The 52,993-nt window shown below is 37.7% G+C and overlaps 3 protein-coding genes across 3 annotated transcripts in view; 1 reads left to right on the top strand and 2 right to left on the bottom strand.

Annotated features, from left to right (window-relative positions):
- cnpy1 (canopy FGF signaling regulator 1) overlaps positions 1-9,033 on the bottom strand; it is a 13,320-nt gene extending 4,287 nt beyond the window's left edge. Inside the window, exons 1-3 of the mRNA XM_057335189.1 lie at positions 8,788-9,033; positions 7,262-7,370; positions 1,888-2,003 (exon numbers count right to left, since the gene is read on the bottom strand). Coding sequence (XP_057191172.1) covers positions 1,888-2,003; positions 7,262-7,361 — 216 coding nt within the window. The 5' untranslated portion in view covers positions 7,362-7,370; positions 8,788-9,033. The remainder of the gene's footprint in view (positions 1-1,887; positions 2,004-7,261; positions 7,371-8,787) is intronic.
- A 2,805-nt stretch (positions 9,034-11,838) lies between these two features.
- rbm33b (RNA binding motif protein 33b) lies at positions 11,839-37,386 on the top strand. Its single transcript, XM_057335188.1, has 11 exons — positions 11,839-12,273; positions 12,591-12,639; positions 13,885-13,958; positions 14,659-14,845; positions 24,930-25,035; positions 26,117-26,385; positions 27,720-27,968; positions 28,602-29,135; positions 31,190-31,372; positions 36,956-36,990; positions 37,131-37,386. The coding sequence occupies exons 3-11, from the start codon at positions 13,954-13,956 to the stop codon at positions 37,207-37,209; spliced, it is 1,647 nt and encodes a 548-aa protein (XP_057191171.1). The 5' UTR covers positions 11,839-12,273; positions 12,591-12,639; positions 13,885-13,953; the 3' UTR covers positions 37,210-37,386.
- Positions 37,387-40,689: 3,303 nt separating this feature from the next.
- shhb (sonic hedgehog signaling molecule b) lies at positions 40,690-44,375 on the bottom strand. The gene is made up of 3 exons (XM_057334425.1): positions 43,956-44,375; positions 42,632-42,893; positions 40,690-42,067 (listed from the first exon to the last, which is right to left on the bottom strand). Exons 1-3 carry the CDS (start codon positions 44,262-44,264, stop codon positions 41,388-41,390), a joined length of 1,251 nt encoding a protein of 416 aa, XP_057190408.1. The 5' UTR covers positions 44,265-44,375; the 3' UTR covers positions 40,690-41,387.
- Between the last annotated feature and the right edge of the window lie 8,618 nt (positions 44,376-52,993).

Raw genomic sequence — 52,993 nt, 5'->3', positions numbered from 1 at the left:
AAAATTGTGCCTTCATTAACTCACCCTCGAGTTGTTCCAAATCTGTATAGACGGCTTCATCTTAGCAACATAAACAAACGTTACTGCGCGTGCGCACTTTTGTGACCCCAACTGAACTTCCGGAACACATTCACAAACAATAGTGTGCCTGTAGATGATTTCTGATAACAATCAAAAGAAACCGAGAAGAACTGTTACTTGGATAAACTTGTCTCTCCATTATTTTGCATTTAGACTGCGATACCAAGCTCAACCGCTAGATGTCAATGTACCATACGGTTTGTTTAAATGGGACGAAACTGCATGACACCTTCAACAAATTGTTAACTTAATAAAATAAACATACAACAAAATTAAATAAATTGCATATTCAATACAATTATTATACAATAAAATACTAATTAATATTAACATATATTAAATAAAATATTAATAGTTATATTATTACAGCCAAACACAAACCGGAAGTTACCTGGGGGTCAGGCGGGAGCATCCGATGAAATAATTAATAATTTCTTTGTTCTAATGAACACAGAAAAAGATATTTTGAAGAATGCTTGTAACCAAACAGTTCGTAGTAGGAAATTTATAAAGCAATTTTTCCTACTATAGACTGTTTGGTTACAAGCATTCTTCCAAATATCTTTCTCGGTGTTCGTCAGAACAAAGACGTTTAAACCGATTTGGAACAATTTGAGGGTGAGTAAATGATGACAGAATTTTTGGAATTTTCATAGATACAATAGACTTCGTATAACCAACATATTGCAAACCCACACACAAGGGCTCTGCTTGTGTCGTCGTTTCTCCACTCTTTGTATTTATAACTTACTGCGGCATCTATAGTGTCAGCTGTCACTCTCTCTGAACTTGGTTACATGGTTCTACACTGTTCTAATTAAATACAGGCTATCTCATGCTTATCATTACACTCGGTCAAACTGTACTTGATTCAATATTGGTCAAAAGCATGATTTGTTATGGCTTCCTGGGGCGTCTTTAAAAACATAATATGTCATTAAAAAATACATCTCTGACTTCACCTCAATGAGCTGGTAAATGACAAAAAACAGATGTACTGTGTGCATCAAACAAACATTAAGTAGTTCATTAATCAACTGTTTCAACTGCAGTGATGCAAGACATAGCAGATTTTTACAGGTATTGTTAGGAATGAAAAGCAATCTGTTTTCTAACAGTTAATATTCAGGCTTCAGACAACAGTATTCAGAGTATTACTGACAGTATATTTCTCATCAAAAAGGTTGACAAACATATTTTACCCACAGTTAAAACAGCCTGAGAGAGGAGGGGAAAAGTCAGACCTGAACAAACACTTGTTATTAGGCAACAGTTACAATCAAAAGGGGATTAACTCCAAATCAATAGTGGAGTCCGGCACCTAATGACAGTCCCAGGATACCAGGGGTCAGGGCTTTGAGTTCATTTGGTCTGACCTTTACACATTGACACCGCTGCTGAAAAGGAAACTGTGAAAATGGCTCCCTTTACCCAAGCAAACAGTACAAGCTTGAAATCACCAGGAAATATTAAAGTGCTAAATAGGGTTCACAAGTACCAAAACAAACAAACAGTACACACAACAAAAAATCTAAGCAAACTGTTATGCATCATAACACATTTAGAGTAGAAGAACTCATCAAGAGTTAGTAACATCTTTCAACAGTTAACTACAAAATAGACAAAAGCTGAATATTTCTTTTTTTAAAATAAAATAAAATATGATGTTGGTAACATGTTAACGTCACAAATCTTAAGTAGCTAATATTCACGCACATTACAATATAGCATGATTAAGTTCATTTATTATAAAACCACAGGTAAAGATACAGATTGTTTATGCACCTGTAACTGAACTATACATACCTTTTTATCAGTAAGACTTCCATCGGGTTTGAGTCTGAATCCACCAACATGAATCATCTTTTTTGGATCAGTTTGACTTATTGAATAGTTCAATTCATCTGCGATTGCTAAGCAGGCTAGAAATTAAAAAAAAAAAAAAGTTTAAAAAATTAAATTGCGAACCCTCCGTGACTAAAAATACAATAAAAATACAAAACAACTGTAGGTTTAAAAATGGCTTGACACTACAGGACAGAAGTGTCAAGGTCTGGTCGCTAATATCAATGTTGATCATGTGTACTGCAGTCTGTTATCACGAGCTACAATCTTTAGAACAAAAATAAGCAGTAAATGAACCTCAAATAAATGATCAAGATTGTACTTTTTGCTGCATGCAGATGAAAAAAAAGTGAACATTTTAACAGGCTTTTTCTAAAATATACAAAAGTGCTAGCAATGCTTCTGGTAACATCTTTAGTTTTCTGGTGCTTAGTCATGCTTGCTATATTTCCATGGCAACTGCCAAGCCTGGGCGGAGCTAAAAGAAGGTTTTATCTGAGCCAAGCTTTTCACCCCGTGAATTTTCAAAAAGGCTTGGTGTCAGCATTAGTTTCACAAGTTTCAAATTTTATTTTGCATTTTTATGCAAGTATTGTCATTTCATATCAGAAAGCAACTTAATTGTCATTTCAAAAGGCTTTTTGACAGAAAACTTATCTTAGTGCTGCAGTATGACCAGAAAGGAGTACACTTCTAAATTTTACATTTACCATACAAATTAACCTCGGAAGCTTCTGAAAGAAGTAAGAAATGAAATCTATTCACATACATGACAGTAGAAATAGTTCATTTAAGTTTTAGTGTGAGATTGGCCTTTCAAAGGTTTTCTAAACATTAACTGATGATCTGTGTAAAAATTGTTATCTGTCTTAGTTTGGATATTAAAAGCTTACCTTTAACTTTATCGGAACTCAACACATTCATTATTTAAGTCAATAAATGAAACTAAAATAAGTGACATTTTCATGTATTTCAGTTTAAGACTCCAAATTGTTTTTTTTACACTGGGAAGATAGTTACCTAAATTTATAAACTCCTTCAAACAAAATAGCACCGTGAGGTGTGTTGCAGACATGGACTCTATAACATTTCTTATTAGTTTTATGGATTTCATTGTTTTTATTTTTAACATCAGCTAGTCAAACATGGATTTTTGCTATTAGACTGCATCTTGTTTATAATGATAAACTTTAATCAAAGTTTTCCAACTCTTCGACTGCTTCGATAAACTTTGTTAATAAAAAAGTATGGAATACTATGGAACAGACCTGTGCATGAACTTTTTGATATTAAAAACAACATTTAGTTTTTCAAATAATAGAAAAACAACTTTGCCTACTATGATGAAACTAAGGCTATAAATCTAAAAGAATATAAACATTCAAAAAAATCACCATTTAGATTAATAATAAAACATGCAAGACTGCTAATCACCAATTTCTAATGTTAAAATAAATCTATTTAACCCTCGTAGATTATTTTGGGAAAAAAAATCTTTGAGACTGCTATAGACAAATTTAACAAATGTTAAACTGAACTGGCAGCTGAGATACTCAACATATGGATAGGTCGAGTTCAATGTTGCATACGCACAATTTTCAAAGATAACAACAAAAAAACTGTACATTTCAAAGTAGAGGGCACTTTTTGGTAACGGTCTATTAAAAACTAAGAACAGAATCAATCAGCACTAATAATGGCTTCGTTGCTGTTGTCTTTTTAAATGTCAAGCAGTAGTCCACAGGGCGATATCAATGTTTAAACTGTTAAAATTATTCAGCGTATGCATTCGAGTGTGAACAAAAAAAACTATAGGTAAGAATTATATAAGAAAAAAATAAGAATTATTAGCCATATAGATGCTTGGCTTGCTCTTTGTAGATTATGAATCTGAACAATTCAGCATTTACTGTGCATGCTTCCCTTTTCAAAAAAATGGTGGTGGAAGCAATTAGAATCATGACATGTTAACAGGTAAAATATTTGGGTTGGAAAATTCTGATCAGAATACATATTTAAATCCAATATTGTGCATGCAAATAAATAAATGAATTAAAATCACAGCCCCTTCATTTTTAACACCAACCAGCTACTAGCAATTCCAGGCTACGGTTTGCACAAGCAAATACTTGGTTTTGGCAAAATGAGAAAATGGCAATGCTGTTTACTCTATAAGATTGATTGTGAAAACAGCCTATTAAACTACTACTAAACTTAGAAGGCAACAGCAATATAATGCCAATATAATTACCACTTCCTCAGTCATGCTGTACAATACATGTTTCTTTTTGAAAATGCATGTAAATAAATGTAATATGCATCTGACATGGGATATCTAAAACAAAGATATGGGCCTGAGAGACCCATAAATTAGAATGAGTGATACTCATACGAAGCACCGTAAAAGTCAATACTGCTCATCTTGATACCGATACTGATACCTCTAATGAAAAAATGGGTTATTAATTTAAAAACCCATTAAAACAACAACAACAACAATCATCATGTCACTGTCTTTGACTGATATTTCGTGAAGTGAAATATTAAAATGTAATAAAATACTAATAGTGTTTGAATAAGTGCTGTCTGACTTGTTATTCTCTGCATTTCTGCTTGTGTATATACATAAGAGGCAAAGAAATAGTTCCTATTCTAAACAACCACGTCATGACAACAATTTTTATTTTGACCATTTCAAAGCATGATGCAAATAAATTTTTATGATAATACATACCTACTAGTAATTAGTTGAGGCTAATCAGTCTTATATTTTACATTCAAATTCAAAGTAACTCAAAAAAGTTATAAAGAAAAAAAAGATTACTTGTAAGACTATAGTTCAAGAAGTTTATGCAAGCGGCCCATGACCTTTTGTTATACTAAACTGGTATTGGAAGCACCAATATCTCAATATAGCCCCACCCATCCCAATTTAACTTGTCAGTTGAGCTGCTGATATAAGACATGTGATTACATGTCAAAAGCTGTACTCGGGTTGCCTTTTCGACAGGCAAGCATGCAATGTTTTGCCTCTATTAACGCTGGACTGTTCATAAGCACAGTATGTTTTTTTCTTTATCCATATTATCCATATTTAAAAAGCGTACAAGCTAAAAAAAAAGAAGAATTTTAACTATCACACTAAATATTTCAGTTTGGATGCTACATAATTTTAATATCAGATCACACAAAGACAATAAAATATTTAGACATATAATATTATCAATACACAACCTCTCATTTTTATTTTAAAGCGGAGGTAACATGCTATTTCATGCATTCTGACTTCTTTACATGGTTAAACGTACTGGTTTCTCAAGCTTAACATGGTCAACTTGTCAAAAAAACGAGTTGAACGTATGCATTTCTGTGCTCGATTCACTCTGCCCCAGGGTTCGTACAGGTTTCGGAAAGTTTTTTTTGAACACGGATTCCTGTTTCGTAACAAGGGTTCTTAGTCCCTCACTGGACAATTCTCCCGGAAAAGCACGCCCACGCGTCACCCAGCGAGCGAAAGAGCACACCCAGCCCACGCGTCAACCAGCCAGAGAAGGAGAATGCCCATCAATGCCGCTTCACTCGGCTGTAGACTTCTGCCCGATTAACCGAAAATATATATCACGTGATTTATGCACAACTTGTGAGTGAAGTACGGTAAAATGCTGCTGCATCCAAAAGCCAGAGGGCGCGCTCGTGCAGAAACTCCAAATACGCACTGCAGAAGAAGACCATAACACGCGTAGTTCTAGGAAATGCCTAAAGACATGTTTTTATCACTGTTCCTCAAGCCTCATCAGGTATTTTCATGATAATAAAGTATATTTATAATGATCATGTTTGACGGGTGTTGCTTTTTTAAATGCACGTTATAAGCGACTCAAACTCGCACTGCTTTTAGATCGAGCAGCATTTCCTACTGATCCCAGAGCCGTGCTTCACGGACAAGCGACGCATCAATAAAATAATCGATACCTTGCATTATCGCAGCCAGCTCGGTTTCAGCAGGATTTAGTGGTAACCGCGATTAACCGTGCACATGTTTACTCGGCTGACAGAAGTTTAGTTTACACATTTGCTCACTGCATTTCGGTGATGAATGTTATATAAACGGTGGATATAACGCTGGATTTGGAGATTGTTTGAAACTGATAGATGCCACGGTCCCAGCGCTAAAAGATGGCGGACATGAACCGCACACAGCAAGTCAAACTAAGTCATATGTCTGTGTTTTGTTGGCAATCGGTGCGTACGAGGTACACCACATGAACTTATAGACAATCAACAGTTATGCAAGGATAATGCAATGATGTATTGTGTGCTCATGCTGTAGTTCCAACCCCCCTGCATGCCTCCAGGAGGATACAGTTGTACGATTATTTCCGGACAAAGACGAGCTGCTGGAGACGGGCAGGGGGGATGGAACTACAGCACGAGAACACAATACATCATCGCATTATCCCTTCGTGTTGTTTACATTATGCACGTACGCGCCGATTGCCAACAAAACACAGACATATGACTTAGTTTGACTTACCGTGTCCGGTTCATGTCCGGCGTCTTTTAGCACTGGGACCGTGCCAGCTATCCGTTTCAAACAATCTCCAAATCCAGCGTTATATCCACCGTTTATATAACATTCATAACCGAAATGCAGTGACTAAACAAACACAGCTAAACTTCCATCAGCCAAGAAAAGTGCCATTGATGAACGTGCTGCTCTTTCTCACGCTGGCTGATTGACACGTGGACATGGTCTTTCTGTCATGTTAGCACGTGGGCATGGTCTTTCGCTCAGTGGATGACGCGTGGACCTGCTTTTCCGGGAGAATAGCCAATAACAGGAATAGGATCCCTGTTACAAAACAGGGATCCAGACTAATTAAAAACTTTCCGAAGCAAGTTGGAGTGCTGGGGGAGTGTATTGAGCACAGAAATACTAAGTCATACGTCCAACTCGTTTTTTAACAAGTTGACCATGTTAAGCATGAGAAGCCAGTACGTTTAACAGTGTAAAGATGTCAGGATGCATCAAATAGCATGTTACCCCATCTTTAACATATGAAGAACCATATAAAAACAGCTCCTAAACAATAGCCACATTTGTAATGTCCTCTTGTAGAATACACATTGTGAAACGCGCCATGCAAATCATTTCCAAAATAAATATGCATTTAGACTCAAGTTAGAAAAAAGGTGGTGTAGCCAAGCAGGAGAGATTTTCAATTAGTCACTCAAAACAAACAGAGCAGTTTTAACTTTTCAGGAGATGCATGCTAAGCACATTGTGAAATGTCAGCATTTTTTCTCTGCATAGGCTGCAAACACTTTCATTCACCTGAACAGTAGAGCACTTCATCTTTCTTTGACTCGGTTGTTTTGGGCAAAATAAACAGTCCCACAAGAAAAAGGCAGGCTTGTTTTATCCATGGTGACATAGTGGTCTCCTGTATATATAAAGCATATAAGAGTGAAAAAAATCATACTGTAATATTTGTTATTCCAGTTGATAAGACACTCTCAGAGATACTACAAGTAACCAACAGTCCATTATGGTGGCCATATCTTTACACAAAGTGAATAACGGTTATATCTTTTAAATAAACATTCAACTAATATATACTGTATATATAAACAAATATATTCAAATTAGCACACGCAAAATTTGCAATGTCTAACTACTTTGCATGTTCAAAACCACGAAAAACTTGGCTTTGGATAGAAATATGACATTTATAGTAAATAAATATTATAGGGAATATTAAAAATCAATTCCTAAAAATGAAAATTCTGTCATCATTTAGTCACCCTCAGGATGTTCCAAAACTGTATTTTTTGTTCTGTTGACCACAATACAAGATATTTTAAAGAATGTGGGAAACCAAACAATTTTGGGGCACCATTGACTACTATAGTACCACTTTTATCCTGCATAGTAGGATAACATGTGTGTGGTTACACACATTCTTCAAAACATCTTTCTTTGTGTTCAGCAGAAAAACAAAATACAGGTTTGGAACAATTTGCGCATGAGTAAATAACTTCATTTTTGGTAAACTATGCCTTTAAAAATTATTTATGTTGAGATTTGACATGAAAATATGATTCTTTGGCATAACAAAAATAACATTAGGATGTCAAGATTATTTAACGTGAGGATCCTGTGAAAAGTATTCGTTATCTCTCTCAAGTGAGATTTTAGTAACAGATGGAATAGTGATATTAGTGAACACCCTGCCATTATTCTCACAGGTAGAGTTTTGTGCTACAGCTCTGGGGTTCTATTTATAACATTGCGTTTAAGAGTGGTTCTGTAATTCCAGACCTTGCATTTGATGTTTGTATGACATGGCTTTAACCTTTACATTCAGCTCATCTTTTTGATAACTTTAACGACTGTTAATAAAGTTTGGAATGAACTGGCGTCCCCAGTTGATCTCTTTTATTCGTGTTTACTTTTCTATACGTCTAAAAACCATGTTGTGCCATTTTTTTCTTTAATGCCATAAGCTTCTGACAGTTACGGTGTTAACATGGTTCTTAACTCTCCGTCATAACATATGCACTTTGTTTCAGGTAGAAAACATTATGGACATATTTTAGTCATTTTTAGCCTTTTATATCAAAGTAAAATACGCCCTCACATCACACTCAGAACTATAAGTTGCCGTGTGTAAAAGTTCTGGATCACAGTAACGTCACACCTGCTACGCCTGTACATAAATAAACAACTTACAACGCTTACAATAAATAACTAAGAAAGCACGGATATTTAGGATTAGATAGACAATCTGTGGCCAAACTTTCATCTTACTTTTATTAAAGTAAGTCATCATGAAGTCGATAAGGTGTTCACTGTCTTACCTGAGACGAGGCGTGAGAACAACAAGAGGTGGGTAATGGACCTTTTAAAGTTTTCGTTGCTTAAAATGACCACGAAGAATCAGACTTGTAGCTCGATACCAGGCAGTTTACACAAAAACTCCCCAGTATCAGTCTGAAAATGACTTACACAACCTCTACGAATACAAAAAGCAACAACTCTCTACAAGTATACGTGCCGGTCTACTGTGCTGCCACGACTAGCAAACTTGCTGGCCACACTGAGAACTGACAGGCGCGGCATCCAATGAAATAACAGAATTCTGCCTGTTATCCAATGAGAGCAACGAATGCCTATACACGAAATACCCGGATGTTTCCCAGCCAGCGTCAAAAATCGTTCCACATAAATGAATGAATGAATAAATATATACATAAATAAACGTGAATATAGTGTAAACTTACAGGGAAACCAAATAAATAAACAAATAGTGTTACTGCTGAGAATAGCTTGACTCAAATGCACATGTTTGTTAAAAATGTACAAATGTACAAGCGAAATATAACATTTATTCCTATAAAATAAACTGTGACAATTGGAATGGCACTTTTATTCATGGTTCACCATTGGTCTGAATACTCCTTATATTTAACATTATAGTTCTAAAATATGCAAATAATGAAACATATTACATGATTATTAGCTGGAACGTCTATAAAGAACCAAATAGAGCCAAATAACAGTGAACTTTAGCAATCTTGGTACTCTCTTGATAATAAGGTAAACAGTGGAAGAATCTGATGCAATCATGCAATAGAAGTGATCTGTCATTCAATTTGGCAATTATGTAACAGACAACGTCAAATATGTTGCCTTTCTTAATAAATTAATGAAAGCTGTAATGTTTAGAAGCTTCAAAACAGGCCTGAGCTACACTGAAAACAGTAACAGCAATACACTCTTTTAATAAATACGATTTTTGTGTGTTGTTATTGGGATCCAGCAAGATGCAATGTTTATTTTTAAAGTTATTGGTGTTTAAACAGTTTTGGAATTACCCACCCAGCACATCTTTACAAACGTATAGCCCAGCTAACAATTTTTGGTTCCCAGAACGTTCCCCTAACGTTAGTCTTTGGTTCCCAGAACGTTATTTTCAAAGGTTCGTTTTTGGTTCTCCGGGAAAGTTTTCTTTACGTTAATAGAATGTTAGTTTCTGGTTCCCATAACGTTCTGGGAACATTACCCAAACGTTATAGAAACCATGAAACTAACGTTTTATTTCCGTAAAGATAACCAAAAACAAACCTTAAGAAAACTTTCTGGGAACCAGAAAATAACATTAGGGGAACGATCCCAGAAAGTTCCCGTTTGGCCTCACTACACGTCAGTAATGAATACATCCATGCTGTGTTTTTATCCATCGCTTGTCTAATCTAATTAAAATAAGTAAAATACATCATCCCACACAATATGGAGGATGAAATCAATGCATTAGATTATTATTTTAGCCTAATAATTCCTTTTTCATTGCTGAAGTAGCCTAATTTCCGATTTAAACAGCACAGTATATCATTTCTAATAAAACCACACTGTGCGTATAGGCCTACCTCAACATCAGACATTATAGATATTGAAATAAAATAACCAATGACTTCAACACAATATTTAAAGCAGATTTTTATTGACAGAAGAATAAACATTTAATTATCTTCAGGCTAACAATATTATTGTCTCACCACAGAAGTATAGCGCGGCTCCGTATTTAGATATAACAGTCAAAAGCCATGAGTTTCAGTCCTTACATCATGGTCTGTTGATTTAGATGTGTCAAATCAATCTAAAATTACGAAAATATAAGTTTACTCTCAAATCTGTACGTTTTTAAATACATTTTTCTAAATAAATAAACCGCTAAACTAATGTGTTAGTGGGTGAGGTAAAACGAAATGACCGTTAATTTTTAAATGACGGGAGTGCGCGGCAGAGCGGAGTATGCATGTGCTCGAGCGCACACACATACAGTAACAGACAACGACACTAAAGAAATACACATGGATATAATTGTATTTTCATTTAGCTTAACTAGTTTATTATTTTCAGCCATTAAAGGGCACATTTATTAATTTAATTTGGTCAGTATAACATTATAATGTGATATTATAATTTCTGTATTGCACATGTCACTGACGTTCACCAGTTTTGACTATTTTTACCATTAAAAAGGAACCAAAAAAGAACCATCAGGGAACGTTATTTTCTGGTTGCAAAATAATAACCAAAAAAGAACCATCAGGTAACGTTATTTTCTGGTTATTTTCTGGTTGCAAAAAAATTACCAAAAAATAACCATCAGGGAACGTTGTTTTCTGGTTATTTTCTGGTTGCAAAAAAAACCCCAATAAATAACCATCAGAGAACGTTATTTTCTGGTTATTTTATGGTAAAAAAAACCCCCAATAAATAACCATCAGGGAACGTTACTTTCTGGTTATTTAAAAAAAAAACAGCCTGCAACGTTCTGGGAACGTTATTTTCTGGTTGCAAAAATAAAATCTGAAAAGAACGTTCTTGGAACGTTATTTTTTGGTTCCCAAAAAGAAAATAACCAAAGTGAACCAAAAACTAACGTTTGGGGAGCGTTCTGTGTTTGCTGGGAGGCTGTTTAACGTTACTGTATTGTGGAAAACACTCAAGGGAAGCAGTCTCATGATAAAAACAACTAACATTATTACATTAAAGTCAGGCTTGCTCTGTTGCACGCAACTGCACAAGTAACAAGTCAACTGGAGCTTATGGTAGCAATCATATTGTAGTGTGAAATTACGCTCTTTTCTTTTTATTCATTTTCCGTTTCGTTTATTATTGCATTATTGTACTCTGGCACTGGTTTATTATATAAAAAATAATATCTTGCTTTACTTTAAATTACTTTTTAACTGTATTGTTCCAGTTTACATAACTAATGTCTAACAATTCCGTACAGGGCCGTTTCCCAATAATGCGTTCTTCAGCGGTCTTATGTCCTCCTGTTCTCGCTCTACGTCATCAATAACCGGTTCCAATACTCAAGAACAGAGAACGCATGAAAGTACCCTGATGTGTTCTCGAAATCAAGGATGCATCGTATGCAGCCTTGCGCGCCTACGGAATACGCTTGTCCCAGGAGTCACTGCGGCGCGTCCATCCAAGTTCGTTCTTCCGAGGCTGCCTCGCAAGAACACAAGTCCGTTCTTTGCGTTCTTGGAATTAAGCAACGGCCCAGAAGTCTACTGCGCATGTGCACCGGAAAAATCGGCGCGTCCAAAACGTGTAGTCGTGATTACGCATGCAACGTAGATGGTAGTGGTGCAGCAACAGTGCATTACAAAACCGCTAGAACTTGTTAAAGTTGCAACCGTTAGTGCATGTTCGTAACCTCAGTTCATCAAAACACAAACAAATAAACAGTAAGCTCTGTTCACAGAGAATAATGACAAGCCTGGCAGAGAAAGGTCCTTCAGAAAGCAGCGTCGAGATATGAACAGGTAATGCCGACCTGAGTGCTATTGGTTGTATAATAAATATCCTGTATCACCATATAATTGTGTTTCTTGTCATACAGAAATTGTTTAAACAAATCAAAGTAGAAGTAAAATGTGAGACACCGTCCATGTTTGGAAGAGTAACGTTAGTTCCCGGTTTACTAAGATCTCATGTTTTTCAGTGGTTTAACTTTGTACTTCACCAGTACATTAAATCTTTGTGATCAAGACTGCTGGTGGTTGCAAGACAGTTTATTTTTATCAGTATATTTTATATTTTTAAATTAAGCCCTAGACACTTATTTATTTTCTTTCCATAGTGATTCAGAGGAAGACATGATGGTGGATGACTGGCTAACAGCCAAACAAGTGAGTATGTGTGTGCTAAACCCAGAACACACCGCTAACATATTTTCATAGATTTTGGCAGGTTTCCAGGCTTCGATATTGTTGGATCTTGAGCATGTGAAGTGTTCCGTGTGCTGATAAATGAAAGTAAATGTCTTTTAAGATCCCTGGTCTGAGGTGATGGTGTCACATTCTGCCTCAGGATTGTGACAGGTGGTTTCTTCACAGGGCCAGCTGTCCTTTTTTTAAGCTAATGGTATATTATCTGCTAAATGTGTCCTATGGCAGAAATACAAGGTGTTCTGCAGATAAAGGACCTACTAGAAATAGCTCTAACTGTGGAAGGTTTGAGGTCTCTTGAGGACCGGCCAGAATTCGAGTGAGGGAAACCACAGTATAAACTTTCACTTCAGCAGAGGTGTTTTAAAGGTTCAATGTGTCATTTTTTGGAGGATCAATGGACAGAAATGCAAATAATATACACAACTATGTCTTCAGATGTGTATAAAGACCTTACGTAATAAAGTGTTATGTTTTTATTACCTTAGAATGAGCTATTTCTATCTACATACACAGCGGGTCTACATACATGGAATTCACCATGTTGTTTCTACAGTAGCCCTTAACGGACAAACTGCTCTACAGAAGGCGTTTCGGAAATACGTTGTCACTTTTGGCAAAGAAGCCATGACGACATCTTAGTTCTGTGTCATAGTGCTTTCTTTGAAAGGGAGGGGTGGAGTGAGCCATTGGTTGCAATTCACAACCTCACCGCTAGATGCTGCACAATTTCAGGACCTTTAAATCTGACACATTGTTGATGGTAATAAAAACAGGTTTGTAGTGCATAAAAGCACACTCTCTTGCTTAATGAATAAAAGATAAAACTATTTTTTATTGGCATTTTATGTTGACTTGACAAATGTCTTTTTGTTTTTAAAGAACAGAACATGTTATATTCAACCAAGCTGTGATATCTTTTAAAAAGGCCACTATTTTGGATAATTTGACTCCAGGAAACAGAAGTCCAATTCATAAGTCTTGTTTCATATTTATAGTTGTAAAATTATATCCACAAAATTGTTTGGTTAAGCAATATAATAAAAATACATTTGTAAAGAAGTTCTTCCTGTGATTGCAGCATGAACAGTTATGAAGGTTCCGTGTTAAGCAGTCTATATCAGCAAAGATTAACGTCTTCTCAAATCATGAGCTGTTTTAAGTTGTGTTGGAATGTTGTGCTTTAATTGATGGTATATTTGTTAGGATCTCTAGGACACATCAGATGAAGAGCTGAATGATGACCTTTTGTGCAGCGATGAAGAGAACGAAACTATGAGGTAGGGTGAACTTTTCCTCCTCCTGCAGCAGACTGTAGGTGAACGGTAAGATAAAGGTTGATTCTTGATGTTCCCCAGAGCCTTTGTTTCGAGTAAGTCCCGCTTCGAACAAACACTGCAGAAGCACATCACACATAATGAGAGTGTTGTTTCAAAATGCCCTTATCTTGTTTTGGCAAATTTCCAAACAAGAATTGCTCTGCTAAGAGAATACAGATTACCTGAGAAAGCAAGAGTCTTGCTACCACTTTAATGGTGCGCTCTGTAATGTTTGTTTTTGTTGCCTGGGCGGATATAGTAATCGTCTTGGATTCATACTGACCCCTAACAGTGTAGATGCAACATTACACAAAAGAAAAGGTTTCAGTTACTGTTATTGATGGTATACTGTAGAAATGGATTATTCACTGTCGCCTTAATTTGTAACTGAAAGCGAGGATAACGGGGTTAGGGAGTAGTATTCAGCTGGTTATAATCTTAACAAGGCCGCCCCAGGAGGTGACCCGCTTCACGTAAAATTAAACGGCTGATATGCTACTGATGTAGTCTTTATCCCATGTGAGTGTATGAGATAAATATTAAATATTATGTACCATTTATATCTGCATGTGTAATAGTTGATTAGTCCTCATTTTATTTATTTTTGAACAATTACGTTTTGAGTTTGTATTGCAAATCACTTCGAATTTTGTGTTTTCAGATATCACGATGAAAACATTTCCCAACCAAAACTGCAGGCAATTGCAAAGCCTTTCCTTGTGTGCAGGACCTCACACCTTGCCAAAGACCAAGCCACGTGCGCTGAAGAAGAGCGGACCGAAATAGAGGTGGACCCTGGTGAAGTTTTAGACATCGAAATCAATGCTCCGTCTGGAGATGAATTTCAAGTGAGTTCCCGCTTTATCTGCTTAGATAGCATTGGGTTTGATTTTTTTCTCCGTATAGCTCTTTCCATGCTTTGGAATCAGGTCCCTTGAGGGAGCAGACAGAGCGAGTGACAGGGAGGTGAAATTAGATCTATTATCACTCTCTAGCAGTTTATTTGTCTGTGTCCTGACAAAGTTAGTGCTGACAGCTTGTTTGGTGGAAGGTAATGCCCCCCTGTTGTCTCCATGGCAGAATTGAGATCTGACCTTGAGGCCTGCATCCCAGCGGAAAAGAACTCTTTGTGTTGTAAGAGAGACTCCCCGCCAATTATCAGCGGCAGATAATGCATAGGCTTCTATCAAGCCGTAAACCAAATCTGATAGCGGCTTGTGTAGTTGAAAAGATTATTGACCCTTTAAAAGATATCTATTTGCCTTAGATATGGTGAACATAACTGATTCTTCTCTCTTGTTGTCCTGTCCACCAGAGAAAGAGATTTTCACTAATATGGGTCTGATTTGTTTCGTAAGGTCAATGCATCGTTATTTGAAGGACATTCCTGAATAAAGGGCTAGCGGTTAGTTCGTTTGGATAAAGACACAACCTTTTCATAAGTGATTGAGAACAAAACTGGGTCAAATAAGCTGTCACCGATAACCCAGATTGAATAATTCAATACTCAATGGCTGTATTCAGAAGTGCTATTGGATATGTTAATCAGATGCAAGGACAGCTCTATCCAAATGTCAACTGGTTAGATGTTTGATCAGCAAAACCTCAGAAATAGAAACACTGCTTATATTTTGCAGGGAGTTGATGACTACAGTGACGATCAGCAGGCTGACATAATGAAAGATTTTTATTTAGAAGTGAGGCCCAGGTCATCCATGCAGGGGTCAAGTGAGGTACTGCATTTCAGTCTCCTGCTTGACTGATGTGAAACAATGTACACTAAAGAGCTGTTTCTGAAAGTGGTTCTCAGCCCTTTTGCTTCAGGACCCAAATTGTATTTCGGACATCAAGTGATCCAGAATTGTTTATCATGCAACAGTAAACAAAAAGTCTATAAATCAAACATTTGAATGTGTTAATATTGACATAACCTCTTAGCTAGTCGTGACATAACGCTGAACTGAAAAAGTAATGATTTTGGTTTCTTAATATATCTCAAATGGTTTCATGCTCTTGGCCACCAATAATTCATAACCTTCTGGGCCAATTATTCAGTTTTCTAAATGGATGCATAAATGTACCTCTATTTAAAAAAGGTTAATCTACACCAGGGGTTTTCAAACTGCCCCAGGGTGCCTCCAGAAGGGGGACCTCTAAAACTTTCAGAGAAAAAAAATCTAAATTTGTAGAAGTCTACTCAACATTTTTACTCTTTCGTTTCTAAGTGTTCATATTATTTTGTGAGAGATAAGTGTTTATCTTCCATTTCCTGCTACATGCCTACTTTCCAGGATTATTTATTTGTTTTCTTTCTTTGTAGTGAGTTTGGGGTTCACTGGGGTTTGTAATTCAGCATTCTTTGTAAAGCTGTCATTAAACAAGATTTATTGAAATTTACATCGCAAATACTTTTGAATTGAATATGATTTAGGTTAATACATCCTAGAAGTGTAGCCAATTATTTAAGTTTGGAAACAACGTGTTGTTGTTTTATATCACTCTTACTATTTATTTAGCATATTTTAAATGTACAGTATGTATATTGATGGGTATAAGAAGTGGGTCCCTCATATTTGTGGGTGCTTGGCATCACAAAGTTTGAAAACCCCTGGTCTAGATGGTACAGAACCTTACACCTGCACATGGTGATGGTGTCTCATAGCTTTAACAGAGAGCTTCTACAGAGCTAGATACAAAATAACAAAAGCAGTCAGTTGTATAGCAGATGGAAAAGGAGCATTTCCAAATCATGCTACCAAACAACTTTGTGTCTTCCACCAGTGGATTTCTGATCCAGGGCACACAATGCATTGTAAATCTCAAAAACCAAGGAACAACCCTGGATGGGTCCTGCAGGGGAAGCAAAGCTCAATTGACATTTCAGTTTATGTTACAAATGTAATTTGCATTTTGTCAGAAGTTACGACCCTGTGCAGCACTCTATTTCCATTGAAAGGATGTGCTCCCTACCTACTGATTGGAGATGTCACACGAAACCATTCTGTTACACAGAGCAGCGAAATTGATTCTGACAAGTAGTGTGAAGGAAATAATTGCTGATTCATAGCCTGTTGGGAGGAAGACAGGTTAAAATGGAGGATTTGATATGATGCTTGATGTATAGATTTCACAACCGAGTCACTAAGCATTAGTGCAACACTGCCTCAGTTTTAAGCATCTTGCAAATATGCTGTTTAGCAATGAATATAAGGTCTTCATTTTAGATCAGCATTAAACGTGTGTGCAGGTCTACACTGATCTGTGGAGTTTTGTGGAGTTGTTTCTGGGTGAGAGTTTTGAGGGTGAGTGTTGTGATGGATAAAGAGCAAGAACTATCTGCTTTGGAATTGAAAGGCTTTGGGTCTATCCACAAGTTTCCAGAGGGCGCTACTGTAGAAATGAACGTGGGTACAACTTCCGGAGAAGCGGCGGAAGTAGTGTTTTGCACCTTGATTATTACACGGCTCATTGGAATGCTTGATTCTGATTGGGGAGTCGCAACATTTGCAGGTTTGTTATTCCCAGATAACAACTTCTCAAAACTCATTTTGACAGGGTTTTTTTGACAAATTAAATATAAATACAGCTTTTAATAACATGACATTATATTGACAAATGATTCAACCAAATTGCCTGTTCGTGACATTTGAACATCGTTTACCTTAAAACCGAAAGTAAACGTCTTTTCCTTGCGGCAGGACTGCATTCGGTAAAAATGAGCTAAAAAATAATTCAAATTCGCATTTCATGTCCAGTTTTTTTCTCATGTGGCAAGTAGCCGTGTAATAAGCGGGATAATGTTAAAGCAGCCGGCTGTTATAGCGAAATAAGCCCCGACAGTGTGATCAGGACCCGATCAGGATTTCTGCGATAACAACCGGCTGCCTGTACATTATCCCTTACATAACTTTCTGATGACAGAAAATGAGACTGTGATTCATATTTTGAATTGTAATTTTACCATTTTTTTTGGTCAAAAACCTGTTGGAATACATCACATCCTGTAAACTACATTTATCATCTGATATGATATGCTCAGTTCGCTTTTAAATACAAAAATATATATATGTATATTTACCACATCTTTAAATAGCACACAATCGACATCGTGCAAAGAAATTGAAAACCCTCTATCATTTTCAAATTGCTCATTAGTTTACTGTCACAACAACTGAATCAATAAAGTTGCTAAATATCCGCCGTCAAGTATTAAAATCATCATCCCATTCCTCTATAAATTAGTGGACAGAATGCTGATGTAGTTTATAAGTGCTGTCAGTGTGTAAGTCCACATTCTGCAATAAACGAATTACTTGAAATAAGGCAGAAATGCGTTTGTTTACATTGAACCGAAAGTTTGTCCCATCTTTCGCGCAAAGCATCATGGGGCGTAGGAAACTTGTGGATAGACAAGAGTAGTGATTCATAGACGCAAACCCACAACAGGCCAACGCTCAGTGGGACGTTATGAATGTATTCAACAAAATGCTTGTCTTTTGAACTATTAGCATATGTTTTAAAATATGACTTTAAGCATTAACATATAAATGTGCATTTTTTTATTGGCTTCAGCATACATGGTGTGTGTGTCTGTAGAGATTTACAAATGCATGTTAAAAAGGTTTTTGCCATGTTGGCACATGAGCGTGGCGGGTTTGCTTTTACAAAATTATTTCAATTATCAAGGTTTATTGCTCCTCCGACTGCTGTTGATATTTGGATTATGCAAAATAACTTGGCAATTTTCCACATTAAGTCAATCAGGCGAAATTAGCTTTGTGTTTTGCTTTGGATTTAACATCTCTCGTGTGGTAAAAATCTTTTGCATTGGGAGATTACTGTAAAGACCTCAACAGTATTTAATGAATGTAAAAGAGCCTCGTTTTACATCCCGATAGCACTTCAGTATTCCTGTCAACACATTCCTCTGATTGTTTCGTTGACGATGAAGAAAAACTTCGCCCTCTTCATCTCGATTTCATGGTGAATGTGGAATAAAGTGGCGCTGGTTTAGGATTGGCTGAAACTGCTCGGTCAACATGTCAGGAGCGGGTAGGATGAGTGTAAATTATGCATAGCTCTACATTAGCATTATGTCAGATGTAAGAAGCTGACTGGAGTTGTGGACGTCTTCATCTGCTGTAATTTAAACTGCTGTCTCATGATACAGCACCTCTGACACTAAGCGTGCTTTATTTGATTAAATTGCCAGGTATGGTATTCATTTTTTAAATTCTTTGTTGGAAAAATTGTAGTAATAACATATTTATTTAAGTATTTTTAGTTTGTACCGGCCTTTGTTTTCAGGCTTAGACAAACCGTCAAAGCACTTGCTCGCGAAGCTATCGGCTCCGATGGTTTGTTCATATTTTGCGCTTCAAGCGACCCGAGTTCGAATCCTGACTTGTGGTCCTCTCTTGAAACCCCCAAAATAAAAGATAAAGATAAAATCCAATCGTTGGTTTAAATCAACCTGCAGGGTTGTTTCAACCCATGGTTGTGTCAAATATGGACTTTTTCTAGATAAATTTAAATCAACTGTTGGGTTTGGCCATATTTTACTCAATCGTGCATTAAAACATTTTTTAGAAAGTTGTCTTTCTAGTTGGGTAATTCTTACGAAAGCAAACATCGTGGCAGTAATGATTTAAAATATAAAACAATTCTCTTTCACGAAAAAATAATCATAATGAAGATAATTGTGTTAGGAATATGGCTGTCACGATTATTAAATAATCGTCTCATCACGATTGTTTGACCTCATCGCGATGGATTCAGATCATCGCAATTATTGCACATCTCTATAGAAGACACTAGGGGGAGCTGTAGTGCCTGCATAGTGCATATTTGAGTGTATATATTGTAACTAAAGCATGGTAATACTTGTAAAATGTACCACCACAACACAATCAAAAACTAATGCTTATACCATAAAAATAACCTGCAGTACAGTTTAATATTATTTAAGCTAAACTCAGTGTGAAAACCGGTCTACCAAAATCTCATTAACATAGTAAACTTTTATTGTAATCTTGCAAGTGAGAAAAAAACAGACTAGAAGCATTTCTATGACTGATAGCATTTTAATGGTGGCTTCAATTCACTCCTGATCAATTTACTTAATTTACAAGTATTTGGTGTTTGTATTATTGACAGGTAAAAGCCTAAACCTTAAGTATGATGACCCAATTTTTTCTGATGTATTTCCAAGAAAAAAACAGTCTTGTATTCAGAACAATATGGTCGTTTCAAAGCTGAATAAAAAATGTATGAGAATTAAATGTCAAAGCTCTAAAACAGACAATTAATCGTCAAAGCCGTAAAAGAGACAATTAATTGTCTTAATCGCAATGATTTATTAGACAATTAATCGTCAGTCAAATTTCATAATCGTGACAGCCCTAGTTAGGAATGAATTGTTTTTGTATTGTATTTTTTGCTGAAAATCACATTGTCGTAACACGTCCAGCTCTGTCTGAGTGCATGATACGTTGTAATTTAAACAGAGTAAAATTAAAATATTCTGAAAAAAATTGGATGTTAGATATTTAATTGGCTTGATATTCAGAGCTACATTAACATCCCATTATGTTTTTGGTCCAATTTAATTATTCAGACCTGCTAATTTTAAGAACTGGTACCTGACACCAACATTTTAATCTGCCCCAGTCTATAAAATATATATGTACACATTTTAATTATATAATTATACATAATAAAAATACCTAAATAATTAAAATGTCATAGATGAGCAATGAAAGTCTTTAAAAGTGTGGGAACCTTATTTTTGACGATAAAACCATTTCTTCAATTATGAAATGCACTATATCGTTTTTTTCTCTTTGTCCTGCCCTCTTTTCACCTTCCTTTCTCTCTTCCCAATCCCATGTTCCCCTCAGTCCCCGTCTCGCTCTCTCCTGAAGTCACGCTAATCTGTGATCATGGCATTAATAGACACAGACAGGCAGAGGAGAGGTATCACAGCCCCTCCCTCTTCTCTGCAGAACGAGTGGCAGCTTCATTGTCTGCCAGCCTCGGAGTAAAATGCTGAATCGCTCGGCTATCAAATGATTCTGCATCTGATGAAGTCATCTTTCTAGAAGAAGATGAGAAATCATAAAGATCTGATTGCTGCAGGCATACAGTAGCGTTAGAAAGTAAATGCTTCATAGCGAACATAGCCTTAACTCCCTTTAATCGCTCCCCTCGGGCAAGTGCAATTCACCCCCAGAGCCCCAAGTCGCACCCCAGGTCTCTCTCCGCCCCGCCACACAATCACCACACGATCCTCTCCGTGACCACATGAGACCTCTTTCGGCAAGGTCAGATTCAGGCTTGGATTTACTCTCTGCCTAAGGCCTTTCAATGTTACTTCATTTCATCAAGACGTTATTGCTGTGAATGAGATAATGAGCTGATAAATATTGCATGAGTTTGGTGGTTGAACACTGTTTGATATGTTAGTCAGTTTAACATTTGTTGAACCTTTTCTGCTCTTAAAAATGAGGTATAAGTTATTGTATAACCAACGTTACTGGTTAACCACAAGTACTTCATTTAAATGCAAATACAGAGCAACTTAGATTTCTGTCACACACGTTTATGTCTAACAATTGAAATTTAAAACTAGGGATAATTCCATTTCCTGTTTATGGAGGAAGTTGAGGTGTCCGCCCAGAAATAAGTGTCAAATAAGCATTATCCTTTTTCATTGCTGTGCCCTTGATGTCTGCACAAAGCCAAGCCAGGCCTGCTGTGGATCCCTAGAGCATCCGAGAGAGTAGCAGCTGCTCGCTCAGTGTGTGTGTGTGTGTGTGCATGTGTTTGCGTGTGTGTTCACATTCACGCTTGCAGACGTGCCTGTGTGTAAATGTTTTCTACTGCTATTAATCACGAGTGCCCTGGCTAAACACTGTTTGAGTTGAATCTGTAAACATTGATAGGCGTCCCCGTGCAACTGGAAAGGTTTGATATGGGCTTTAGGCACATGTTTATTTCATTTCTAGAGAGGAGGGGGATTTAATGCTAGATGGGATGTAAGGTCACGGGCTTGGTATGTAGAGCCCAGCCAAACGTCATTTTCTCAAGTTCTGTACAATTCAAGTCGTAATCCAAGACCTCAAAATATCAACTCTGAATATTGTGCGCTTCAGTTAGTTGTGTTGTATACATTAGATGAGGTGTAAATCATAACGGTGCAGACTTGTATGTGTTTATTGCGTAACGGTTTGTAAAGTTGACTCTTCTCGAGTCAAAAAATGGCTTTTTAATTCTGCGCGGCATTTTACGCGATCAGGATAGATGGTCTCTTTCTTAGACCATCTGGGCATTTGACCCAGTACATGTTTCTTTCTTTCCAAAGCCGGTTAGGTTCATACGCTCTCGATGCCCATGATGTGGTGGTGGGTGTGTTTTTCCACTCTCAAATGCGCATCTCATAAGATTGGTGTACATCAACGAAACAACTAAGCCTCAGCCAATCAGCAGTGCCGTCAGACCAAGGCTTGGTATGATGCCGTTTAGAATGCAGGTGACAGAATGCCCCCCGGAAACTTCCATTTGCCAGTGGGCATCTGATTAATCACGATTATCATACCATTATCATACAATCACACACTAATCGTACATGGAGGGTCCCATCTGTGGCACGTGTGTGTGTTAGCGTGCAAGTCAGTGTGTGTGTGTGTGTGTGTGTGTGCAGTATTTTTTATGAAGAAAGGTATTTAAATATTAATCCTGTCTATCATTTTAAACTTCATTTTACAAGTGCATGGAGTATTTCATTGTATTGAAATGGATGAATCGCCTCCAGTGAAAGATCTCATTAATTCCATTAATTGCGGCAGAGAATGGGCCGGCTTCTGTTTGTTTGCGCTGGCTGAATGACAGCTCTGATAGTGAGTGAGGCAGATAAAGCCTCTTTGCTATGGATCAGTGGATTGCCCGCAAGTTTGTAATTCCGTGTTGTCACAAATCGCTCCGGTGTGTGTTCGTGAAAAGAAAAACATCAGGCTGTTTTCTGACACAAAACGCATCACGGATATTATAGGTTCACTTTGGAAATGACACACTTTCTATTTTGCTCAGTTTTGTGCATATTTCTTTCTTCTTATTTGACCTTTCTCAGCAGTAGCCCACATTATCCTCTCATTGAAAGTGAACCGAATATAAACGACTCTTATGGCTCTCTGATTCCACAACAGCATCTCTCCTTCAGTATAAAGACCCAATGGCATGACCGTCTTCCCCTCTATCAGTGCCGTCTCAATGGCGGGTCTCATACCAAGAGTGAAAGACAACAGGCCGAGCATGATTCTAATGAAACACCCTCCCATTGTCCTCCAAATCATCTCGGTTATTGAATGAGGTGCAATCCACACCTGGCTCCAGCCCTGGAGAGCTCCGGCAGCCCTCTATCTCTCTCGCACTCCTTCCCTCCCCGTCTCGCTCGCTCTCTCTGTAAATGCGGGATTAGCCATTGAAGAAGCGTGCTTGGTTATCAAATTCATACAAGCGGCTTTTGCTTTTGTGTAGTGCTTTTAATTAAATCCTACTGGGGGCTGGAAGTGACCTTTTGAGTGGAGAACTGATTAAGTGCACAATGGCCAGTTATTTCTGAACCACAGGCTGTTGCATAGAGCCGCTGATTAACTTTCTGTTTAGGATGACTTGGCTTGAATCTTATTCGCGCACAGGCCAAGACGAGGGAAAAAAGAAGAGTGATCAATTCTGGTTTAGAATGCAGATTAGGAGCGATAGCATCGGGTAATTAACAGAGGTAGGGGTGGCGTTTTTTTAAGCGAAGTACAGTGAAAAGGTTCTTTTTTGGAGAGCTGAAATGGATATTTAAGGGGATAAAGGGGAAATCAGGATGGTTAGGATTTCTTTGGAAGGATTAGTGGATTGTAATCGTGCTTTTTGTGAAAAGTCGAGTACAATTACGTCTGATGGGTGTGATTATACTGGGCAGAGCATCAGCAAACTTTCCGCCAGCACTTAAAATCTCTTCTAATGTGTGATCATCATTGTGTTACCATCTCATTGTGCAGTACTGTGATTTTTTTTGCATGACATTAATGGATTTAAAGCTGCAATTTGTCATTTCTGCCTCCATATCGCCGACACTTTTCGTGATACAATATTGCAGGTTACCTTACATACTTATCTTTACGTGGGTTGAAATTAAATGAGCTTTTAGACGGTTTCAAAGCAACAACATAAACAAATGTTAATACGCATGCACGCTTTTGTGGCCCGAACTTAACTTCTGGTACACATCTGCAAAGAATAGAGTCCCTGTAGATTATTTCTGATAACAAGCAAAAGAAATAGCAAGTAAATTACATTAGCTATCAAGTTAAAAGTATGTCTAGCCAGTAGTATTTTGCGTTACCAGTAGAAGAACCGTTACTTGGCTAAACTTAAATGCGACAAAGTTACACGACCCATTTAACAAATTGTTTGTTTAATAAATTTAATATACAATCAAATTCAACAAATTGTTTATGTAATACAATTATTATACAATAAAATATAAATATAAATAAATAGTTATATTAGCCACTAGCCAGACCGATCAACAAAAACAGTCCGGAAGGTAACTTCGGGCCAGATGCGTGCATCCCATGAAACAGTCTATAAATCATTACTATAAGCTTACTGTTGGAATTCAGGATAAGATGAGGAGACAGTTTTGGACACTGATTTTTTAGTGCTTGCTCAATAACAGATTATTTATTTGTATATTTTTTATTTATAACTTTCATTTTGATAATTTAATTTTATGGTGTTACAGTTACAAGCAATAGCACTAGCAAGTTAATCATAATTGTTATTTAAAGTAAATGTCAGACACTGATGTGTTGCTATAACTGAACTTAATGTATTTGAGGTAAAGTCATGCTCATTTGTCTGTGTGTTTGTCTTGGTTAGAGTGGAGCAGACTTACGAGGGGGTCTCTGTTCTCGTTACATGCACTCCTCCTGCAGGGAACAGCCTGCCCCAAAGAAGACCTTCACCGGACCCTGCTGCAGTCCTGGTGAGACCACATATCCCAGTGGCATACAATGCACTCCAGACGGTTGAGCAAATAGGGTCGCATACACATCCGGTCTCAGAAGGTGGATGTTTAGATCCACATGCTCTTGCTTTTTTCCCTGTGAGCCATCTGTTACAGTAATTCGCTATAGTTAGGACACGGTGCTCTGTATATTTATACACACACACACATACAATGCCGGGCAAAAGTTTAGGGTCACTTAACAGAAAAAACTTTTTTTTTTCTGTTAAAAAAATAATAATAAAAAATATATATATATATATATATATATATATCATCAGACATGTTGATGTCTTTCTTTAGAAAATGTAATTTTTAATAACTTTTATTTCTAAAATAAATATGCCTTTAATTAGTGTGGATTTTTTAGTTACAACATAAATTTCCATAGCTACATTTATGTTGTGCCATATTATTAACGTGCTTACTTTTTTACAAACAGTATACAGCTACATATGTGAAAATGTGAAATTTCACAATGTGAAAGACTGAGAGAATGCAAAAACGCATGGAAGTTGTGAAAAAATCAGGCTTATTCCATTGTTTAAACATAAATTTGAACTTGTTTTCTTTGCAGAATTGAAGATTTGCAAACATTGCATCTTTTTGTTATTCTGAATAGTTTCATTTTTTGCACATTTGTTTTATTCTGTAAAATGTTGTCGGTAGTTCACAAAATAAAACACACATTTTTATTTTACTTAAACACATACCTATAAGTAGTAAATTCAGAAAAACTGAAACAGTTTTGCAGTCGTCTCTTAATTTTTCCTGCAGCTGTATACAGTATGTACTACAGTACTTATGTTGCTTAACATATATTAGACAAACAATGAGTTGCGAGTTAACATAATGAATTTACAATGCTTGAATTAGAGAGAAAATGCCCGTTTGCCTGTTTGACCTTTGCTCCATCCTCAGCACCTGCTGTATGCAGCCAGACACACAACATGCAAACAGAAGTAGAGATGTCACATTAGATCAGCGGAAATGCGGCAATATGGCAGCCGCATGTTCACTTCCCCTCTTCTTTTGTCTTTGATTCACCCCTCCTTCAAAGAGACAAGGTTCCCAGGACAGCATATGTTAGATCAACAACACCCTGCTTCAGTTCTGGACACTAATCCGCTCCTCGCTGGACAGACTCCCAAGGGGTTTCTTCAACCTCCAGGATGTGAGAGTGACCCCTGGAGGCTCAGTCCAGCTCTACAGGGACCCATGAGTCCATCAAAGTCTGGAAGACCCCAACCCGCACAGGACCCTCTTCAGAATTATCCATCACCTCGGACTGTCCCCTACTTTACTGATCCCTCTGGATCCCGGGCACAGGTAATGTTAATTGAGGCGCTTGGCATTGATGCATTCATTTGTGTCCTGTGACAATGCTCAATGTGTATAACCCCATATAATGTCATTTGGATGTCTTACCTATCTCTCTTTGTAATGTAACTCTCAGAATTTGATCCCATGTGTCTAATTCTTTTTTGTTTGATGGAGCTGTGTCGTAGTGGTTAGTCGGATTGAGAAGTGGTGCTTATTATGGTGACATGAATATAAATCTGATTTTCACCACAGTATTTTCTTTTCTTTTCCTATTATCCTTTGAAAAATTTGTTTAGGTACTATTAATATCATGTATTAAATGAATGTATTTTAATGTATTCCAGGTAATATTCTAATTGGATGAGCAATGACAGGCCTGTTCTCAAGGACAGATGGACACATAGGCTACGCTGCCCTCTAGTGTTTAAAGTAGCTTTGGGCAATAATGCTGCTTTCGGGCATTGTTCACCCAAAAATGAAAATTCGGTCATCATTTACGCACCCTCTTGTCATTTCAAACCTGTATTCATTTCTTTTTTCGCAACGTTTTGAAGAAAGTTGGTAACCGAACAGCACTTCTGTTGTATGGACGCAAAACCAATGCAAGTGAATGTTAACAACATTCTTTAAAATATCTTCTTTTGTGTTCTGCAGAAGAAAGAAAGGTTTGAAATGACAGTGAGGGTGAGTAAATGATGACAGAATTTTCATTTTTGGGTGAACTATCCATTTAACCAGAGGCTGAATTGGAGCAGTTTCATGTTTATTTACATCAATATTATTATATTGTTGTTGTATTTTATTTCTGATTATATTTTTCTGAAGAATTGTTGCATTGTATAGGCCTATTTGACAGATTTACAAACAACTTCATTTGGGAGCTGACAATGTTTTTGTCCCACATGCCTTCTCATACAATCATATGAAGATCAAAGATTTCAGTTTTTCCAGCAATTATCTCCAGCAACATTTATTCAGTAATTATGAAACACGTTAGATACTTAATGGATGATTGAGTTTCCCCCCACCATCCCCCCCCCCAATCCTCCTCCTGATCGCCCACATCCCCAGTGTGGCCAATCCCAGAGCAAACCACAATGTCAATCTGCTCGCATCAGGAGGGATGTGGAATTTCATTGGTTAAGGCTGTAACCTGTTTAGTTAGTCGCTTTTTAAGTCTGCAGTAGAAATAATTATATTATATAAGTTACTGTAAGACAGATGCTTGCATACTTTGTTAATTCCTAAAATAGAACTTATGAAAATGACTTGCCTTAAAAAACTTGCATAAACCAACTGCAGCACGTAACTATCTCTAAAAAAACCTCCATCCCAAACAGAAACCCGCTGTGCTGGTTAGAGCCGTTGCCAGGATGGGATCGAGTGCCAAGCCGATGGCTGTCGCCAGGGGGATGCCCATTGCTACAAAGCAGCCAGCAAGTGCCAAGTCTACCATCTCTGCCAAAACTCCACCAGCGCAGGGGACGGTGGGAAGGAATGCGGGTCAGAAGGTCAAGGAGGAGCCTCAAACTCCTCCAACTCCTCAAAAACTCCCCGTGAAGCCGCGAAATATCAAAAACAATGAAGAGGTCAGTATGATGCGTGTGGCAATCACAACTTTATTCATGTAAAACCTTGTTAATGAAGACATCACTAATAATGTTGTGGAATTGAACTTTTAAAGAAATTCAAGCTTTCATTTTGTCTTTATTTGGCGTCTCCGTCTGTCTCTCTCCCCCCTCTCTCTCTTTTTGGGCGTTGATATTAAAGTGTGTGGTAATAGAGCCTTTCACCTCATGCTCAATGAGCTCAAGGTCAAGCAGAATGACTGAAAGCTGTTCATTAGACCCAATTATTACCTCTAACAATGCAGTCAGGAGGAAATCAATAGGCGCTGTCAAGGCCTTTTCAAAGGCTTGCTCTGAAAATCAATCCATCCATCAGCTTCACTCTGCATTCTTCTCCTGCAGTCATGTTTGAGCATAGACAGCAAACCATCAACACGTATTTGCCAATATCATCAAGGATTAAAAAACACACCTTGCTCTTTGATGATTATACTTGGTTGAATGTTTGTGCCTAAAGCAATAAAATGGGAGAAGATGATGCAGTTGCACCTTGTAATGATTATAAAAGGAAATAAAACACATGTTTGTGTACTAATGAATCCAATGCTCTGTGATGAAGCCCTTAGTGTAACTGGTGTGTTTTGTTATCCTCAGTGTGGTGATGATGGCGAGTTGTATAGGCAGAGACTGATGGAGCAGATGCAACTGAGGAAGGAGATCTTGGAGCAGAAGGAACGAAGGAGGCGTACGCAGGCCATAAAGAAGAAGCGCCTCCAGAGAGATTCCCAGAGATGCTGGAAAAACAACCAACATCAACAAAAACCTACTCCGCATGTCCAGCAGACAAACCCAAAATCTTGGTGTCGGAAGGTTACTCACCTGCCCTCGTCTCATAGTCCCACTCTTTGTTCTGTCTTGAATTGCCATTCAGAATGCCAGCCCGTACCTCAGCAGCATGTGTACCATCATTTAGTGGCCACGCCTCAAGCTTCATCAGGCCGGGCGAAAGAGATGCAGTTTAATCGCCCTCATCAGATGGGCACGGATAGGGTGGTATTCCCAGATCACTGGAACCTACACTGCAGCACTGCATGGGCGTCACAAGAGAAGAGGATGCTAGAAATGCCGGGAGATTCTGATACGTCTGTTCCTACCCAAATTAGAGTGGTCAAACACTGCAACACAAGTGTAAGTCATATTCTTTTACAAAAATACGAGCTTTAACCTTTTTTGCAAACTACAAAAAAAACTGTTTTCACGTGACCGCAACATCCATAAGTTTCCTAGTACCCAACCCATTATTCACCCCAAGTCTTTTCAATGCAGCATCACACGGCGTCCTCCTTTCAATTCTCTCCATAACCCGTCCTGAGACGAAGGCACGCTGCCTTTGCCGGGCGATGAAGATAACAGGGTGTCAGTCTTAATAGAGGTTGTGGTGTTGGGTGGGCTGTCTTTGCGGAGAAACGTCCGCAGACTGCTGAATCGATGAGGTTGCGTTTGAGTGGTGCGTCCCTGTTGAAAGACAGATCAGCAGGATGCTACCCAGGGACATTGTTCTGCTGTCAGTCTCATCCGTGCTGACAATGTTATCTCGTTGCCACTCTCTCCAGTATCAAGTATCTTTCAGGTGTTCAGAATTGGATGTCACCCCCTGAAGACATGCAATTAATCTTTGAGCGTTTGCAGGAGAGAGAGAGTGTGGGCACGTTCTTCTAATACTTGTAAATAAAGAGTTGCTAGTGTGGCGGATTTGGATTGAGGAGCTTAGCCATAGATAAGGGAAATTAATTTTTCATCAGGAATAATAGCAGGCGCGCCGACGGGGAACACAAAGCGGTAGTGAGGGTGAACGGGGAATTTGTCAAGTGTTGTCACCCCGGGATAATACAGCTTAAAGTGTGATTGGTGTAATGGAGAGCAGAGAGGGCGTATTCACTTTACACTGTGCTGAGAGCAGTGGAATACAGAATAGGGGTTAAATGCTTATGCATAATTGTAAATGTTCAGGGGTTAGAGCATGGGGCTAGCAACGCCAAGGTCATGGGTTCGATCCCAGGGGATTGCACATAGTCAGAAACAAAATGTACAATACAATGCAATGTACAGTAAGTCGCTTTGGATAAAAGCGTCTGCCAAATGCATAAATGTAAATGTATATATACAGCCGCAGAAAAAATTCTCAAAAATCTCAAAATCATTTTTAGCTTTTCTGAATTTACTATTTAAAGGTATGCGTTTTGGTAAAATGATCATTTTGTTTCATTCTGTGAACAACTAACAATATTTCCTCCAAATAAAAATATTGTTTTTATTTGCAGAAAATGGAGAAACAGGTCAAAATAACAGAAAAGATGCTCTGTGTTTTTTCAGACCTCAAATACAGCAAACAAGTTCATATTCACTTTTAAGCAATGCAACAGTAATATTTCTACATTGATTTAGGAAAAAATTGTATGTGATAACCTTTATCACAGTTTCATTTGTCTTGTCATGTTGTCAGTCTTTCACATTTCTGTTGGATGACTTTGTCACTCCTGAGGTTTGATTTTGTTGAAATGCTACAGACACTGGACTGGAATGACCAAACACATCTAAATGTGGATGAAATGAAATTTGGTCTCTTCATTTTTTCGTGGCTGTATACACCTTCAAAAGACCATGCAGGAAGAATCAATTACGTCCAAGTCTGGTCTCTCACTGGGAATGTTGTGATGCTGTCTGACTTCATAACATAGTCCGTGCTGTGGGAGTGACATTGTTGTAGAACACTGTTGGCCAGTTGTTTTGACCGCAGGCCTGGGGGTGCCCACTGCTTTCACAGCAGTGTAGTGGTCTGGTGTGACATTGAGCGCCGGCCGGCAGAGAGAAGTGCTGCTAGTGTAGCAGAGACAGTCATGGGGACTCCTGATTTGTTTGTGCTCATTAAGGTGTGAGGTGGGACACTCTCTGCAGGAGGACAGGAAGGTGGATACAGCACGGGAAGGTCAGGAGGACACATGGAGGTGGACTAAAAATATACTGAGAACTAAAAACATGATTTAGAGATGAATACGGATGAATATACTCTACATATATGTACTGTATAGTACAAAATAACTCAAATGAGGACTGGTAATTGAGGATGTAGTATGTTTGTTGGTATATTTGCATACTGACTTTTAACCATGTATGAGAGGTAAGCACAACATTAATGGATGGGATGTGCTAAAACGTTTCCATTTTTCTGCTTTTTTTTACAGGATAGACAAGAAAGCACAAGCTCTAATCTTAGACGCCAGATGAGTGAAGAGTTCAGGACGGAGATTGAAACTGAGCAAAGAGTTGTCACCTTCACAACACCTGATTCATTTCTACAACACAGCCCAAGACTGCTCTGCCCCAATCACAGTAGAGAAGCCATACCAAACCAGTCCCAGCACAAGGTGAATGTGTCTCTGTCTATATACTGGTGTGAACGCGGGCAAGTGCTTGAATTCTTCCTCCGTCGTTCTGTTTGTTGCTGAACACTTTATGTTGAAAGAGAAGTTCACCTGAAAAAAAGTTCATTATGTATTATTAAAGAATCTTCATATTGGTCTTTTCCCATAAAGTGTCCAAAAAGGAGAAGAAAAGCACCGGAAAATGAGTACTAAAATAGTCAACGCTACTTGTGTGGTTTATTTAGATGTTTGCTTTAAAGGTGCAGTTTGTAACTTTTTTGCCGTAAAATATCCAAAAAACCATGAGGCCCATGTTATATACTTTGCTCAAAGGTTTCCAACTATTTGTAAATCGTGAGAAAATTGTCATTTTAACCAGTGACACGGGCCGTGTCTGGCAGTCGCCTGTCAATGGCGTCATATCCGCGTTACCGAAGACACTAGATGGAAAACCTGCAACCTTCAGCGGAATGGAGAGGCTGTTATATGATTGGCTGAAGTGCATCACATGATTCGTGTCAGCTGTTACGCTTTCTCCAGACCTTGCATCTCCCTAATAACACAGTCTCTGGTGTTACCTCCGGTTTCCGCTTTTACTGCCGTAGAAACCATGACAACACAGTCTCGTGGACAAATGTGAAAGTATTAGTTTGTAGCATCTATCAAGAAACTATCTTGTTTTGCGCACGCAGTCGTTATGGAGCACAATTATTCTTTACTGTTTGCAGCTGGTTCTGTCATCAAAGAGATTTTTAGACAGAGACGCTGATCTTGCATGTGTTTTTTTTTCTAGACAGGCGAGCAACTGTTTAGATTCCTTTACTGACAGAAAACGTATGATTATTATATCGATCAACAAGGTTAGTCTTATTGTTTGAATGTCCTTTTCTTTTTTTCTGCACGAGTGTAATGTATATATTTACTGAACAAGCAGTAATCGTTTTTAGATCATCTGACTAAATAGTGATCATTTAATTTGATGAATTACGTCTAATTCATTATAATGAATTGAAATCATGTGATCAAACGCAACATTTATAAAATGTTATTACATTACATCATCCATAAAGTTGATTTCTCATTCAGGTCTGATTGATTATTAGTGGTGGAGTTGAAGAGTTCCCATTATTCCAGGCTCCTTCACAGCCTCCACGTTGTTGTTGTTGTGAATGTGCGCCCTCTAGCGGCAGATTTTACAAACTGCACCTTTAATAGCTTTTTGTGAACTGACCACATCATTTATGCAAATCGTGTAGATCTAAAATTAAATATGGCACTTGTATTGCAAGTTTGTTGTCATGAGGCATGTAAGAACCAGTCACATTTGATTTGATGCCCAACCTGCATCGCAGATATCACAGATGGCATTTTTCATTCATGAACTGCATAATGATCACTATCAATCTTTTCATTTGACTGAGAATAAAAGCTTAAATTTTGGTATGCTCTAAACACTGATATCGTATGGCTTCAAAATTCTCATAGTGTAGCTGACAGATCATATAGAGTCAAACCAACATTTATTCAGACACGTTCAACATTTCTCACATGATCACAGTTTATACGCTATAGTTTAGAAAATGGTAATAAAATATGACAAGAGTTCAACTTTGTCAGAACAAATTCATTTTGATAATGTCAGATAACTTTAATAGAAAGGTATGTAATGGATTAGGTTGAATAGCTGTCAGCTGTTAAATATGAGGACACAAGTAGATGATACCAATTTAGGGCAACCAATTACCAAGCAATGTTTATTTTGTTCAGTCTGTGGTGTAAAAAAGACCATTACAGAAAAAACACTTAAGCAAAACATGGTCAGGTCAAAGTGTCTGAATAATTTGGTCCTAAATTTATATCAATTTTACTGGTAGTCAACTGTATGAATGTGATGAGTGTAATATGTCTGTATAAAATAAGTTTGCTTTATTTTGCTATCCTCACTTACAGTGAGGGAAATAAGTATTTGATCCCCTGCTGATTTTGTAAGTTTGCCTACTTACAAACAAATGAAGGGTCTATAATTTTTATGGTGGGTTTATTTTAACTGATAGACACAGAATATTTAAAAANACCATAAAAATTATAGACCCTTCATTTGTTTGTAAGTAGGCAAACTTACAAAATCAGCAGGGGATCAAATACTTATTTCCCTCACTGTACATAAATGAACGTGTCCTGCATCAATATGTATTGTATATATATCCTTTTTGGTTTATAAACTTTTGCACTGCTTTTCTGTTTGGAGAGATAGTAAATGAATGTGTCTGACAGTTGAATGTGTGAGAGTGTTATTGTTGTATATTTTTGGTCAGGAAAGTAAAAAATCAACATTGCGGCATCCTGTCAGTATTGAAACATCAGCACACGCCAGAAGGGCAAACTAAAACGGTCGTCTCGGTGTGCGCCTGGCGCTCGCTGCAGGTTGTTGTTCAGGGCTGCAGTAGAGTCGAAAAGGGCCAGATGGGCAGTGCCCACTTGGTGCCAGGCAAACAGACGAGCGGGAGGGCAGGGGGAGGATGGGTAAGGCTGCAGACCCGGTGTCAGTTGAAGGGCTTTCTTTATCAACCGCTGGGGTCCATCTGAAAAACCTGCTGATGTCAGTAAGACTCAGTTCAGGTAGGTCAAATCCTTGCTCCCCTCCCAACTCCACCACTCACTGTCAGACTCGTCTTCTCACCCTGGAAAGCTGATACGATCAGTGCAATTTACTGTGAAACAGCTTAACCCCTTTGTGGAAGTTATGCCCAGTTGTGCAATTAATGACACCTGTCCTGTCCAGTTAATATTGCAGCGCAATTATGCTGAAAATGCATTCAAAGTAATAGCGGTTTAAGGAAATAGTTCACCCAAAAATATCAATTCTGCCCTTTTTTGTTCATCCTGACGTCATTCGAACCCTGTATGACTTGTCTTCGTTATTGTATTGTATTATTTCTGTCTTTCTGAGGAAACCGCTTTAGCTTCTCAATCTAAAAGCATCGTTTCACCTGGGTTTCTAGCTTGCCTGCTTTGAGATCTCGTCACAAAATCCGTTGTTAGGTTTTGATATGTAATTACTTGTTAAACACATGCCTCTCAGATGACTGAGCAGGAAGTAGGAAGCTTCGAGGATGGAGTATTCCCCCATAGTTCCTCATCCTGACTGCAGCCAATCACCTGCTGTTGCCTAGTCTGTCGATGTGCCTGTCGGCACAGTACGACTCTATCCCTGGTGTGCACAGATCTAAAGGCTTGACGGGGTTGAGATGCGTTCGGCTGTCATGTCGCGCATTACTGCACAGAGAGCGAGAGGTGAGCGTTCACTCACTGACTCGGAGGCATCATAGCACTGCCTTGAGCAATGTTTGCACGCCGCTCACCTGAATCACAGCTGTGCATGTGCGTGCGTGTGTGTTTTCCTCACTGTTTTTCACATTACACAATATCCGCTGTCACGGTTTATATGGAATGAACTAATTTGCTTCGTTAATTTGAAAAAAATACAAAATATGATTCTGATGCAATTATGAAATAGTTAATTATGAATGAAAAAAGTAATTACATTATTACGGTCGTGGTGGTGGTATTTAGTGAGATGCTAATCCTGTTATCAGGATTTTTTGTTCCTTTATTAATTTCATTCTTGTTTTGCGGGAATCTTAAATCTGAGATTCCCAGAGGCATCTGCATCCTAATAATAAGCAAGTAGTCTTTACGGTCCACTAGAGGGCGGTCTTGGTTGAATTGTTGAGCTCTGGGTAATGCAGATTGTGAGTGCAGTTTCTTTTTTCACTTTTTGAGCGGAAATTAAAATGTTGATCTTTTTATGGGTATGGATGTTATGGTCTTCTGTATAATGTCAATTTTACCAACAATGATCTGTATTTATTTGAATTCTGTTTGTTCAGAAGCCTTCTTTTACTTTTAAAGTAGTTTGAGCGATAAAATAGTTTATAATTGTATAAATATATAATTGCTTGTAACGTTTCTGCATTTGTGCACTTAGTGTGTCCTGCAAGGCCTTGGCTGCTGTTCGGTTTAAAGGGTCTTTATGTGGTGTTTACTGCTCCCCACACACTAATCAGGGTTTCTAGATATGAAGAAATTCCCTTTAGTTGACCCACTTCATTGATTTGAAATGCCCTGCAGTGTCATCAAACACAAACATTTTATACATATCTTATGTATACAATGTACAGCTGTGTAAAAAATTAAGAGACCATTTCCGTTTTTTTATTTGTTTGTATTTGAAGAAAATGAAAACTGGAGAAACGGGTCAAAATATCAGAAAATATATTTTGTATTCTGTCTTTTCAAATGCTGAAATACTGCAAAGAAATGTTCAAATTCAGAGTTCATATTCACTTGAAGTAATACAACAGGAATATGTATTTAGGAAAAGTTCAAACGTATATTTTTCATGTGATAACCTGGATTTTTATCACGGTTTTCGTATGTTTTGTCATGCTGCCAGTCTTTCACATTGCTGTTGGATGACTTGCGTCACTCCTGAGGTTTGATTTCGTTGAAATTTAACAGACACTGGACTGGAATGGCCACGGTACATCTAGAAATGCTGATTAAATGAACACGGCTGTATATACATCGGTGTTTTATCTAGGCCTAAATATGATTAATATTAATTTGAACGTAAAACAGTATATCATTTATCATACTAAGCAACCTTATAATAATGAGTGATAAATGAATGTTTAGTATCAAAATGAATGAAAAGATTTATTTAAAATATGTATGCGTCTTAAAGGAAGGGTAGGCAGATTTTTCGTCATTTACGGATGTACTGTATACAGTTGTTTAGTCCACTTAGCGATTGACATCAGGATGTGAAGAGACTTTCAGCCAGCATAACATAAATTGTTTGTGGAAAGAAAAGAATCACCTACTTTGCCTTTAAGTGTTATGTGTCCCATGATAAATATTTGTGCAAAACAACCCAGTAACTGCGGCTGAGATGAATCAGGTTGATTCAAACTTCTGTTCTCCCAACTCTTATGTTTATTATAGCCAACCTTTATAAAGCGATCAAGAGGTGACGCACTGACGAATGGGTATATCTACTTCCTTCCTGTGAAGTGTATGCTCGCTTGTTCCTTATGTTATTTGCAGTGACCTTCAAACAGTTTACACCCTTCCTACAAACTGAAACTGTACTTTTGGTATAAAAATGATGTCAAGTGATTGGAACATACCCATTATCTCACAGTCAGTAAAACAGCATATGATTGTGCACGAGCAGGTCAGTGGTGACAGGATGGGATCTATGCTGTAGATGTATTGAGATCTGTACCACACACAGCGTCCTGCAATGACCAAGTAGCTCCCTGGTATGTTAAAGTATTGGCCATTACATGCAACATCGCTTCTCAGTGGCCTATAATGGGCTGGCAGTTTTATGATGTCACCAGCATTACAAAAATACCGCTGACCCTCATAGGCACCAGGCCCACTATCACCCTATAAAAACAGACAGAGTACAATACAGGAACGTGATAATGGTTGCCAGCTTGACATCATTACTTTTTAATGAGTGTCCCTCTCGGGTCATACCTTTGATCTGACCTTTATAACCTTCTTTTGACACAGGTGCCAGTCAGGGAAAACCAATGCTGCGCTTTCATGTAAGTAGACTCCACTTCAGAACCATCATTTCTCAGCATGCCTCCGTTTCATTCATATTTGTTTATGTGGTATGGTGGACCATATACCGTGTCGCTCTATCAAGCCCTCTTTTTTCTCTTTTCTGTTCCGGCTATTACAGACCCTTCAATTCCGCCCTGAGAACAGAGTCTGTTGCTGCTCAAAGCAATGTCAACTTCATAGTAAGACTTAATCAATGAGTCTATCGGAGCTCCAGCTTTCTTTTTTCATTGTTCTTTTTTGACAACATGCTGAGAAGAATAAGTAATGTTCGCTTGTTTTGGCAACATTTTTGTTATGAATGAAGTTTGATTCTTATTTGGTCTTGAAAGTGTCTTTTCCCCATTGTTAAAAACGTTTACATTTTGCTTCTTGGTTTCATTAAATACATACACTGGTTGAATGTGACTTGCAGCTGTACATGTCTTCAATCTATCCTTACATTACGCATGTTTTTTTATATATTAATGTACTGATTTTGAGTCCATTTTATACCAAAATGTATGGTTTCCTTTGCTTACTAATTTATCAAGTGCATAAAGAAAATACAGTAGTGGCCAACAGTGATGTCCAACTCTGAAAAATGTATATCTTTGCTATTAATTTAAATATGTTATATTTTTTTAACGTTAGATTGTTGTATTTGAAGTGAAAACTGAAGCTCAGCTTTAGGAAAAACTGGCTAAAAGATCTTTTTTATGCATCTTTTAATTCAAATAAACCCATATTTTTATTTATTTAAAAATTAATTTAACTGGGACAATAGACGGTATAGACCAATTCGCAAGATGTAAGCAATGGTACAGAAGCACTTCTGGTTTCATTTTATTTATTTCATTTTAAATCTCGTTGCTGTCCTTGTGAAACCTCGTATCTCCATATTTCGTGATTTGTTTGTCATTAATCATGATTATCACCCTTTGTTTGTCACTGGGTTTTGCAAATATCTAACCAAAAGTATTAAAGTACAAGTATAAAGTATTAAAAAGTGCCTGTCAACTTTGACAACACAGTGTTGAATCATTTAAAAAGAAGCGTTTTTCCATTTTCTTAAAAACAGCCAATTTGGACATACGATATATAATTAAACCTTAAAGATATTTGTTTAACATTTTGATCAAGTTATAAATATGCTGTTGGTTGTATTTTGTTCAAACGTTTGTGTAGTGGTACAAAACCTGAATCGGGAAGTTCTTCTGGAGCATAGTTGGGTCAGCGTTGCTTACATTTTCCGAGGTCGTCTATATTAGAGCCCCCAAATGAACTACAAAGCTAAATTACATCTGCTGTTTTTCTGCCACATATTTTAATGGTTTAATCTGACCTGAGAGGGAATGTAAACCAAATATAGCTCCTGGACATCACTTTTGGCCTGATGTGAAAATGGTCAAGAATGGTGCGTGGCTGATGGTGCGTCACTTTCTTTCTGTCCAACATCACTGCACTGTATCATCAGGCTGTATTTGAGATTGACCCTGTTTGTAAAGTCTACAAGTTCATATACTGTAGCTGTTCAGCACCACCTAGTGGCCAATTGGCCACTTTTTCAATTAATCAGTGTTTTGCTTTGTTTTCGATTTTTTTCCCAGAATATTTTGGGTGTTTTGAAGATTAGAATAACTTAAAATATTCATGTTTAATTGTAATTACAGACTGTTAATAACTATGTTAATAATTACACACAACATAAAGCTCATCATAACTAAAAAATCATAAAGATCATAATTTGTGAAGTGATTAAGAATGGAAAGGTTTACATTTTTTTGTATAATCTTATTTATTCGTGTCATTTTAGAATTTGCAGTAAGTTGTTATGTGGACGTTGTCAAATGCTGTCAGCATTGTTGATTTAACTCCCCCCGACGCCCCCCCCCCAAAAAAACGGATTCACACAGACCACTGAAAGAGTATGTGGTTCACTGCTTCTTAGATATAACAAGACCGCCTCATCTATTGTGCTCCATTCTTTTGCTCGCAACAGACGTTTCATTCTAAAATATTTTCCAAGACTCCGACGTCTTGTGTTTGGGAATGTCAACATTTGCAGAGAGTGGCCCTTCTCTAATCCGGCAGACTGTGGAATAGAGAGAGGATTAGGGGCTAGTTTGTTTTCCTGGTCTCTTGGAATGTTCCTTTAGCAGCGCTTTTGTACCTGGGCCAGGCCCAAGGTCATCCTTCTGTCTCCACGCAGCTCCTTTTGTGTCTTCTAGCAAGTCTCAACCGCACAGAGTCAACACGGCTCCCTCCTCAAAAGCAGAATGTGAGTGGAATTTCAATCCTTGTCGCAACACTCGCTAAATGTTACTTAGTTTTCTCATTAAGCAATTTGAGTGCCCCTCCTTCCCCCGGCTGATGTTGTGTTTGACTTAAAAAAGATCAGCATTCCAGTGTATCTCTCAGCCTGTCTGCATCATTCATCGGAGGTTTTGTGCCTGGTGTCTGATTGAAGTCTGATGGATTAACTGACTCAGGTAGGCAGTGTTATTAGTCACTGCTTCAACTTGTGCCACACTTTAGCTTTATCGCTTTCTATTATTTCAGACCTTTGCGTTAATAGGCCTCTATTTAAGCTCATGTATGATGAATGGGTTGAGCGTTGAATCATCTCCATTTCTGAAACATAAATGACTTAAGATAACGTTTTACTAAACCTTTATGTAGCTATTTTGGATTTATCTTGTTCCCCTTAAGAGTTCTATCACTGTTAAGACTGTTCTGGTCTTTTAGAAATATGTCTTGATCATTTTAATGTTAGTATGGCTTTTGCGGAACTTACAAAGTTATTTTGATTATGAAGATTGTGGAGAGTGTTACATATGGGAGAATGTTAAAGTGCTTTATTCTTGTAACACACTCAACATTTTCTTCCCATTTGAGCTCTGATGCTTAAGTAAATTAATTTTACTATAAATCTTTTCTTTTTAGCTGTCCTTCCGAAGCCTCGGATGTCTAAATAAGGTGTTTTTCATGAAACTTTTTAAATGATTAAAAAGCACTTTTTAATGCTGTTTATTGTTTAGATGTTTGCAAAAACCACATAACGTAAAGGGTGACTAATAATAATAATTTATGGCAAAAAAATTTAACTCAAGAAATATTGAGATACAAGGACTGCAGCGATATGCTTTTATATGGTACAGTTTTAACTGTATGTGAATATTTAATTTAGCTGTTATTAAGCAATTTGGATTCGACCTATAAATGGATTTTTGTGTTGAGCTTCTATGAAATGTTTATAATATGAGGTAAATAAGAGAAAAGTAGCCTAATTCACGTTTTATTGGGACAGATATGTGATGGACTGACATATTAAACTATCAGTCAAGTTGAATATTGCGTTAAAATATCAAAATGTCACCACACGTTTATCATAAAAGCATAAAGTGTACACGTCTGTCTCTTTATATAGAACAGCCGTCAAAACAATTTGAACATCATACGATAAAGCCGTAAAGAGCCACCAGATGTCGCACTATCTGCACCTTACACAGCATCAGTTGAGCTCGTCTTGGCGATTTAAGCATCAACGTGTGCGAAATGCATAGTTTGCTCTCATCAAATCTCGGTTATTGTATGAACAGTGCAAATATAAAACATCTGGCAATATGCGATTGGATCAAGTCCAGGAACACTCATGATACAAAAAAATAATTGAATTGGATTTTGCAGTAATGCGTTTAGGCATTTGAACTGCTCTATATGGAGTGAAACCTTGAAATAAAACTTTAAAAATATAAACACGGGTTTAGTGAATCTGATTTAATGCTTAATTTTGATTCGTAAAAAGGTCGAAGGGAAATCAAAGTTTGGGCACTTTTGCCGTACCATGAATTTATTTTGAGTACTTTTGTCAAGAAAGGTACGCTTAAACAAAAACTGTTAGTGTAGCAAACACAAACGTTGAAACAATGACACTTGACACAAATGACATGAACAGTTCGTCGAGTCATCGCGACTTTTTAAATAAACTTAACACGCTTCCGTACTTTTAACTATTTCAAATAACGAAATACACTTCTGGAAATACTTTAGATCCGTCAAAAATCTAATATACAAATCTGTGTATAAAAATATAATTTTTGAGCGCCATCCTATGCTTATCCAATAAAATAGACCAGTCAGTTGCACATCGCACAGCACTGTAAACTCAGTGCTTTCTCTAAACGTAAGCCTATTTTACCTACATATAATCTCTCGTAGGTTTACCCAAATGCGCAAAAACGGTCACGTCATGCTTGAATAAGTGTAACATTTCCAGAGACTTAATGATACAAATACAAATAAATTATTCAATGAACCCTTTAAAGCTTCTCTTACAGAAAATAAAGATACATCAGAGTCTGTTCATTTGATGTGATAGGCTACTGTAGCTGCAGTCTCAGCTCAAGTGTGAAATCCCAAGGGGATGGAAAGAGTCTCTGTCCAGCAGCCAAGAGCCGATGTGAACGAGCGCGTTTGAGTACCAGTGGACGCCGTCCTCCTGCAAGGTGACGTTTGAAGCACGAGCCGGAAAAAGCCACGTCATCAAGCTGTGACTTAATCGGACCGGTGCGAAAGCCCAATGCGCCCATCTGTGGTTTTCAATAACCGCGTAGCAAGACACCAGCATCTGATCCACAAGAATGGTTCCGTGCGCGGTGACGGGCGCGTAAGAGCCCTGGTACTCTTCAGTGTAAATCCTCTTCACCGTGACGCTCTTAAGAGTCTCGTGTGTGCCTTCAGAAACTAGAACTTTATCTCCAGGCTTCACGTTGCTGGCAAATGTCGCTCTCATACCCGAAACAGCCGAACCGTTTACAATGAAGACCAGGTGCGCTGCTGTGAGGGTGAGCTTTATAGAGGGGTTCGACGTCTCGATGACGAGGAATTGCCTTGTGGTTGTCGGGTCGTGGTCCATGAACATTATAAAGTCGCTGAATACGATATTTCCCGTATCGTCCGCAGCCATAACCCGGTCTCCCACTTGGAGATCTTCGATACGTTTCCTCCTCCCATCGGCGAGTGTCACCGTGCCAGCTCCAGCAAAGCATCCCCCTGATTTAGCAGCGACTGAATTTTCTAAACAAATAAAAAAAGAGTAAGATTTATTAAGGTATACATGTATAACCTTCAGCAGAAAAAAGGTCTGGTGAACTTGTGTTGACTGTCATGACCCAGTCTGTTGAGTCTGGCTTCTGAATTAACACAAAGTGATCAGGCATTGTTATTTAAATTAAGCCTAGACTTTCCCTGATCCCTGTGTAACTGTTTGCACAGGTGCAGAAACCCAAAGTGCCAATTCACATACCGTGTTACTCTTCACATACCATGTAGAGCAAATACAACTTGCTTTATTGAACTTTTCTTGTAAAGATTTGTCATTTTCAATAGCCTCTGTGTGTGCGTGTTTGTTTTGATTAGAATAGTGCTGATTTATTGCGACTCGACATGCTGAAAAACATTCTGAATGGTTTGTTTTGTATATGTTTTTATAGATTCTTTTTGTGTATTACAGTTTCAGTATGATTTGACTTTTTTGATGACCGTTTTGGACTCCTCAAACATTAAAACAGCCAAGACCGAATTCTAAATTATGCAACTTGAGGAGCTGTGAGAGAGTAAAAGTGATGGTGTTGCTCTCACCTGCTTTGACAGAGCAATGTATGTGGGCTTTGGACTCGTAATAGACCCAGTCAAATCCAGCCTCCACCGCAAGCCTGGACAGCATCCCATACTTGCTCTTATCCCTGTCTGAGGTAGTTATGTCCACCGCCCGTCCCTCGTAGTGCAAAGATTCATCGAAATGGTGACCGTCCTCATCCCAGCCCTCCGTGACGCGCAATTTCACACCGGGCCACTGGTTCATGACGGATATCGCCAACGAATTCAGCTTGTCCTTACAGCGCTGTATGGGCGAGAGAGACGGTCTGTCAAAAATCTAAATACCGACCTTTCCTTTAAGTGTCAGAAAAGTGCTGAATCTAACCCTTAAAAAAATCATTATTCTAGTCCAAAAGCCAAATTGATGTTGTTTCGCAAATCATGTAAGCTTGTGATTATTGCGTTCATGTTCAATATTACATGCATCAGTATAAGCAGGTTGTTGATTGAGCTTTAAGTGTTTTGGCGATGGGGAGCTCGCTTCATTGGCCCAGATCACAGACTCCAGACTGATCGATCGATAACAGAGTAAATAGAGCTGAAAATGTAAGTTCTTGCTCTCAGACAGGGCAACTGCAAAGACGTTTTCTAACGACTCCTTCTGGATACCAAGGGTCTGTTTAATTTATTGCTTATTTTGTAAGGGGTCACCGGAGGGTCTGATTTGTTATTGGAAAAGTCTCAACGAACATCATTTCTTGAAAACGTTTAAACAGTGAAGCAGCTGACAGAAACGCAAGAAAAAACGCGCTCACTGCGACAGCCGGTTATTTGCAATAACAGACGCGCAACAACAGTGTCAAAGATCATCCCTGACCCACATTTTTGTTAAATCCTCAATGCAAGCAGACCATATAAAGGAGATCAGTTTAAACACAGATGTGATCATAAGTAAGAAATGTTAACCAATGGGGCAAACCAGAGACAAAAAATTACCCAACAGTCTGAGGCTCAACCTATACGTTTGGAGAAGGAGGTGTTTCATGTATTTATTATGTTATTAACTGCCAGATGTCTGTGTGATGGGCCAAATCAGTGCTGAACCCGTGTGTTGTAAACCTCACACACCAAATGATGGCCAAGGTGCGTAATTTGCGCAAATGATAAAAATAAGATCGTACCCATTCCCAGTGCTAAAAACTGTCATTTGCATTAAATTTACCAAGCATCATTAATTTTTGGATATGCTGTCATGAAGTGGAACACCGGTTTAAGACATCATAAACTTAGTTTTACCGCGCGCTGTCAGCGTCTCCAAGTGTCCGCAAGATTAGGGCTGCGCGGTTACGCACGCATGTGTCCATACCTGTGTCATCAGTCTGTCAGCATTTGTGTTTTCCTCGTCTTTGAAGATGATGTCAGGATTATAGTTGGGAATCAATTCCTTAAATCTCTCAGAATTCCTTGTAATTTTGCCTTCGTATTTGCCGCTCGCCCCAAGGGTTTTCTCGGCAACGTTGGGAATGAATTGCTTGTAAACCAACGGGGTTAATTTCTTTGGGTGTCTTCGTTTTCCATAACCTCTACCAGGACCACAAGCTAATCCACAAGGCGTCAGGAAAATGCAGATAAAAGACAAAAAAGCAATTTGCTTCAGATGCAGCCTTACGTCCATGACGTTAAATGATCTTTTCTGAAGTTTAAAGTTGCTCACTTGTGCTTCTGACGGTCCACAGTATATTCTCGCGCGTAGCGGATGGATGCTACCCAACGACCACTACTACCCAAGCAGGTGCAATAACGACCGCTCTCGATAGCCACGGAATGAGCACATTGGAGGCTGGCTGTCACAGCTAAGTGGGAGACGAAAGAGCGATTTAGTTTCGACGGGAGGTAGGGTCAGACGCTTATGAGTGGAGGCAGTCTATCCATATGAATTACAGAGCAAATCTTTGGCAAGGGGGAGGGAGTCTGTTGACTCGATGGAGTGATGCCATCCAAGCAAAGACTCTCCATACCTCCCTGTTTGTTACAGAAATTACTCAAATGCATCGCGTTGTCATGGTAAACTAGGACATTTAAATGTTTTGTTTGAATTAAATGCAAAAAACAGTGCATGATCATTAATGAACAGATGATGAAATAATTGTTGTTTATTAATGAAAAGCACAGAATGAGCACTTTAGTGGCTCAGAAATAAGTCCCTAAATGCTGTCTCGTCATTCCTTCCAATGACTAATCATGTTTAATGTTTATTAGTCAGAGATCTTTCTTCAGTTCTGTTGTATAGCCCACACAGAGTTTCTGCGAATCTAATCATTAGTTACTTACAGAACCGCAGGATCTGAAAGCTGCACTTGTTTTGGGACATCTGAAGCTTTGATAAGCTCATAATGTTAATTATAATAGTGTTTTTAGTTATGTGTTATAGGCAATGCTTTTTGCATTTGTCTTTGGTAGGGCCATTATTGGGTAATTCAAAGTCAAGTCATTACAGAGCTAGTGTAATGGAGATCATAATGCAAATATAAAGGTGAAGGTGAAACGAGCCGCACTCAATTTATGTATTTTTTGTAAAAACTTAAGCAAAATAGATCGGCCGCATAATGGTTATATAAATCCTGTTATAAGGTCATCATGATCAAAAACGTATGAAAAACCTTAAAAACATATTCTGTGTGTTCCTCGAGTTGGTTGCTGTTGTTTGCCTCATGTCTGTTTAGAAATGTGTCCGATTTTATCATATTTTTGCAGGGGTTTCTTTTCGTGGCAAAATGAATGAATTGCGCATCTCTGAATTTATAACACCTACCTGGTTTGGACTTTCACAGGCTTCTGAAAATTGGCAAGTGAGTGAGCAAAAACTCACCCTCCTGCCACTCTGGGGTTTGACCCACAGATGACTCACTTACACTTGAAACCACTTCTAAATGTATCCCACAGTTTATTTGTGAAGGAATTGCAATCCTACAAATAGTTTTTTTTTCAATTGAAACATTTCTGTATGTGAAAATTAAGATCGTAGCACTTGTCCTGGGTTTGATTCCCATGGAGCGCACATACTGAGAAAATGTGTCGCTTAACTTGTATGTTGCTTCTGAAAGGTTTGTCATTAAATCCACAAACATTCTTCATTATTAAACTTCCATGACCTCTTCTCACAAAATATATAGTCTCGCAATCAGTCTTAAAAAGATGAGGTGGCCTTAATTTTACAAAAACCCAATTTGCGGGATGAAACCATTCTTGCGTTTGATTTAGACGGTGAACAGGATGCTCTTACATCAATCCTGGCAACACCGAGCAAGACGTGCTTTTAGTGAGTGGACGCAACGGTTCTGTTCTTTTTAAGTTATGACCGAATTTTCAGCTGCCTGACAACTTTTCTTTTCAGTGTTTGGAATTGATCATCACAATATGTAGAGTCATTCTTTATGTGATTTTTAAGTTCATTATTGGCAGGAGGATGAATTGACTGAAGTAAACGGGAATTATCACTAGATTAGTCTTCTTTCTTGAACAATTAACTAAAGCTGTAGTTCCTGATTTTTTTTGTTTAATTTACGTTCAGCAAACTATTTACTAAATACAAATACTTATATGACATTATGATGAAGTTAACGATACTGTAATCTTGTATAATTTAATGATGACGACGTCATAAATGTGATATCAGCATTGTATTAGCCATTGGCCTGCATGCATTTAAAATATTCACAAATCCCATTGATCTGCATTTGAAACTCTGCTATCATGTTATTGGTGGTTCACTTTCAGAAAAACATTATAGTCAGAATTAACAGTAGCGCGAGAGATGAGAATTACACATTGCTGTTTGCAATATTAACTGATTTGGTTTGTAATTGAGTTCATTCAACCCTTTTCAGAGAATACAGGAACGTAAAGAAAAACTGTGCATCAGTTACTTCATGGTTTATTGGAATGCTCAGTGGTGACCATCCATCTGGTCAAGTCTTGAAAGGTCTACTTCAACCACTCTCATTAGTCCTTTAAAATACCTGTGGACAGATGGGTCACTGGACCAGTTAAGCTGTTTCAGATAGGTATGGTTTATTCTAGTCTGCCACAAAGCCAAAAGACCATTTGCATCCACAGGAAATACCTGCCTTTACTAATGGGAGGCCTCCTTTTTATGTTTTCACTGACTCTTGTAAAAGTTATGGCCTTCCAATATCTGGCGGTACGACCTAGTGGTTTCTGACATTGGTATGTTTTGTGTTATGTATTCAACATTATTGTGAGTGGTGCTAATTTAAATATGTTATTAAGGTAAAGTAATGCAAAGCTGGCTTATATACATTAGTTGTTGTCACAACTGAATTTTTATCATTTGTAATCATCTTGGAAGCATTGGGATGAAACTTTTAAACTAATCAATAATGTGTAGCAAAATTGTGTTTTGTTTGAATTTATACTGTAATGAAGATGAACTCAATTATCTTTTCACTTTAATAATCAGGGAAATTTACGACTTTAATGAACAACTTATTTTATATGTGGGAGAATAACTCCTCGATGTAAAATAGTAAAGAAAAGAGCACCGCGCTCAAATCATTTCAAAGCAAATCCACCCTGAATGCGATTTGTCACTTTCATCTGAGTTGTTCGCCCTTTCACTTGTTTGCTAACTCTGGTGCAGCGCTCTGGGTGGGATTAGCAACTACCTGTGCATAGTTTAGTGTTTAGTGTGTTCAGAAACCAGTGCGCCCTGGCCAGGGTTGGGTGGGCAGTCTCAAAGTTAGACGTGGGGTCTGCACTATATTGTGGGTGGAAATGGAAATAGGGAAGCAGGCATTCGATTTTTTTTAAATCTATTTTTTAAAGTATCTAATGGTGAACCCTTGTGTGCCTAAATGACAAAACTCACTAAATAAAAGAAGAGTGGCACCCCCACAAATCATAACGGGACCTTCAGTAGTTCCACTGACATGAGACCAGCCAATAGGAAGAGAACTGTGGTTTTAAGTGGTCAGACTTTTCAAATATAATAAAAACATTTTGCTGCAAAAATTCTGTCCCACACTTTGATGTCATTTGTAAATGTTATGTAACGTTATGGATTGCAAATACAATATATTTATGTTCATTTTATCTTCACCAGAATATCATTAGGAAATTGTTTAGCCTACATGAATACTGTAGTATAGTTTAATAAAGTATAGTAAAGATTAAACTATCCACACTATTAAACTAATACTGAGTCTCAATTAATATTATATCTATTAATATATTATAGATATAATAATATGGGGGGGGGGCTTACCCCTCTGCAGCTTGGGAAGCTCTGAGCTGTATAATTTTAAGCGGTTATTGCAAATTTAAAACAAAAAAAACCATTTAATTTTTTTTTTCCGGAATGCTTAACATTAAATTTATATATATATATATATTTGCTGGGGGCATTAAAACACTGGGAGGATGAATAAAAATCCACACTATTTCACTTCATGTGCACTTCATATACTGTATTAAATTGTTTGTGAACGGGAAGCATTGAGACTGAAGTTGTGTTGGTGAATCAGCAAACATTCCATATCAATTTATTTATTCACCTGGCACGCAAGCTTACTGTTCTCCTGCCAAGGCGAGTCTCACCGCTAATGAATGCTCTGATGCCAATAAAGCCGTCTAATTCACTCATCCTACTACCAGCATCACTGCCATAGGACAGAGACTGAAAGTGCTGCATTATCCTGTCATTGTCCTTACATTTGTCTTGTTTTCTTTTTTAAAATGGCTCAATTTGCATATTTTCATGAAACACAAGAAAAACACTGTGGATACAGCATCCTTTTGACAGGCTTTTTAAAATGTGACATACAACATTATATCAATGTATATTGTCAATATATAGCCAATGATATTTTTTTTTCTTTTCCAAAACAAGTTGGTTTGTTTCCTGGGAATCAGACCCATGACCTAGACCCAACACCTTTGAATGGTAAAATATGTTGTAAGTTAACCACCCTCTTATGGATCGCCGTTATTAGTTATGTCCAGTAACATTTAAATGTTTCTACTCGTGGAAAAAATAACATCCTTTTCCTGTTTTAATCCCAGCCAGGTTTTATTAAATGAAGAATACAATCAAACACTAATAGGATTGAGGTGCTATATGAGAATTTCCTCTCCCACCCCTCAGGCCTGATGGTTCCTGGAGTTGAGGTTAGTACAGGAAGGCAGTCACTATATTCACATGTCTCAGTAATTGAGAACACGGCTTGGCAGCCCACAGTGGCCTCTTAGACAAATGTGTCCAATACTCCCTAATTATTTGGTGAGACATCGAGCAATCTATACTTGAATGAATAAAAACCTCAAGAAAAACTAGGCCCCTCTAGCATGAATGCCATCGGTTTTCACTCAACAATGAACAGAGATTTTGCTCCAGTGGATATGCTGTCTCTCCCTTCCTGCAATAAATATCAGGGCCTTATATTAAATAATCTTGACCACAGTGTCCTTCTCGTTCAGTGTGTGCTGTACAGCATTTTCTCAGACGATCCCTTCTTAAATAATATGAAGTGGAGACAGGGGTGCTTAGTAAAATGGCTTAATGCTTGTAGTAAAGTTACAGAGAAGTTCTGTTGAATTTCTTCTTTTGGTCTACAATTTTTGGTAAATACACAAATTTGAGATGACTTTGGCCTCAACTGTTTTTTACGAATTGACAGAGCAAATAGAGGCGAAATGCATAGACGAGTAAATACGTGTTGTTTCTTTTAAAGAAGAGCAGACTTTCTATTAGCTGCAATTTTTTATCAATCGGTTCCTCGGGTTGTGGAGTGGATCAATGGTCTGTCGCTATGGCAACCAGAGGAAAGGGATGGGTGAATCCGCAAGGTGAGGGGAAAGATCCTGCGAGGTGGCAAAGAGAGACGAGATCAATAATGCCTGAGATAATAAATGCCTTAAGTCAGGTCTTTTTCTCTCAGGATAGCTGCAGGAAATTGTGAAAGATACAACTGCAAATGCAAAGGTTGATTGATTTAAGTTCTCTTTTAACAATATTTGCAATGCGAATTTTGAACTAATTAATGAGGTCATATAGCTTTTTTTGTATTGAACAAAAAACTTGAAGGGTCCACCCAGACAACAGTCATTAGCAGTAATTACATAAACACAAAAGGTTGCAGAGATGTGTAACAACCTGTTGTTTCATAGCACTTAATGTTTTTTATTATATTACTTTATTACATGCATTTGTATATACATATCAGTATGTGTAATGCGCTACCAAGTGCACTACCATGTGAGCTATTCCTTTAACGTTGGATTTCTATATTGACAGTGGGAGGTTTTGTGAAATAGCTTCATTAAGGCCACATGCAAAGAGATTTATGAGCATCTCATTTTTCCAACATTACAGGAAGGCAGTACCTTGTTCCTCCTGTGTTCTAAAGTAAACCTTTTTTAGTTTTGGCAAAAAAAAACGAGCCACGGATCTCCTGACCTCTCCAGATTAATATGGTATTTTCAGTCCAATTACAAGAAACAAGGAAAGAAGATTACAACTAAAGGAGGAATGCTAAAAATGCTCCAGTGTGAGGTTAAACCAGCGTGTTAAGCTGTTATGGTGTGATGCTTGTTCATTTTTACCTCCATAGTGAATTCACTAGTGGCTTGTTAGATGCTGATGTTGTTCTATACCTAACTGTATATCTTACAGTTGGATTGAATCTCACCTGCCTCATCCTGTTACTGTTTATTACAAGTGACAGACAAAACAGATCCATAGGGCAGTATTTATTTTGCTGATAAATCTATTCACACATACAGATATTTCGATTTACAACAAACTGCAGTTAAACTAAATGTCATTCATTTATTTCATGTTATAAATGTGTCAGTTTGCATAGATAATATCTTTAATAAGGTCTACCAGGCAACTAATGCATCCTTTTTTATCATAAAACATTACGATCTTTCAGCGGAGTCATACACAACAACACAAAGCCACGTTGAGTCTTGTCTTTGTGTACAGTACCTGGGGCAGACGCCAAAAGGGGAACCTAGAAATTGCATTCAAACTATAAAGAAAACAAAGGGGAAAGGAAGGAAGCCAAAGGGACAAACAACTTTCTCCACTATGACTTTAGTATTAACCGGTGATGTTTTAAATGCCGCTTTTGTTTGGCACTACACTGTCAGAAACAATGGCAAAATTGGTACCAGTGCTTTTCACTGGGGCAGAACTTCCATGCGCTGGAAATGTTGTTCTGCTCCGATGACAGTTTAATAAAAATCTGCTATCACATACTGTTAATATTTCAGAATATGTGACAGTTTTTTAAAGATGCAACTTTGTGACACTATGCATGCATATGTATTTAAGTGCATGTTTGTGTTTCAATCATTTTAGATGATGGGCCAATTTTTCGATACTGAGATTTTTACATAATCTGAAAGCTGAATAAATAGACCTTCTATAGATATATGAGTTGTTAGAATAGGACAATATCTGGCTGAGATACAACCGTTTAAAACTCTGGAATCTGAGAGCACAAAAAAATCAAAATATTGAGAAAATTGCCTTTGAAGTTGTTCATCAGGGGCACTGTGGCAGACCATCCACTCACAAAAATAAAGTTTTTATATATTTAAGGTAGGAAATTTACAAAATATCTTGATGGAACATGATCTTTACTTAATATCCTAATGATTTTTGGCATAAAAGAAAAATCGATAATTTTGACCCACACAATGTATTTTTGTCTTTTACTAAAAATGTTCCCGTGCTACTTAAGACTGGTTTTGTGATCATAATTTTGACCCACACAATGTATTTTTGTCTTTTACTAAAAATGTTCCCGTGCTACTTAAGACTGGTTTTGTGATCCAGGGTCACATATGTTTAAGGTCACTGTGCCTCTGTTTTTTTTTTTTTTTATTTTATTTTTTTTTTTTAAAGAGTTTTTATTTTCCCAGTTTGGGCAAAATCTGCAATAATTCCATGTGGTTGTGACCTGCTTGTTGTTTTGCAATGTCAAGCAAACTATAACAGCAACACAAAACTTGCAAAGTGCATACTTAATTCTGTTGACAAGGACAATTGAGAAAAAGTGTGGGATTTGTCAGGGCCATTAGACGTTTCCGTTAAACATCTTTAGTATGTGATGGAAAGTAATTTAATGTACCTTGTGCATTAGAAACATTTGTGTGATATATTATAATGTTATCTAGGTAATGTTCTGCAGCACCCGGTGCAATGCAGATGCTAATATTAATAAACTATATGGTTCCATTCTCACCAAGTGTCTAATGTTTAAACTACAGAATACATTTCGTAAAGGAAAAAAAATCGCCTTTAATGTTAAAAGAGCACTTCAGGTCATCCATGGTTACACTAGGCTGCGGTTTTTAGAGACGTGACCTCAGGGCTACAAAACATGAATGTACAGTAGTAAATGATTAAGAATGCAGTTCTAAAGCATCTGAGCAATGAGATTTGCCAGCGCACAATGCACAAAGTCAACAGGCCAATCTTTTAAACACTACGCATGGAAGCTCATTAATGTTTTGTAATATTTGCACGATTTGTCCCAGCCTGTTAGAAAAGAGTCTAAGCATGACATTAAAACATGTTACAATGGGGAATTGTTAAAGTAAATGCTTAGTTGGATCACATTTTGCACAAAGCTACTTAAAACGTGATTAGACAAGGCCTCATTCACAGACACAGCTACAGTTGCAACATGCTCGCGATGACTTCGCTGAAGCGGTGAGCCAAGCTGTAAAAACATTTAGTTTTCCATTATCAACTGGACTTTATGACACTGATATGACTGGCCTTTTATGTTAGGATGGGTTAACCAAAAATAAAAATTCCTTTATTAATCCTGTTTTTCAAAACCTGTATACAGTATGACTGTGGAACAAAAAAAGAGAGGATATGTTGAGGTCTGGTTTTGTGTCCGTACAATGGAAGTCAATGGGGGTCAGTGTTGTTTGGTTACCAACATTCTTCAAAATATCTTTTTTGTGTTCTGCAGAAGAAAGTCATACAGGTTTGGAATGACATGAGGGTGAGTAAACGATGATAGAATTTGAATTTTGGGAGAACTATTCCTTTAATTTAAAAAGAATACATGCCGTTTGTCAAGTTTTTATGAAGTTCTGTTATTTGGATCTATGTGGATTGGAAACGCAATATGTTTACGGTGAGAAAAGGTTCCGATTTTGTGCATGTTAAAATGCATGCTAATATTCATGGAAATTGAAAATCGTGTATACGTAAAGAGGAACAGGATGAAGCCCATGAACAACTGACAAAAAGGATTTTATGGGAAACATGCACAGGAATTAGCTGTAATTCTTGCTTACTGCTCACTAGTAAGATTTTGTTTCTATTTCGTAATCTTTTTCCCAGCCACATTTCCATGG

The sequence above is a fragment of the Triplophysa rosa genome, linkage group LG5 (assembly GCF_024868665.1).
Source record: "Triplophysa rosa linkage group LG5, Trosa_1v2, whole genome shotgun sequence".
In the NCBI taxonomy this organism is placed as follows: domain Eukaryota; kingdom Metazoa; phylum Chordata; class Actinopteri; order Cypriniformes; family Nemacheilidae; genus Triplophysa; species Triplophysa rosa.
Note: the sequence above shows the minus strand (reverse complement) of the source record. Positions and strands in the feature narration are given on the sequence as shown.

What these genes read in the sequence shown, in the direction of transcription:
- rbm33b (XM_057335188.1), top strand. An exon ending in CGTCTGGAGATGAATTTCAA is followed by an intron (nt 14,846 to 24,929) that starts GTGAGTTCCCGC and finishes TGTCTTGGTTAG; the next exon opens with AGTGGAGCAGACTTACGAGG. An exon ending in CAAACCAGTCCCAGCACAAG is followed by an intron (nt 31,373 to 36,955) that starts GTGAATGTGTCT and finishes CTTTTGACACAG; the next exon opens with GTGCCAGTCAGGGAAAACCA.
- shhb (XM_057334425.1), bottom strand. Translation starts at nt 44,264, where the DNA reads ATGGACGTAAGGCTGCATCTGAAGCAAATTGCTTTTTTGTCTTTTATC. An exon ending in CTGACAGACTGATGACACAG is followed by an intron (nt 42,894 to 43,955) that starts GTATGGACACAT and finishes TCGCCCATACAG; the next exon opens with CGCTGTAAGGACAAGCTGAA. An exon ending in ACATTGCTCTGTCAAAGCAG is followed by an intron (nt 42,068 to 42,631) that starts GTGAGAGCAACA and finishes TTATTTGTTTAG; the next exon opens with AAAATTCAGTCGCTGCTAAA.